Here is a 68,765-nt window from a genome sequence, read left to right as displayed (position 1 = left end):
GAGCGTAACTCCTCACTCCTTAAGTATGGACAACGCATAGTAACTTCCTTCAAAAGAACAGAGTAACTTTCAAGTGGAGAAGGCTTGCAAACGCTGCCTCAACCAGGTAATCAAGCCCACATCAACAGTGACAAGCCATGTGGATCCTATGTACTGCTGATAGGATGTAATGAGAATGACACTTTCCTTCTGTGGTCCTCCTCCTCAAAACCCCTAACACCAGTTTAATTATGAGAAAAACATCTGGCAAATCCCAAATCCCAGTTGAGGGACGATTTAAAAACACCTGACCGTGGGCGCCTGGGTGGCTCAGTCGGTTAAGCGACTGCCTTCGGCTCAGGTCATGATCCTGGAGTCCCGGGATCGAGTCCCGCGTCGGGATCCCCGCTCGGCAGGGAGTCTGCTTCTCCCTCCGACTCTACCCCCTCTCATGTGCGCTCTCTCTCTCTCTCTCTCTCTCTCTCACATTCTCGCTCTCTCAAATAAATAAATAAAAATCTTTAAAAAAAATAAAAAATAAAAACACCTGACTGTTTAGTCCTCCAAACTGTCAAGGTCATCAAAAACCAGGAAAGCCTGAGACACTTCGCCAAAAGGAGCCCAAGGAGAGATGAGGACTAAATGCAATGTGGGAATTTGGACAGGATAAAAGGACAGAAGGTAAAAACTAAAGAAGTCTGAATAAAGTATGACCTTTAGTTAATTAAAAAAAAAAATAGTAATAAGAATGGGCAGACAAATGTGCCCTATAGAATTTCCACAAGTCGGATTCCTTTCTTCCCCATTGTGAAGACTCTCAGAAACTGCTGGAGTCCTGGCTGGCTGCAACGCAGGTGAAACAGGTTTGCTCATGCAGTTGGGAAGGAAGAGGGGTTCATCGTGGTGCATGGGCCACAACAGAAATAAGCCCCATTCGGTTATCCGAGGCAACTTGCAGTGGGGGTCAATGTGGAAATTAAAAGGGAGCATACAACAAAAAGGCCGGTCATCTGACAAAGGCCAACTGGTCGCCACCCATTCAGTGACATTCCCTTGGTGAATTCTCCTCTGCCCTGAGTCTACTCTCAGCCCTTACCGGTTCAGCAACTACCTTCATCCGTATCTTGAAGTTAATCAAACTCAAGGACGCTGACTCATCCTAACTAAACCCCAGTGACTACGATATAGGAAAACAAAATGCCACAAAATGCCTGAGGCATCCATTCCCATGACAGAGACAAGCCCACTAGGAGCACCCAGGGATTGCATTATCCTCGGCCCTTGAGCCTTTCCCATGATGGGGCTTGTGTGCACACCACCTATTTGCAGCTCCAGAGACTCTTCTTATCTACCTTTCCACACTTAATCTCCTCCTCCTACCTCTGGTGGGAGAAACAGATTCTTGATAGATACAAATAAAATGCCTACAATAACTTTATGAGCTGGTTTTGCAGACTGAGGAGTCATTCCCTCCAAAGGAAACTGCTACATCTCTGCACTGACCTGGTGTGTACAACTTTTCCTAGTTAGCTCTCTAAAGAAATGGTCATTTCTCTTAGTCTTCATGAAAAAGAGGGGACCCTGCATTTACGCTGTGGCGGCAATAGAAAAGATTCTTGTCCCTACACTGTTTATGGAGACGCAGGGGAGTGCCAAGCACGGGTGAGGCCCTGGGGATGCAGTGGTGAGCAAACACGACAAGATTCCAGCCCTCCTGCCAGGTGGTCATCTGAGGAAAGCAGGGCGTCTTGTTGTTAGGACAGCTACATGCAACATTTCATCCTACAAACTTCTACTTTCTCCTTTTAGCCAGCTTCAGCTTCTTCTTCTAAAATCCCTTGGTTTAACACAGGCGCTCCCTGCCAAACTACAAACTGCCCAAACTGGTCAACCTCATCGGACAACACTTTTCCCTGGTTTCCACATCTGGCCTGTCACATTCGCTTGGCCACGCAGAAACCCAATAATAACGCCCGTCAGCGTCCGCCAAGTCAAATCAGAGCATATTGAAACCCTAGGCCCATCAAAGGCGAGCAGGTAATGCATTTACATGAGGTACATGAAGAAACAAGTTTCGAACAGATTGGTATAGCAGGAAAGGAAGGGACGATTCAGCCACTCTCACACACGCCTACTTAGGGAAAACACTGCTCAGTGTGTGGTTCTCAAAGTCCAGCATGCAAAAGAATCATCTGGAAGTCTGTTGCGAACATAAATTCTAGGGGTGCCTTGGGTGGCTCAGTTGGCTAAGCCTCTGCTTTCAACTCAGGTCATGATCTCAGGGTCCTGGGATTGAGCCCTGCATCGGGGGAGTCCACTTCTGCCCCCCACCCTCGAGCTCTCTCTCTCTCAAATAAATAAATAAAATCTTTTTAAAAAATGCAAATTGCAGGGTTTCACTCCCCCTACCCCCTCTCCCCCACCCGCAGAGTTGGATTCAGTAGGCTGGGGCTGAGGCTTATAAATCTGCATTTTTAACCCACACCCCAAATGATCCTGAGAAATACTGACTTAAGTCTGATTCTCTGTTTTAGTGGATTTCAACCCTGGCTCACATTCAATTTCTGTGAGAGGATTAAAAAAAAAAAAGTCCCCATGCCTATACACCAAGACCCCAAAACAATCAAATCAGAACGTCCAGTGTCTGAGAACACGCCATCAGTGTTTTCTCAAGCTTTCTGGGTGACTGGTGTTCAGCGTTTCCAGGTGATACTATTTGCCTGGGTTGTTAGACATCAGATTCCAAGCCCCTCCCTGAAGTTTCTGATTCAGTAGGTCTGTCTGGGGCAAGGCCCTCAAGTCTGCTTGTCTAACAAGTGCCCCGGGTGATTTCCATGATAGGGTTTGAGAAATGAGTCCATCTTACTTAGCTGAGTCAGAAACCTCCATCTCCAGCATGTCTGCTCCAATGGACCTCTTGACTGCAGTTTTTAAAGACCCCATTCCATGCATCTAGTGGCCTGAATTTTCCCAAAGAGAGAGAGATGAAAGCCCACTGCTTTATACCACAGTGGCTTCGTTAGCCCCACTTCTATCACTACTATAGCTGATACAACTTCTATAACTAATAGATAATATATAATAACTAATATATTATTAGTAATACGAAATTACCAATTTCTCCCACTTACTTAGCACTATGTACCAGGCATGTGGTCTTAACAGCACCTAATATATTAACTAATATAATCTTCATGACAACGATATGGATAGGAACTCTTCTTAGTGCTAATCTGTCAGTAAGGAAACCGAGGCACAGAGGTTAAGCAAGTGGCCTAAGCTCCCAAAGTCACCTAGAGGGTGAATTTGGACCCAAACAGCAGGGGACCAAGGTCCACTCTCTCACCCATAATGCTATAATAGAGCTCAGCAAACAAGAGTTTGAAGAGCCTCCTTGCACACTGCTTGCCACCAGAAAAAGAACAGAGAACGGATCCAATCAAGGAAGCTCATGTTTTTGTTTGTTTTTGTTTTTGTTTTTATTTGACAGAGAAACACAGAGAAGGAACACAAGCAGGAGGAGGGGGAGAGGGAGAAGCAGGCTTCCTGCTGAGCAGGGAGCCTGATGCGGGGCTCAATCCCAGGACCCTGGGATCATGACCCGAGCCAAAGGCAGATGCTTAACGACTGAGCCACCCAGGTGACCCAAGGAAGCTCATGTTTATTGAATCCCCACCTTGTGTTCCAAGCGCTAGGCTAAGGGCTTTATGTATATTATTGCATCTAGTTCAAGAGTCAGATAAAATCCCTATTGTCATGGACACACTATACTACCTCACTCAGTAATGGGAACAGTTAACAGTTGTAGAATATTATGCATAAAAAAAAAAAAAAGAAAAGAAAACCCACAAAGCAGCCAAAGAACCTTTCCAAGTGGATTTGGCAGACTGGATCCTGCAGAAAGAGCCAGCCGTGGGGGTGCGTGTTGGGCGAGAGGAGGCTGAGTGGAGGGTGACCAGGGCTGGCTGTGGAAGGGTTCATGAAGGAGGCGGAAGCGTGGGCAGCTTTGGCTCAGAGAAAGGACAGGGCTTCCTGAAGTCCTGGGAAGGAACAGGAGTTTCATTCAGACATTCTGCTTCTCAGGGCAGATCTGAACAAGTCAGGACAGATGGTGAGGTCCACCCACTTTGAGAACTGACATGACAGGACACTGCCTTTAAAGATAAGCTGATGTCTCCAACTCCTGCAGGCAACACAAGGGCAATCCCCTCTGTCCTGCCTGAGATTTCTCCCTGGTAGCACTACAGGAGAGAGAAAGGGCTGCAGATCCAGGGCCTTTAACTCTGAGAACTTTAAGCATTTGGCAAGTGGCACACACTACCTGTGTCTTTAGGGGAAAGAGTGGTGAGTGGCTGCTAAGCACCACCTTTTTCCTCTCCCTGTTCAGGGACATCACGTGACACCAGTCCCAAGCAGCACATCTGTCCAAGGAATGTGGGGAACAAAGGCAGAAGAAAAATTACTAAATTTCCTTACTACTTACAGCCCATTGACAAGTCCTTGAAACAGGCAGAGTGACCTTCCTCTAGAGACTCAACTGCCTCAAAGTTGACACTTGGCTGGGGGCAAAAGGCAATCTTAGCCCAACCCCCAGGATCCTGTAAGTCTACTATAACATATAAAAATTCCTTTGGAAACTTCCTTTATCTCTACCCCCCAAGATACATGTTGGCAATCATCCCCCAAGCATATGACCCACCGATATACATCTGAAGGGTCTCATGACTAAGGTTTGATTAGACAGTAATAAATGACCTTTTCTCAACAACAGCTAGCCCCCTCAAGGTCCTGGAAACCTTGCTTCCAACATTCCTTAGAGACTTACGCTTTCCCGAACCCCCTCTCAATTTGAAAGTATAGAATGGGCCACTCACTTCTCATGACCCCAGTGCAGCTTTTTCTGCCCATGGGTCCCGTCCCTGTGCTTTAATAAAACCACCTTTTTTGCACCAAAGACATCTCAAGAATTCCAGTGCAATTTGCCAGGTCACAAGGGACACTGGGGTCTTGAAAGTACTGGAACTCGATACTGAACAGCTGAACAGAAAGGGTCTAAAAGCAAGCAGAGACTCAGAGACACAGACAAGTCCCAGAGAGGCTGAAAATGGGAAGTCTAGGAGATTTCTAGAACATGAGCTCTTCAGTCTTTTCACATGGGCTGCCGACAGCTCTGAGTCCAAAGAACGGGACCTGAAAGGTAGGCAAAATTCTGCAGGTGAATGAAGCCCACTCTTAACCAAAGTAGGGATGGAAATGCTCAATGTTTCCATGAGAGATGTTTCCCCTTCAAGGCCAAGAACAAGTGAGTTAGGTGTGAGAGAGAAAGAGAAACCCAGGGGTGAGGAGAGTAGATAAGGCAACAAAGTGTAATAAAGCCTACAAGAAGGTCCAATGAGCAAAAGGAAGCAATGCAATGATTTTCATTGAAGGCGATAAATAATAAGAATAAATGAATATTTAAGATCGTTCTATACTTCATTCCTTCCTCACTGAGCTCCTACCATGATTTATCAGCAAGTTCGCAAAACAAGCATTACTAACAGGAAAAGAAAAAAAGGAAAAAAGCCTGATTGAAGCTGATTGAGGAGTTTATAATTCTTCAAACCTTCCATTATGTGTTGTATTTCCCCGGGCACGTAGGGCTAAGCATATATATCAAGCAAATTAATGGTTCAAGTTTTTTGTGTGTGTATGTGTGGGTTTTGGTTTTGGTTTTGGTTTTACCTCCTGAATCCAAGAAATAATAGCTGGCAATATTTATAATTTAAATTGTATCAAGGCAGATGACACTCACATTTCCCATCTTTAATATGTTGCATCTTTAATATGTTGTAAAACCTGTACCTACTGCTCTCCCTTTGTACACTATAAGGTCATAATCTCCTTTACGTGCTGTCCTGATAATAATGATTTCTCCATTGGCAAACAATGTGATACCTGCTTGCAGCCCACTGAACCTTCGAAGCTAGTCACGCCAAGTGTTCAGTATGTTCTCAGACACACCAGATGAAAAACAAGCTGACTGTTTCTAAGAATTATTTGTGCTTGCCCATGAGCGACAAACCTAGTGAATTTCTTCCCCCTCCCGCCTCCCACCAAAAGAAAGGTTTCGAAAACACCGATTAGCTTAAGGAAATGACGAATTGGACAAATCCCTGAGAGCAAATTGCATTGGGTATTTTATAGGTCTCTTTGTCTCTCACTTAACTATGACAATCATGGGGGGCATCGGAACTTTGTCTAGTTGCCCCCCCCACCTCATATTCTACATGGAACAGAACAAAGGCTCAAAGGCTCAGTCAACACTGGTGAAAAGAATGGAAGTTGCCTAAGGTAAAAACAAAACTTATATGCATTTGTGAACCATCCTTGCCTAAAACCACAAATCAGATAGGACTTTGATTAGGCCCTCAAGCACACACTGACATGTCTTTCTATGTTCACAGTCATGTGGTGTTTATACCTTATTTAGTTGAAAGGAAGACACAGAAAAGAGCCGTCTGACTTAATGACACTCATCTAGGAAACCTCGGGGCAGAACGTGCTGTTAGAATTCCCACGGAGAATCATCGCGGAGCCAAAATGTACATTTCTCCGAGAAAATGGTTTGGCCTGTCTGAGACTCATTTCTCTCATCTGTATTACAGGATTATCTTAAAAGCTTCCAATGGAAATGAAAGATACTGATAATGGCTAATACTTACTGTGTATTTACTATTTGCTAGAACTGTACTAAATGCTATGAACATAATATTTTCTATATTTATGTTATATAAATATGTCATCTCATGGAATCCTCCCAATGACCCTAGGATTATTAATTCCATTCTATAGATGAGGGCTTTTATTTTATTTTTAAAGATTTTATTTATTCATTTGCCAGAGAGAGAGAGAGAGAGAGAGAGCACAAACAGGGGGAGTGGCAGGCAGAGAGAGAATCAGGCTCCCCCCTGGGCAGGGAGCCCGATGTGGGACTCGATCCCAGGACTCTGAGAATCATGACCTGAGCCGAAGGCAGACCCTTAACCGACTGAGCCACCCAAGCTTCCCCAGATGAGGTCATTTAGACATTTAGCTAGTTGGTCCAGGCCACACAAGTAGCAAACGCCAAAAGCAGGACTGAAATGCAAGTAATCTGGCTCGAAATCCAGCCCCCCAGCCCACTATGCCATATGTGTGTCAGTAGGCTTAGATTGTCTCTAAGAACAGAAAAATAAAGTGGCAACATTCATTCTTGCCCCTCAGGAGAGGAGCTGGATGTCTGGGACACTAAAGGGATCCTTTGTAACTTATATACCCTGCTATGTCCCTTGAACTTTATACTTTATGGATATATTCCCTATTCCAAAAAATAATATACTAAAAAAAGGGTTTTTGAAAACTGAAATGGGTATAAGAGTTTACAAAAATCAGTAATACTCTACCCCTTATGTAAAGAGTTGGGGGAGTATCATTTCCATGATTTAGCACTAAAAGCATTCTGAAATCTTATAATCACATAAAGACCCATCCTGGTGCCTGCTTAATACATGCTGAAGTTTCTAATATAATCATTACATTGGTTCTTTTTGCCTCCTGCTTTCCATTTATAAAGGTTTCTTTGTGCCAGAAGGGTGTCCACCTCAGGGCCTTTGCACTTGCCATTTACCCTGCCAGGAGCCTACCTCTCCCATTTATTCAGAGGCTCCTCCCTCACCTGCCTCCTTCCGGTCCACACTTAAATATCATCTCAATCACACTCTTTAAAAAAACTGCAATCCCTTTATTTTTTTTCCCCACAGCACAAATCCCCATCTGATGATATACTTTGCTTTCACTTATTTATTTTACCCTCTGTCTCCCAACCCAGACCCTTAGAATGTCAGCTCCTTGAAGGCTGGGATTTTTCCCTCCCCAGTTCACTGCTGTTTCCCCTGCTCCAAGAAAAATGGGCCTTCATTTGAAATTGTTGAATAAATGAATTGGCCGTGGCCTTAGGAATCCTCCTAAGTTGAATGTTTTGAAATTTTTTTCTCTTTAAAGATTGACTGATTGATGCATTCATTCATTTGAGAGAGAGAGTACAGGTAGGGAGGGGCAGAGGGAGAGGGAGAAGCAGACGCCCTCACTGAGCAGGGAGCCCCACGCGGGACTTGATCCCAGGACCCCAGGATCATGACCTGAGTCAAAGGCAGACGCTTCACCAACTGAGCCACCCAGGCGCCAACATTTTGATATTCTTAATTTAAGTACGCATCATGGTTATTTTACAGGGCCAGCTTTAGCAAAGGGTGAAGAATGACCTACATAGAATTTTAAGAAAGAAAATCCAAAGTGTCATAAGTAAAAGTCTACAAATTCATTCTTTGGAAGTTTCTCTTCCAAAACCCTTTTAAACTGGAAAAGGGAGTGCATCACTGCAAGCTTGCTGATGTCCAGCTAGTTACTTCACCATCCTACACCCAAGCTTCTTAGCCTATAAAAAGTTGATAATTGTAACAGTGCTTAATTTACAAACCTGTTGTGAGACTTACACTGGTTTCAGTGAGGATTAGCTTAGGTATGAGTGAAGCCCTCGGTAAACTGTTAAAATGTAATGTATGTGCTAACTAAGTGTAAACTCTCAGACAGGGTGACATAAGTAAATGTCCCTCTCCACGTTACCACCAGGACACTAAAAAATGAAGTGAAATTTAAGGATAGAACAGAAAGTCAAATTTGATAGAAAGTATAAACTTAAAATGTCACTTAAACAATTAATGCCGAGTTTCCGAGCTTTGCATTTTTAAGCTTTCCAAAGTAAATCTGTAACAAAGCCTAAAGAAAATAGAGCAGCTTGGCTGCCAAAAGGCAAAGGTTAAGAATTTCCAGAGTGGGGAGAAAAGGGGGTGCGGGCGCCTGGGTGGCTCAGTCAGTTGAGCATCTGATTCTTGATCTCAGCTCAGCTCAGGTGCTGATCTCCTCCCGGCGTGGAGCCTACTTAAAAAAATAAATTTCCAGAGAGGGGAAAAAAAGAAATTCTTAAATAGCACATTCTATCAGAGCAAAGCACAACAACCCCAAAAAACCACCCAGAAAAACTCAGTGGAAACAAGCCATTTACTGACTTCAGTGAGGAGGCATCACTTGCTTGATAAGAAAACAAAAACGAATGAAAAATCAAAATTCTTTTGCTGTCTTTTTTACCCAGGTATAATAGCGTAAATGATGCCTTCCCTTGGAATATTATAAGTATATAATCTTGGGGCACCTGCCTGGCTCAGTCGGTAGAGCATGTGATTCATGATCTCGGGGTCATGAGTTTGAGCTCCATGTTGGTCTTACAGATTACTTAAGGAAATAAAAAAAATTATAAAAATTTTTAAAAAAAGTACAGACTCTTCCAGAAGCCAGTCAACCTTCCTTTAAAGGGTAGGCGTGATGGACAGATGTTCAAGCATCATTCAATCCTTTCTGTTTTACAGAGCATCTTACAAAGCAGAGCCTGGGAGGCAGAGGTCTGAGCACCTGCACAACTCCCTCACTTTATAGAGAAAAAACTGACACAACCAAGTTAAATGGTTTTCTCAGCTCCCATATTCGTTCCTTAAAAATGGACGCCAGAGTCTAAGTGTTTCATTTAATGTGAAAATTACTTTTTTTTAAGAGGGGTGTGGGGGAGGGCAGATGGAGAGAGAATCTCAAGCAGACTCCACACTGAGCAAGGAACCCAACACGGGGATCGATCTCATGACCCTGAGATCATGACCTGAGCTGAAATCAAGAGTTGGACACTCAACCAACTGAGCACCCCCCCAGGCGCCCCTGGAAATTACTTTCTTGAGGAATTTAGCCCAAAGAAATTAAAAACATGGAATTAAAGAGTTAAATAAATAACCTGGCTCACCTTCTTAGGGTTTTTCAATCAGAAACTTCTAAAGCTTCTTACTATTTCAATCGGGGTTTTTCATATGAGGGAAAGTAATGGCCTTTTTCTCCCTCACAACTTGAAAATCCTGAGGCTCATATTTTAACACATATTCAAGTGATGATTCTGCATCTCCCTTGGGGTAGTCACTAGACCCTGTATATGTAAATGTAAGAGGCTCATCCAAAACAATATTTTCTTAGGTTTATTGTGACCATACATAAAACCGCCCCATCTTTAAATGGCAACTTTGATGCTTGTTCCTGCAATGATGTTTGCAGGAACATCTCTCCCTCTTTTGGAGAGATGTTCCTGCACCAAACTGAATGCATTATCCCTTTAACCTTGAAATTATTCAGTGATCAGCAGCATACGTACTGGAAGAGACGCCAATAAATTCAAAGGGAGATTATTTAAGAATAATAAAACAACCTACAGGAAGCAAATAATAAAAAAAATATCCACAGTAATAATTCCCAAGTCCTTGTATACCATTTTCAATTAAGAGTTTTCCTACTGCCTCCGAGGAAACCCAGTGCTTTGGATCAGCTCTCCAGGCAGAAACTCTCCCATGGGATGAGGCTTCAGAGAAGCCTAAAATGGCCCAAATGATCACAATGACACCTGCCAATTAAAAGAGCCTACTGTGTGTTACGTAATTTACCATCCAGTATCCCACCTCATCCGAACATCAACCGTACCAATTGGGAATTATCATCCCCTTTTTGCGATGAGAAAACAAAGTCTCCAAAGACGTCAGCCATTTGCCCCAAATCACCTAGGGAATAGATTAAGGAGCCAGGATTTATAAGGAACCCTGACCTTTCTAATGCTGAAGCCAGAATTCCTTCTCCAGAAATATCCTGTGAATTCCCCCTCCCACCCCGACTCACCTGAAATTCACAACTTTGTTTGCTCTCCTTAAACATTTCCAGAAAATGCGTCTGTTTTATCTGAGACAGTGACACACTCTTTGGCTAATGCATTCGCTGAGACGAGCATATCTGATTAACAATTTACTGCCATCCAACAGAAATAGGCTCTGTGGGAAGATGCCACAGGACAGGGAGGTTTTGCCCATGCCAGGGAAAAAATGAAAGGATTGGGGGTCTAGCCAGCCTTCGGCAGTAGGAAGCACACCATCGTCCCATCATAGGTATCTTTTTCATATTGGAATTAACTACACGAATTACAGAGAGGCTTGGCCCAAACCCTTCTATTAAAAGAGCTCTTCTGTAAATACATTTGTGAAATTCACAAGGGCATATATCCTATGCATATGAAGAGACCCAAAGAACCTGCTGCTACTCCTTAAGAACAGCTAAGGGACATTCAGAAATTCCTGGCTGAGTGTTAACATTAAGTCTGAGGGAGCTCGTTCATTTAACCACTATATTCAAGCATGTGTTATGTGCCTGTGCCCTGATACGATTCCATCTACCATGTCCCCAGACTCCATCAGGGAAACCAGAAGTGTCTTCGTCTTTGGCCTGAATAGTTCATGGGCTGTTTTGGTTCTAGCTAGGGAAGATAATGGCCTGTGACTTCACGGTTAGAGGAAGCAGAGTCTTTAAACCCAGGGAGGATCCAGGAGGCTGGAACAAAGTTGTTTCAGGGCTAAAAGAAGCTTCAACTCTCTTGATCAGAGCAAAGAGTCGGGTGGGTGAGAAAAGCATCTGATGTTCTTGGCTCAGAACACAGAATACCCCTTGAGGGGGCACCTGGGTGGCTCAGTCAGTTGAGCATCTGCCTTCAGCTCAGGTCATGATCCCAGGGTCCTGGGATCGAGTCCCACGTCGGGCTCGCTCCCTGCTCAGTGGGAGTCTGCTCTCTCTCGCTCATTCTCTCTCTCAGATAAATAAATAAAATCTTTAAAAAAAAGAATATCCCTTGAGAGCTGCTTCCTGCTTTGCTTTGAAGAGAAAAAAGGTAAGTGAGGTATATAAGCATGCCAGGGGAAAAATACATAACTTGTATGTTTGAAGGAACAGATGTTAAATATCTGTTTTCCAAAGATCCTGATTACATACAGGCTTTTCAAAACATGTCATTATATAGAAGTGGGATATGCTTATTTAACTAAGTACAGAGCACAGAGGAAATTATTAGTGATGGTAGAGTTTATGTGGGAAATTATCCCAGGAGCAATGACATAACCTAGAGGATTCGACCTGGGGTAAATTATCCAATACCACCCTTCTCTATATGACAAAACTATTTTTAGTTATAATAGCAAAAGGCAACATAACAGTGATGGCCAAAAAAGAAGCATAGGCAGGGACGCTTTTATTTTACTTAACTCAGTGTATGTAATTGTGCACCCCAATAATAAAGAATAAAAAAGAAAAGGAAGATTACCATTCAAAACAGGAAGAAAAGTGGTGGACCAATGCCCTTGAATGACTTTAATGTATTTTTGGAATAAAGAGAGAAAATCTTATATCTATGTATCAGCCTATCTTTATATATGAATGATGAGTATTAATTTATCTATGCATAATAATATTACAGTAACCAAACAGGCTAGTTTCAGTAAAAATGAAGTGTCTGAAAAAGGTTAGGTTAACTTAGGTTTAGGTACTAACAATTTAGGTTAACTACTAAATCATCATATTGATATTAACATGGCATTTTCTGGTTTCTTCCTTAGTTTTAAAACAAACAGGGATTTTAGGGGCGCCTGTCTGCCTTCAGCTGAGGTCATGATCTCAGGGTCCTGGGATCAAGTCCCGCATCAGGCTCCCTGCTCAGCAGGAAATCTGCATCTCCCTCTCCTGCTGCCCCTCTCCCCTGCTTGTGCACACACACACTCTCTCTCTTAAATAAATAAAACAGGAATTTTAAAAGTAAAATAAGGGCACCTGGGTGGCTCAGTTGTTTAAGCGACTGCCTTCGGCTCAGGTCATGATCCTGGAGTCCTGGGATCGAGTCCCGCATCGGGCTCCCTGCTCGGCAGAGAGTCTGCTTCTCCCTCTGACTCTCCCCCTCTCATGCTCTCTATCACTCTCTCTCTCAATAAATAAATAAAAATCTTTTTAAAAAAGGATTTTAAAGTAAAATAAAATTTATTTCAAAATCAGTATTTCAAATTCAATAAAACGTCACATGTAAACTAAAATTTACACTTACAAATAAAAACTGGACCTCTTGGAGGGCCTGGGTGGCTCAGTCGATTAAGCATCCAACTCTTGATCTCAGCTCAGGTCCTGATCTCAAGGTAATGAGTTCAAGCCCCACATTGGGCTCCACGCTGGGTGTGGTGCCTACTTAAAACAAAACAAAACAAAACTGGACCCCTTGCCGTTTGCACTGTTCCATTGTCCCATTACTGTTCAAATTTCAAGTAATCTCTGTACCCGATGTGGGGCTCGAACCCACAACCGAGAGATCAAGGGTCGGTTGCTCCACTAACCAAACCAGCAGCCAGGCACCCCTCACATTGCTTCCAATTTTAAATGCAAATAAAAACTCCAAGTGGTCACAAGGACTGACAGAATTGAAGTAGGTTTCTTCATTGGTAGCCTCACTGTGCCATCCATCGTTGTTTATTTTGAATCTACCGTGTAAACACAGAAACCTGTCGTATTACGGGGTCAGAGCTGCACCTGAAGCAAATTCAAACAATTCTGAACTTTCAGGAACTTACTTTCAGAATGAGTGTGGGCAGATTGCTCACGCGGATGCCATGATGAACAGCTCTGTGGAGAGAGTCCCAACTGGTGAGGAGCTGAGGCGTCCCACCCAGTCAGTGGGGAGCCAAAGACTGAGCTGGGACCCGGTCAACCCTAGGCAAGCCTTCTACCAACCGCAGCTGTGGCCACTCTCCTCACCACAGCCCTCATGAAAGACACTGAGCCAGAACCCTGAACCTAAGCGGCTCCAGTACTGACCCTCAGAAACTCCTGCCACAAGAAATGTTCATTACTTAAAAAAAGGGGGGGGGACACCTGGGTGTCTCAGCCAGTTAAGCATCTGCATTCGGCTCATGTCATGATCCCAGGGTCCTGGGATCGAGTCCCACCTCCGGCTCCCTGGTCAGGAGGGAGTCTGCTTCTCCCTCTCCCTCTGCCCCTCCCCCTGCTTGTGCTTACTCTCTCTCTCTCTCTCAGATAAACAAATAAAATCTTCAAAAAAATAAAAATTTAAAAAAAAAGTGAATGCGGGTAGCTCAATGTTTAAGTAGTTCTCCAAATTAACTGCCACATAAAAACAATTTTTATCAAAGAAAGAGTAATACAAATGTGCTAATTCAGTTTACATAAATATTGTTAACATGGAATGGTAACCACAGTAATTGTTTAGAACTTGGGCCAACAAAAAGAGTTTTTTCAGGGAAGTGTATTTTATCACTGACATTTGTTTAGATTTGTCACTGCATGGTGATATTAAAAGCAGACCAGAAAAAAAAAAAAAAGCAGACCAACTTTTAGTCAGTTTTATTATTGTTTTATAATTATACATGAGTCACCTGGGTGGCTCAGTTGGTGAAGTGGCCAACTCTTGATTTGGCTCAGGTCATGATCTCATGGTCCTGGGATCGAGCCCCACATTGGGCTCCCTGCTCAGCAGGTAGTCTGCTTCTCCCTCTGCCCTTCCCCCCTGCTCATACTCTCTCTCTCTCTCAAATAAATAAAATCTTAAAAAAAAAAAAGAATTACAACAGGTACAAAAACCATATATTTAAACAATGCCCCCTGGGGTGCCCGGGTGGCTCAGTCGGTTAAGTGAAGGACTCTTGGTTTCGGCTCAGGTCATGATCCCAGGGTCATGAGATTGAGTCCACACCAGGCTCTGAACTCAGCGGGGAGTCTGCTGGGGATTCTCTCCCTCTGCCCCTCCCCATCCTTGAGTGCACTCATGCTCTTGCTCTCGCTCTCTCTCTAAAAGAAATAGATTTTAATAATAATAATAATAATGCCTCCCTCTCAAGAATACCAAAATACTTCAAAGGAAACTGCACTTCAACCACAGATGTGGCAACCATATAAAAATGGTTCAAACATAGGTATCTTTCATATTTTTGACTTGCCATTGTACGTGCAAGGACTTATTCCCATTTTCTTGAAAAAGATACTGCAGACACAAAAGTAAACCCATGTCTCAGCAGAGGCTACAAATAAAGACACACGGCTACTGGCAAGTTTGAAAACAAGTATTCGATCCATTTGGACAGGCTCACCAGCTCTCTCTCTCTGTCAAACAAATAAAAAATTTTTAAAAAGATTTTATTTATTTATGTGTGAAAGAGAGAGAGCAAGAGAGAGAGCACGAGCAGGGTCGCGGGAGGGAGAAGCAGGCTCCCCACCAAGCAGGGAGCCCAATGCAGGACTTGATCCCAGGACCCTGGGATCTCGACCTGAGCTGGAGGCAGATGCTTAACCGACTAAGCCATCCAGGAACCCCAATCGGAAATCATCCATCTGATTTCAACTAGACAGTGACAAAGACATCTGTAATGTCTATTTCTCTTTTTGCATACACATGAACATATTTATGAACAAGTCCACTTATGAATAAAGGACCCATGTAGTGAAGACTGAAATTGTGCTGTATGCCAAAATAGCTAGGTTAGTCCTCCAACATCCCCTGAGCAGTGTGAACCCCGTAGATAGATCAAGGTTACCTGGCTAGTGGATGGCTGAGCCAGATTGTGCATGGGGTTTAATTAATGCCAAGGGTTAAGGTCTTGATCACCACCCCACATTTCCTCTCTACAGATCACCTACATGTCTAAACCAATCCCTTGCTTATGTACTAACATAATACGGTTATACTCTCCGTGTGCTCTGCTGTAGGACTACAGCTGATTCCTTCTCCTTACGACTTAAACCAGAGCCCCTCCTTCCGTATGGCAAATGCCCGAGTCCTAAGGGGAAGTGGAAAGGAGTCTGGTTTGCAGGACAGACAGATGTGGTCCGCAGTAGCGCTTTCGTGGCTTGGGGATTCCCACTTCCAGAGCCCCCCCCCCGTTTTCTAAGCAGCAAAAGGAAGAGAAACTTCCAGCTGAAAGGACTCAAGAAGGAATTTGAGATAATTGAATACTTTCATGTGCTTTCCTCACTGAAGGTTCTTCTGATGAATACAGTATGAAAACAGAGAACTAAGTGGTCCCAATGGACTGAATCCAAAGAAAATGTCTTTCGAAAGTTCAGAGTGCATCTGAATATTACCAAGTTAAAGAAATTTTGGGGGGGGGCGCCTGGGTGGCTCAGTCATTGGGCGTCTGCCTTCGGCTCGGGTCGTGATCCCGGGGTCCTGGGATCGAGTCCCGCATCGGGCTCCCTGCTCCGCGGGAAGCCTGCTTCTCCCTCTGCCACTCCCCCTGCTTGTGTTCCCTCTCTCGCTGTGTCTGTCAAATAAATAAACAAAATCTTTAAAAAAAAAAATTTTTTTTTTTTGTATGAAGGGAAAATGGGGAGGAGTTGAGGGAGGGGAAGAGACCATAAGAAATCAAAGAGCCAAAGAAATGCTCACATGAGAGATGGAGGACCCCACGCTCCGCTGCTCTTCCTCTGAGTTGGTTAAGACGCAACCCTAAAGGTCCCGGCCCTGCTTCTCCTCCCCGTGGAAAAAAGGAAATCCTATGTGGTGATCCACTTCATTTCTCTCATCATCAGAAACAGCCCTTCAACAACGAAGTCTGGGATCTGTGAATGTGGCACAACCTCCTTGCTTTTTAAGGAAATGATATCAAATTGTGGTTGGAGAAAAAAAATGGCTAGGCATTCTTTTAAAAGTTCAGCACAGTCTAAATTATGGGTTTGGATGCACAAGAATTTAATCTGATTTTAAACTGAATTGGTTGAAGCTGCGGCAAGGATGAACTATATAATTAGAGCAACCCACCCAGTTAATAGAGCTACACTGGAGGAATACAGTTAAGGACAGAGACCGGAAGGCTTTTTTTCTGCTTTCCCCACTAAAGTCATTTTTCTCTTTGGTGACAGGAAAAGGAAACATAAATACTCTATCGCATCCTTAATGTGCCAAACTGACATTAGCTTTAAAATTGTGTTTCTGTCAAAATGTAAATGTTATCACTTATTACAAAACAAATTTATCCTTTTTATGGGGGAAGGGAACTTGTTCCTTAAAGCATTACTAAATGAATTTATTTACATTTAACACAGGTTTCACACACATCAATCAATCCATCACACTCACAATGCATGTAACAGGAAAGAATTCTTTTTTTTAAAGATTTTATTTATTTATTTGAGAGAGAGAGTGTGCGCACGAGAGCGGGGTGAGGGGCAGAGGGAGAAGCAGACTCCCCACTGATCAGGGAAACATCGTCCCAGGACCCCGAGATCATGACCTGAGCTGAAGGCAGACGCTAAACCAACTGAGCCACCCAGGCGCCCCCTAAAAGGCATGATTCTTAAGTGAATGTTAAGAATTCCTTCCTGTTAGAGGGCGCCTGGGTGCCTCAGTTGGTTAAGCATCTGCCTTCAGCTCAGGTCATGATCCCAGGGTCTTGGGATGGAGCCCTGCAGCAGGGAGCCCACTTCTCCCTCTTCCCCTGCCCCTCCCCCTGGCTTCTACTCTCTCTCTCTCTCTCAAATAAATAAATCTTTAAAAAAAAAAAAAAGGAATCGTTCCTTTTGAAATGTCTTGGCCTTTTCAAATAATTTTTAAGTAATTGATGATGTCTTCCTTATGAAACATTTTAAAAAGCCCTGCTTAATCGAATTACTATTCCCACTTAATTTTTAGGACTGAAAAGAATCTCAAAGTTTACTAAAAAGTGAGGTGGAGGATGCAGAAATCACATTTACACAAGACGAAAGAGTCTTTATTATGTCATACCAGCAGAAATTGGACATACCTGAGTGAGTTTTAGAAACAAGGAAAGTCATAATGCCCGTGAGTTTGAATTTAAACTTAGAATGTCTCTCCAGGGCTCAGACTAACCTCAAGATAACGCAAGTATCATTGTTTCAAAATACGAAGAGAACGTATATTTTTCAAAGTGATTTGTTTTAATGTGTTGATCAAAATCAAAACACAAAAAAACAATGCCAATAATTGCAGTAGACGGTGAACATGACTTAAGGGGACAACTAACCTGTTAAGTAAGAAACCAGTTTTCAGTTAGTGAAAGGCCAGATCTGGTGATGCATATTTAATCACTTCAGGAAGATTCCATCAGTATATTAAAGATTAAAGTACTACTCAAAGAACACAGGTCCTGTAAAGCTTTGACAATAAATATTAACTTATTCCTCATACAAATTACAGGTGAGACCAGGGTGTTCATGATATCAACAGCAACACTCCTGCTCAAAAATTAACAGGGTGCCTGGGTGGCTCAGTCAGTTAAGCACCTGCCTTCGGCTCAGGGTCCTGGGATCGAGCCCTAGGTCGGGCTCCCCACTCAGCTTGAAGTCTGTCTCCCTCTCTCTCTGCCTCTCCGCCCCGCCCCCTGCTCTCTCTCTCTCTCTCTCTCTAATAAATAAATAAAATCTTAAAAAAAAACTTAACAGGGAACATTGTTCCTACCGGGTTAAAAGAATGAAAAGAGCTTAAGAAGGGAATTTCCAAGGGCACCTGGGTGGCTCAGTTGGTTAAGCGACTGCCTTGGGCTCAAGTCATGATCCTGGAGTCCCGGGATCGAGTCTCACATCGGGCTCCCTGCTCAGCGGGGAGTCTGCTTCTCCCTCTGACCCTCTTCCCTCTCGTGTTCTCTCTCATTCTCTCTCTCTCTCAAATAAATAAATAAAATCTTTAAAAAAAAATAATTTAAAAAAAGAAGGGAATTTCCAAGTACATATAAAACGTGGTAAGGAACTAGAAGTTGGGACATGGAAAAACTGACTTCACTTACCAGGAAATGATATAAAAATAATCAGCTCATTCAATAAAAACATAATGCAGAATGAGGTCAGTGACACACACCTAGAAACATCCTGCCTGTCTCCCCACTTCACACATCCCTCAGTCAATGCTGGCTACCTTTTCACCTACCAATCTAGTGTTAAAAGGCTAAGAAAGAACAACACGGAGGTGAGAGGAGCCCCCTGCCCCCCTCAGAGAGTAGCCAAGTATATAACCTCTGATGGGAGCCTTTTCAAAGTCACGGCCATAGACATTTAGAAGTGGCGGTGAGCGTGTGAGTCCCCCTGAATAGAACGTCGCGGGCCCCCCAAAGCCTTCTGTTCTGCACTGCCTGTGCCCCAGAGTCAGCCTTGGAAACTTCTTCCCGTGCCCCCATCACCCGAGAATCCACAGAAGAGGGCGGGAGGCTGCAAAATCCAGCTCTCCCCATTCCCTTTCAAGACTCCAGGTGGCCCAGGGACCTTTGCCACGGTACGCGGCAGCTACTGAGTGGGCGAGGGCGGTGCCCCATCCGGTCCTGGTTAAGACTGGCAAGAGCAACCCAGCTCCTCCCAATCCCAGGTTCCTCTTCTCTCCCTCCTTCCCCCCAGGGGCCCAGGGCTCAGAAAGCTGCCCTCCACATGTCCACAAGCTCCAAAACTTCAGCCTCACTCTTCTCTCCACCAGTTCCGATCTGCTGAGTGCCCTGCGGGTGATGCTACTTTGCATTCGCTCTCCCCCACCTCGACTCCCAGCTCTCTCTCAAGGTCGAATCCAACCTGCTCATCTCTGGCTTCCAGGCAGTAAAGAGAAGGAATTTGGGGAGAGGTTGGGGTGCGGCTTGTTTGTGTCCCTGATGCCGGATCAATCACACACCACTTGCTGGTCTTAGGAAACAGCAAGGAAGCACCAGGGGAGGACTTGGAACTTCCCAAAGGGCAGGAAGAACTGCACCTTTGTTCTACTTTCTCCCACCACTGCCCAAGGGGGCCAAGCTCAGACCCCTCGGGCCACCTCCTCTCCAGTCTTCTTTTTTCAACAAAGAAATGCAGTTCACACACAGCCTGCGACACTGATGAATCTGGAGCACATTGTGCGAAGTCAAAGAGGCCAATTACAAAAGGACAAATATCATATGGTTCCACTTCTAGGAGGTACCTAGAACATGCAAATTCATGAGACAGAAAGTAGAACAGAAGTTTCTACTAGGGGCTGGGGGCACTGAGGAGGGGATGGGAGGTTTCTTTTGGGGATGATTTTTTTTTTAAGATTTTATTTATTTATTTGACAGAGAGACAGAGAGCGAGAGCAGGGAGCAGGAACACAAGCAGGGGGAGTGGGAGAGGGAGAAGCAGGCTCCCCGCCGAGCAGGGAGCCCGATGCGGGGCTCAATCCCAGGACCCTGGGATCACGACCTGAGCCAAATGCAGACGCTTAACGCCTGAGCCACCCAGGCGCCCGATTTTTTTTTTTAAGATTTCTTATTTACTCATTTTTTAAAAAAAGATTTTATGGGGCGCCTGGGTGGCTCGGTTGGTTAAGCGACTGCCTTCGGCTCAGGTCATGATCCTGGAGTCCCGGGATCGAGCCCCGTATGGGGCTCCCTGCTCGGCGGGGGGTCTGCTTCTCCCTCTGACCCTGCCGTGCTCTCTGTCTCTCATTCTCTCTCTCAAATAAATAAATAAAATCTTTTTTAAAAAAAAAGATTTTATGTTTTGAGAGAGAGAGAGAGAGCATGAGCGAGGTAAAGGGCAGAAGGAGAAGCAGACTCTCCTCTGAGCAGGGAGCCCGATATGGGGCTCCAGCCCACCCGAGCCGAAGGCAGACGCTTAACCGATTGAGCCACCCAGGCGCCCTGGGGATGACTTAAAAGTTCTAGAAACAGATAGTGACGTTGCACAACAGTGTAAATATACTTAATGCCATCATATGCCATGTAACTGTCATACAGCCTAATGATTAAGAACCCAAGTCCAAAGACAAGCTTCTATGCACTAAACATGTGGCCCTGGGCAGTCTCCTCAACTTCCAGAGCCTCCCTTTCCCTATCCATACAGTGGAGATAATCATCATGCCTCTCTCATGGCATCGTGGTGACAGTTCAACGTGCCACACCTCAGAGATTTAGGAAAAATACCTAGCACGTATGGAGCACTCAAAGCAAGTCATTGTTCTTCTGAACCGAATCAGTATATCACCCTCAATTTTCATTGCTCATTGCCAATGCGTGACAATATTTATTCCCGGCGTTAAACACGTTCATCCCACGAAAGCAGAGGAACAGGATGCAAGGAGATGACTTGACTTTGTATAATTTTCTCTACAGTGTTTCCATAGCTGGTACTATAGTGGTCAGAACTCCAGTCAGCCATCTTGGCAGGTCCTGTCCAACAGAACTTGTCCATTTCTCTAGAATTCTCAAGAAAGATACCTAAAAAAAAAAAAAAATGTAGGATCCAAAACTGCGAACGGGGGTGAGTGGAGAGGAGTGGCACAGAGGAAGTGTTCACAGAAGAAGTGTTTTATGGCAATGTTTGAAACTGTGGCCCAGCTATTCCTGTCCCCACTCCCTTAACACTTCCAGTTACGTGAACTCCAAAATTCCCTTTTACGAATACGGTTAGAGTGGGGTTTCGGGCACTCGCAACAGAGTCTTCACGGACAATCTCAAAAATGATCTTCTTCAAAATGATAGTGGAGGGGCATCTGGGTGGTGCAGTCGGTCAAGGCATCCAACTTCTAGTTTTAGCTTAGGTCGATCCTAGGGTCATGAGATCGAGCCCCGCATTGGGCTCCACGCTCAGTGCGGAGTCTGTTTGGGACTCTCTCTCCCTCCCCCTCTGCCCCTCCCCCCTGCACTCTCACTCACTCTCTCTAAAATAAATAAATCTTAAAAAAAAAAATTAACGTGGAAATATTCATATCCATTTGATTTCTCTCTTCCCCTGGTGGTTATTTCTGACCCATTTTTAATGAAGAGTAACAAAGTTAATTTTTGGATAAATGCCAAGGGAATGGTTGCCCTCCTTCAGTAAATGAAGATTCTCTAAGGAACAGCGGAAATGGGTTTAAAAAGCACATCTTGAACCAAAGCCAGCGTGTTCATTAGACTACGAAGTGTTAGAAGAACCAAGAGCTTTGTCTCTTACAGGCGTTTCAATCTGTACCCTCCCCTCGGCCACCCCGCACAAAGGATGCGGCTCAGGCTCCCTCCATCCACATGGAGGAAAAACTGCTGTCCACCTGGGGAGCCTGTCTTCCCTTGGAAGACATCAGGTACTACCTCTTCAGTGATGTCTTCTCCCGCCCATAGTCCAAACTCCTGGGGTTCCCAGACATCCTCTTAGCATTTTCTTTTTTCTTTTTTTTTTTTTAAAGATTTTTATTTATTTATTTATTTGTCAGAGAGAGAGAGAGAGAGAGCACACAACAGGGGAAGCGGCAGGCAGAGGGAGAAGCAGGCTCCCTGCTGAGCGAGGAGCCCAATGCAGGGCTTGATCCCTGGGATCATGACCTGAGCCAAAGGCAGATGCTCAACCGACTGAGCCACCCAGGTGCCCCAGCATTTCGGATTTTCATCATGGTTTATTTCTATGTCTGTTTTACCCACTAGTCCTTAAAGTGCCTGAGGGAAGAAACTTCCACATTCATTTCCCGCCTCACAGCATCTGGCACAGACCAGGTGCTGAAGAGAGGGCTGATGAACGGATGGATTGAGTCTTCCTGACGCCGACCTCCTTAGGCTTCCCCTGGAGACCACCTTACAGCCTCCACCTTCCTGCCCAAGTTCCATGGAGTGAGAGCATCCCGGCCCTGCCTTATAGCCCGCTCTCTGGCTCAGCCTCTGTGTGCTTTCCTCCACTACTCTGCTTTGGCTCCCAAGGCTCAGTGAAGGCATGAGTCATGAAGGAAATTGTCCAGCGATGCAAGTTCCCATTGGGATCGCCTTAATTTTGACTTCACGATTACAGATGGGAACTATGAAATGCAGAGAAACTTTTAAGATCTAAAATGAATTATCATCCAGGAGTTACTAATTGTAAATGACTGTACCCTTGAAGCATGAGCCCAAGAGACACATCAACACATGCGCGCGCACACACACACACACACACACACAGGAAAAGATTACTGACAATTGTACAAATTTAGAAACATACTAAGGATCATTTTTTTTTATGTCTGTAAGACAGGACTGGTACAACTCCACCCACCAAATTATTTTCCTTCCAACAGAGATGAATGTTGCTAACATCTCATTTTTCCATGTAATGAGTACACCATTCAACAACATGTTTATTTTAGAAGTACGACTCAGTCAAGAGTGTCAGGGTTCTACAGAAGTTAAAAAACAAAACAAAACTGTGTAACAATATTGAATCAAACTCCAGATCACTAAACAGTCTGACCCCAATTACATGAGGGGCAGGTGACACTCATATCTGCCTGACGTTTATCTCCCGTGTGTTCACAGCATCAGAAATGGACAAATTAGACTTAATTTAAAATCTCAAGTAATTTTAACCTCTCACTTTTTATTTAGGCTGAAGTCCAGCAGAAAATTCCATGAAATAGAAACATCTGACCACCATTTTTGTCTCAAGGGAAGTTTGAGGTTGGGCAGCAGCTTTGAGTATTTTCTAGCTGTTTCTAATGGAAAGCAAGCCATTATAAAGAACGTGATTAGGGGCCCCAAATGAGAGAGCCACCTACCTCCTGCTTTCTCCTGAATCAATTCTTCACATTGTCACTCAATTTCAGGATTTGAAGGTAATTTCTAGCCATGACACCTATATGCAAACACAAATTTAAGACTAATCAAAGTACTTGTAAAATTCAGGATTAGAGAATTCCAGACTTGAAAAAGACTGAGGAGTTTAGTTCAAGCCCCTCACTTTACTAAGAAACAGACCCAGAATGATTAGAGGATTTGCCCAAAGTCACAGACATAGGGACAGACCCACAGGTTCAAGACCCGAGGTCAGGCCAAATGTTTTCTATTCTCACTGCTTCCCCGAAGACCAGAGAATCTGCCTTAAAAATCCACCCTCACTTATCAACACTTATGATAAGAACAGTGGGTGCCATGTAATCTCAGATAATAGCACTCGGTTCATCTGTAAAGGACAACACTGTATTTGTTTTAATTAGCTATATAGCACATCCTTCCCTGCTCTGCCCCAAGAAAAAACAAAATCTCAATTAGGGAGGACAAATAGCCACCCTAACTTTCACCTTAAGACATCCTGAAGATTTTTTTTTTGAAGAACATCCTGGGGGAAACAAAACAAAACATTTTGATGTAAAACAAAAACAGGATAATCACAATCTCCAGCATCCAGGGGAGGGAGAAAACACACCATAACATTTGTAGTAAGTTTGTTCATGTTTTTGGAATGTCAAAACTGCCTGCTATTGGACTTACCTAAATTTGACCATCATTCACTATTGAAATATATAACCTCAATGTGGAGCCGCAGTATGTGCTTCCTTGTGGAAATTAAAGCAGGATTCTTAATTAGTCTAAAGTGCCCTCTAGTGTTCTCATGTGAAAACTTCTTGTAGGATGAGGTGCCATCCTACCTAATGGCTAGAGCCCCTTTGCCTGGGACAGTCCTGGTTTAGGGCCTATTGTCCCACCAATACATGCTGGATATTTTTACTTTAATGGAGAATAACTACTCTATGGGTCTAATATCTGCTGGATATTTTCACTACAATAGAGAAATACTACTAATAGTCACATTAAAAGAAGCTGGAATTGGCTGAGTAGCCCTCAACTTTGCATCTCCAAGCTTCCCCAGGGTCTTGCCCGGTCCAGGACTGTGTGAGGTGCATGAGCATTGCTATGAATGAACGTCTGTGTCCTCCCCAAAAGTCCTATGTTGAAGCCTTGGTCCCGAGCGTGATGATACGTATTTGGAGGTGGAGCTTTGGGGAGGGAATTAGGTTGAGATGAGGTCATGAGAGTGGAGCCCCCATGATGGGACTCGTGTCAGAGTGTGCTCATTCGCTTTCCGGCCCACTCCTTTCCTCCCTCTCTCCCTCTCCTCGCTTGCACGCACTGAAAAAAGGCCACGTGAGGATATAACAAGAGGGCGGCCATCTGCAAACCCGGAAGGGGGAGCTCACCCGACACGCGATCTGCCAGCACCTTGATCTTGCGCTTCCCAGCCTTCAGAACTGTGACAAGTTTTGTGTGTGTGTGTGTGTTTTTTAAGACAATGTGCTTTATTTTTTTTATTTTTTTCAAGATTTTATTTATTTATTCATGAGAGATGGGGGGAGAGAGAGAGAGAGAGAGAGACGGAGAGAAGCAGAGGGAAAAGCAGGCTCCCAAGGAGCAGAGAGCCCCATGTGGGACCCGATCCCAAGACCCTGGGATCATGACCTGAGCCGAAGGCAGACGCTTAACCATCTGAGCCACCCAGCCGCCCCCAAGTAAGTTTTTATTGTTTCAGCCACCAGGCCTACGCACGATATTGTGTTAGGGCAGCCTGAGCTACCTGAGGCGAACAGTGAATACAGAGGTCACTCTAACACGTGGTTAAATCTGAAGGATGACCAGCAACGACCCAGCTCCATTTTCCCCAATCTTTCCCAAACACGATGGAACTAAGGCTTCCTTTTCAGAACTGAGGGCATTTGCTTACGAAAGAAAATGCACTCCAAGTGGAGCCTCTGGGGACACTTAACAACCCGTCCAGCCTCTTGGCCATGGCAAGAGAACTGAGAACTGCCCTGTGTGTGCTCTTTGGATCTGTCAGCTGGGAGTGTCAAGCCCACAGAGCTCTGCAAGATGCATGATGCAAGAGGCCCAGTCGGCGGGGACAGGGTGACAGGGTGACCGGGAAATCGCAGGTCAGGGATGTGTGAGATACTTGCAGGGCACAGACTCCAATCTGGACACTCTTGCCATAATGATTTGGTCCTTTCTTAGATGATGCATATCTACAACTAAATATGTGTTGTTCCGTGATGCTTTTTTTTTTAATTTTGCAATAAGCTCTTTCAGCAATAAGCTCAAAAGGGAAGCTTCTACTTAGTAAAATATTATGTGCTGAATTTCTACTTCTCAAGTCAGTTAATGCTGAATGTGAAATTGCACCAAATGTCATCGCTTGTCCTCCCAACACACACTGCCGTGGGGACAGAGTGCAATCAATAACTGGGTGAAAACCCAAAAGCATGAATCCGCCAAAGAAGCATTATAACGGACATCAAAAGTCACTAGCTATCTAGGGGCGCCTGGGTGGCTCAATCAAGTTAAGCGATTGACTCTTGATTTTGGCTCAGGTCATGATCTCAGGGTTGTGAGATCGAGCCCCAGTCAAGCCCCAGGTCAGCCTCTGTGCTGGGTGTGGTGCCTCCTTAAGACTCTCTCTCTCCCTCTGCCCCTCCCTTGTCCCTCTCTGCTCACCCACCGCGCGCTCGCTCAAAAAAGTTACTAGCTGTCTTAAGAACCTTGTTCTTGTAGTTTATGATTTATCACATACAGCTATGGAAGATGCTTACATAACATTTAGATCCAGTGATTGTTCTTCTAAATTGACTTTGCCAATTTTTTTATTTCAAGTTTTTGTGTTCATGTACAAAAATGAAGCAAAAGCGATAATGTGTTGATAGTGAAGACAGAAGAATTTTATAAACAGTTCAACGTTGCTAACTTTATTCCAGTGTTATCAGCGCGGCTTTGCCTAGAGAGATCAATTAATCCCAAGAATGGTTTGAATTCTTTGTCATGGAATCAAAGTAAAGTTTTTGGAAATTTCGGCTGTTTGAGATGAAATATCTGACATTATTGTCACTCTTTCTGTAAATAAAATTCAACATTAAAAATGAAAGTGTTTTGGGGGTGCCTGGTCAGTCAGTTGGGCTTCAGACTCCTGATTTCAGCTCAGGTCATGATCTCAGGGGTAGTAGGATGGAGCTCCAGGTCAGGCTCTGCACCCAGCGGGGAGTCTGCTTAGGATTCTCACTTTCCCTCTGCCCCTCCCCCTCCACACTCTCTTTGTTTCTGAAATAAATAAATCTTTAAAAAATTTTTTAAAAATTTAAGTATTTCTGAAGTAATAACATAAATAATTTTAGTGGAGCCTGGCATCCATGGTAAAAATCAGTATTTTACTAAATTAAGGTATCTCATTTTTAAATTAAGATACGGAGCAGAATTGGGGCGCCTGGGTGGCTCAGTTAGTTAAGCAGCCAACTCTTGATTTCGGCTCAGGTCATAATCTCAGGGTCATGGGATCCAGCCCTGCGTTGGGCTCCCCACTCAGTGTGGAGTCTGCCTGTTCCTTGTCCCCACCCCCTGACCGCATGTGCTTGTGTGTTCCCTCTCTCTCTCAAATACATAAATAAATAAAGAAAATCTTTCTAAAAAAAAAGATATAGAGAATTATAATTGGAATTGGTTATGGTATAAACGTAAGTCATAATTTCACCCAAAGACACTGCAAATAGAAGCTATATTTTTCAAATTTTACAAATTTTGAATATGCTGAGTAATTAAACTGCATAATTTTTGTGATGAAGCAGATGTCTAATTAAAAACAAACCAAAAAACCCACTACCATATGATCCAGCAATTCCACGTCTGGGAATATATCCAAAGGAAATGAAAACACTACCTGGGAAAGGTATGTGCACCCCCATGTTCATAGCAGCATTACTGACCATAGCCAAGACGTGGAAGCAGCCCAAGTGTCCACCAGGGATGGATGAATAAAGAAGCTGTGGTATAATGTACAATGGAATAGTATTCAGCCATTAAAAAAAAAAACAAGGAAATCCTGCCATTTGTGAAAACGTATAGGCATATGTTAAATGAAATAAGGCAGAGAAAGACAAATACTGTATGATATCACATATGTATGGATAGAAAGAGGAAGGAAGGAAGAAAAAAGAAAAGAGAAAAGAAAGAGAAAGCAAGCAAGCTCATAGAAAAAGAGACCAGATCTGTGGTTATCAGAGGCAGATGGTAGGAAGAAGAGAAACTAGAGGAAAGCGGTAAAAGGTACAAACTTCCAGTTAGAAGGTAAACAGGCAGGAGGGATGTAATGTACAACATGATATGTCAGCTAATACTGCTGAATGGCATACAGAAAAGTTGTTGAAGGAATAAATTCTAGGAGTTCTCATCAAAGGAGAATTTTTTTTCCTTTCTTTTCCTTCCTTTTATTTTTATTGTACCTATATGAAAAGAAGGATGTTATTAGCTGAATCTACTGTGATCATTTCACAATATATGTGAATCAAACCATCATGCAGAACACCTTAAATTTATACAGTGATGCATGTCGATCATTTCTCAGTAAAAGTGGGGAAAAACCAGGCCACCTCAGCATGGCAGTGCTAGGCTTCTCTTTTTGCTGTCGTCATCAAGTGGAATCCTCAGTAAATCAATCTGCATCCACCTCCAGATGGTCTTGAGCTTTTTTGTAAATGAACCCTCTAGATGTGGGGTGCATTTTGTTCAATATCAGAAATTTTAATCAAAGAATGCAAGGAGCACTCAAAAATCTTCAGCTTCTTAAGCTTTGGGAGAATTACAATTATTGAACACAATCAGCAAAAAGGAAGACATTGAAACATGTCAACCCCAGCAAAGATGTGAATAAATTAAATGATGAGCATTCAAATCATGCCCAAGATTTAATTTTTACAATTCCATCATGGCTCTTTAGAATAAATCCGCTTATGGAGAGAAACTTTTATAATGCCCACTGGAATGGGACAAAATCAAGAGGGTCTGTAATTTTGTAGCATCTCAGTTTGGGGAAATATCAAAAGAATCTTGATGAATTTTGTCTTCTAGAAATATTTGTCAAGACAAGGTACTCCAGGGAAGTGGGTGTGGGGATGGGTGACATAGACGAGGGGAATTAAGAGTACACTTATGGTGAGCACGGAGTCATTTACAGAATTGTTGAATCACTGTATCGTACACCTGAAACTAATATAACACTGTATGGTAACTGCGTAGGAATTAAAATTAAAAACTTAATTTAAAAAAGGTACTTTAAGTGGAGGCAAAAAAAATCAGTATCAAAAAATCATATTTTATCTTATTTTAAGACAAATATATTACAATTGAGAATACGCTCCATATAGCAGAATGCACTTAGTTTTTACCCGATAACTCAGTTCCTGTAGAGAGATTAGGGTTTGTTTGGTTTTTTTAAAGATTTTTTTTAAATTTTTTTATAAAGATTTTATTTATTTATTTGAGAGAGAGAGAATGAGAGATAGAGAGCACGAGAGGGAAGAGGGTCAGAGGGAGAAGCAGACTCCCTGCTGAGCAAGGAGCCTGATGTGGGACTCGGTCCCGGGACCCCAGGATCATGACCTGAGCCGAAGGCAGTCGCTTAACCAACTGAGGCACCCAGGCTCCCCAAGATTTTATTTTTAAGTAATGTCTACACCCAACGTAGGGCTCAAACCCACAACCCCGAGATTGAGAGTCACACACTCCTCTGAGCCAGCCAGGAACCCCAAGAGATTATGTTTCTTAAATAAAAAATATTGTGGTTTACAGACAAGAGTCAACTGAAGGTGTCAGCAATTTCAACTTTATGTTTTTTTATTTCTTTTAGAGAGAGAGAGCATGCATGAGTGGGGGCAGAGAGGATGGGGAGGAACAGAGGGAGAGGGAGAGAGAGAATCTTAAGCAGGCTCCATACCCGGTGTGGAGCCCAAGGCGAGGCTTGATCTCACGACCCTGAGATCATGACCTGAGCTGAAATCAAGAGTCAGACACCCAACAATTTCAACTCTATTAACATAAAGTTACTTCAAGAAATGTTGCAGATATGAAGAATAATTAAAAAATAATATGTCCATACCAGAAAAAGATCATTCCTCAGAAAAAATGCCAGGAACCTGCTCATTAGAGACAGATAGGACTAAAAACTCATGAAGTATGTGCAAATGTAATAAAAATAATCATTCCACTTATTTTTCACATTCAAACAATACAAAGGTTTTATTTTTTTTTATTTTGCTTTAATACACATGGATATTTACTTTTAGTTTTTGGAAAGAAATGCATTTCTTAAGTTTGTAAACAGACCTACTCTAGAGGCCTAGCCATATGAAACGATTTTTGCCCTGTACCCCCCCAATGACCATGTTCCGCAGCCTTTCTCCCTGAATTACGGGACACACTACTGGTCCACACAGAATGTGCTTCCAGCCACTGAGTGAATTGGGTTCCACTGTGACCTCTGAACCCATTACCCACATGGCCAAGGCTCTGTTATCTTTGGCACAGCTGGCCCAGACTACAGCTGAAAACCCAGACAGTTAACTGTCCCAAAGAACCTATAAGAGTCACTTAGCCCGTGTCTTTCAAGGTGCTGGTGACTTCTGCATGTGTGCTCTTGTGTTCTGCAAAATCTTGTATTTTGCTTTCAGTGGTAATCTTGACACGAGAGGCCAAACTATAAGGTGGAGCTCTTCCATTAACGTGAATTAAATCGTATTTGACCTCAGACCTTCCTGTCACTAAAATCACAAATTCTTTATAAGTCCCTGGCTATCCTATGGTACAGAAAATGCTAAGAAAATCAAGAATAAAAGTTTATAACTTTAGTCATTAAATTTCACATGTGGTGCATATTCTATTCTGTCCTTAAGTGTCACTGATGAGACTGGAAACTCTGAACCAAGGATTGTATACCTTTTTTTCCTGATGCTTTCATTGTGTCTTAATCATGTTTGAGATGTATAAAAGCTTTCCCTTTACCAAGGAAAATAACAATAAAGACATTATTTAGGAGACAATTAACAATGTGCTACCAGACAATGAAAATATATACAGTAGGGGGGCAGAGCAAGATGGCGGAGGAGTAGGAGACCTGGATTTCCTCTGGTCTCAGGAATTCAGCTGGTTAGGGATCAAACCATTCTGAACACCTACGAACTCAACAGATCGAAGAAAAGAGTAGCAACAACTCTCTGAACAGAAAAGCGACCACTTTCTGGAAGGTAGGACGTGCGGAGAAGTGAATCCGAGGCGATATTCGGGAGGATAGACGGCGGGGGAGGGGCCTCCGTTGGCCGTTTCTGGCAAGTGCTAGAGCCACGGAGCACAAAATCGGAACTGTTAGAAGTCGGCTCCGCTGAGGGACGTCGCTGCAGTGGCTAAGCGGGGGGTGGAACCCTCGCGGGACAGTGTGGTCTCAGGACCCTCGGGGTCACAGAAAAGACCAGGGGTGCCTGAGTGCGGCAGAGCTCCCAGGGATCGGAGCGGGGAAGCCGGCTGCAGAGACGGAGCCGAGGTGCGGGCTCTCAGCTCGGGGTGGCCATAAGCTGTGATCCGCGGCCCAGTCGGGCCACTGCTCCTCCAGCAGGGACCCAACAAGCAGCAGATCCGGGGAGACTCCTCTTCCTTCCCGGGGAGGAGCGGTGCGGGAACGCACTGCAGGGATCTGCTGGGTTTGGAGACTCCACACGGGGTCGGGTGTCAGAGATAGAAACGCTCAATCACAGGCCGGGTGAGCACGGGGTGCGACCGGAGACCGGGGACACGGGAGTGACTGACTGCTTTTCTCTGGGGGCGCACTGAGGAGCGGGGCCCCGAGTTCTCAGCTCCTACTGGGCGGAGATTGGGAGGCCGCCACTTTCACCCTGGTCCTCCAAAGCTGTACCAAGAGCTTGCAGGGAACAAAAGCTCCTGAGAGCAAACCCGAGCAGCTTGCTTAGCCCAGACCGACAAGGGCGGGGCAATTCCGCCTCCGGCAAAGACATTTGGGAACCACGGCAACAGGCCCCTCCCCCAGAAGATCAGCACGAACAGCCAGCAAGCCAAGACCAAGTTTACCGATCAAGGAGAACCGGAGAACTCCAGGGCTAGGGGAATACTGCACATAGAATTCATGGCTTTTTTACCATGATTCATTAGTCTTTCAAAGTTAATTTAACTGGTTTTTTTTTAATTTTTCTTTTTCCCTTTTTCAACCAACATCTTATCAATCCCTTTTTTTTTAAGATTTTATTTATTTGAGAGAGAGAGAATGAGAGAGATAGAGAGCACGAGAGGGAAGATGGTCAGAGGGACAAGCAGACTCTCTGCTGAGCAGGGAGCCCGATGCGGGACTCGATCCCGGGACTACAGGACCATGACCTGAGCTGAAGGCAGTCGCTTAACCAACTGAGCCACCCAGGCGCCCTTTTTTAAAAAAAAAAATTTTATTTTTCATTTTTAGAGTCATATTCTATCCCTTCATAGTAGTTACCCTTATTTTTGGTATATACATATATATATATATGTTGTCCTCGCTTTAAAATTTTGAGATACAGTTTCTTCTAACAGATCAAAATATACCCTAAATCTCTAGTGTATGGCTTTGTTCTACTCTCCTGCCTGATCACATTCTCTCCCCCCTTTTTTTCTTTATTTCTTTCTTTTTAATCCTCTTCTTTCTTTTTTCAAACACCTTCTTAGCAATTCCTCTTTAAAAATTTTTTATAATTTTCACCTTTACAGTCATATTCCATCCCTTCATTGTATCAACCCTTATTTTGTACATATATAAGTCTTTCTTTCTTTAAAATTGTAGGAGGCACTTTCTTCTAACAGACCAAAATACACCCAAAATCTAGTGTGTAGCACTGATCTATGCACCACCCTGATCATATTTGATCATATTCTTTTTGTTTTGTTTTGTTCTGTTTTTGCTTGTTTTTATCTTTTTCTTTTTCTTTTTTTTCTCTTTCTTTTTTCTTTCTTTCCCTTTCTTTTCCCCTGGTTTCATGTCTTTTCTGATTTGTTTAGAGTATATTTTCTGGGGACGTTGTAAACCTGTTAGCATTTTGTTCTCTCATTCATCTATTCTCCTCTGGACAAAATGACAAGACGAAAAAAATGACCTCAACAAAAAGAACAAGAGGTAGTACCGTCTGCCAGGGACCTACTCAATACGGACATTAGTACGATGTCGGACCTAGAGTTCAGAATCATAATTTTAAAGATACTAGCTGGGCTTGAAAAAAGCATGGAAGTTATTAGAGAAACCCTTTCTGGAGAAATAAAAGAACTAAAACCTAACCAAGTCGAAATCAAAAAGGCTATTGATGAGGTGCAATCAAAAATGGGGGCACTAACTGCTAGGATAAATGAGGCAGAAGAGAGAATTAGCAATAGAGAAGACCAAATGATGGAAAATAAAGAAGCTGAGAAAAAGAGAGATAAACAACTACTGGATCACGAGGGCAGAATTCGAGAGATAAGCGATACGATAATTCAAAACAACATTAGAATAATCGGGATCCCAGAAGAAGAAAGAGAGGGGCAGAAGGTATACTGGAGCAAATTATAGCAGAGAACTTCCCTAATGTGGGGAAGGAAACAGGCATCAAAATCCAGGAGGCACAGAGAAGCCCTCTCAAAATCAATAAAAATAGGTCAACACCCCGACATCTAATAGTAAAACTTACGAGTCTCAGAGACAAAGAGAAAATCCTGAAAGCAGCTCGGGAGAAGAGATATGTAACCTATAATGGGAGAAACATTAGACTGGCAACAGACCTATCCACAGAGATCTGGCAGGACAGAAAGACCTGGCATGATATAGTCAGAGCACTAAATGAGAAAAATATGCAGCCAAGAATACTATATCCAGCTAGGCTGTAATTGTAAATAGAAGGAGAGATAAAAAGCTTCCAGGACAAACAAAAACTAAAGGAATTGGCAAACACGAAACCAGCCCTACATGAAATACTGAAAGGGGTCCTCTAAGCAAAGAGAGAGCCTAAAAGCAGCATAGATCAGAAAGGAACAAAGACAATATACAGTAACAGTCACCTTACAGGCAATACAATGGCACTAAATTCATATCTTTCAATAGTTACCCTGAATGTAAATAGGCTAAATGCCCCAATCAAAAGACACAGGCTATCAGATTGGATTAAAAAACAAGACCCATTGATATGCTGTCTGCAAGAGACTCATTTTAGAACCAAAGACACCCCCACACTGAAAGTGAGGGGGTGGAAAACGATTTACCATGCTAATGGACACCAAAAGGAAGCTGGGGTGGCAATCCTTATATCAGACAAATTAGATTTTAAAACAAAGACTGTAATAAGAGATGAGGACGGACACTATATCCTACTTAAAGGGTCTATCCAACAAGAAGATCTAACAATTGTAAATATCTATGCCCCTAACATGGGAGCAGCCAATTATATAAGGTAATTAATAACAAAAGCAAAGAAACACATTGACAACAATACAATAATAGTGGGGGACTTTAACACCCCCCTGACTGAAATGGACAGATCATCTAAGCAAAAGACCAACAAGGAAATAAAGACTTCAAATGGCACACTGGACCAAATGGACTTCACAGACATATTCAGAACATTCCATCCCAAAGCAACGGAATACAGCCCATGGAACAATTCTCCAGAATAGATCACATCCTAGGTCACAAATCAGGTCTCAACCAGTACCAAAAGATTGGGATTATTCCCTGCATATTTTCAGACCACAGTGCTTTGAAACTAGAACTCAATCAAAAGAGGAAAGTCAGAAAGAACCCAAATACATGGAGGCTAAAGAGCATCCTACTAAAGAATGAATGGGTCAACCAGGAATTTAAAGAAGAATTAAAAAAATTCATGGAAACCAATGAAAATGAAACACAACTGTTCAAAATCTTTGGGATGCAGCAAAGGCAGTCCTAAGAGGAAAGTATATAGCAATACAAGCCTTTCTCAAGAAACAAGAAAGGTCTCAAATACACAACCTAACCCTACACCTAAAGGAGCTAGAGAAAAAACAGCAAATAAAGCCTAAACCCAGCAGGAGAAGAGAAATAATAAAGATCAGAGCAGTAATCAATGAAATAGAAACCAAAAGAACAGTAGAACAGATCAACGAAACTAGGAGCTCGTTCTTTGAAAGAATTAACAAGATTGATAAACCCCTGGCCAGACTTATCCAAAAGAAAAGAGAAATGACCCAAATCAACAAAATCGTGAATGAAAGAGGAGAGATCACAACCAACACCAAAGAAATACAATTATAAGAACATATTATGAGCAACTCTATGCCAGCAAATTAGATAACCTGGAAGAAATGGGTGCATTCCTAGAGATGTATCAACTACCAAAATTGAACCAGGAAGAAATAGAAAACCTGAACAGACCTATAACCACGAAGGAAATTGAAGCAGTCACCAAAAATCTCCCAACAAACCAAAGCCAGATGGCTTCCCAGGGGAATTCTACCAAACATTTAAAGAAGAATTAATACCTATTCTCCTGAAACTGTTCCAAAAAATAGAAATGGAAGGAAAACTTCCAAACTCATTTTATGAGGCCACCATTACCTTGATCCCAAAACCAAAGACCCCATCAAAAAGGAGAATTACAGACCAATATCCTTGATGAACATGGATGCAAAAATTCTCACCAAAATACTAGCCAATAGGATCCAACAGTACATTAAAAGGATTATTCACCATGACCAAGTGGGATTTATCCCTGGGCTGCAAGGTTGGTTCAACATCCGCAAATCAATCAACGTGATACAATATATTAACAAAAGAAAGAACAAGATTCATATGATCCTCTCAATAGATGCAGAAAAAGCATTTGACAAAGTACAGCATCCTTTCTTGATCAAAACTCTTCAGAGTGTAGGGGAGGGTACATACCTCAATATCATAAAAGCCATCTATGAAAAACCTACAGCAAATGTCATTCTCAATGGGGAAAAACTGAGAGTTTCCCCCCTAAGGTCAGGAACACAGCAGGGATGTCCACTATCACCACTGCTATTCAACACAGTACTAGAAGTCCTAGCCACAGCAATCAGACAACAAAAAGAAATCAAAGGCATCCAAATCGGCAAAGAAGAAGTCAAACTCTCACTCTTTGCAGATGATATGATACTTTATGTGGAAAACCCAAAAGACTCCACCCCAAAACTGCTAGAACTCCTACAGGAATTCAGTAAAGTGGCAGGATATAAACTCAATGCACAGAAATCAGTGGCATTCCTATACACCACCACCAAGACAGAAGAGAGAGAAATTAAGGAGTCGATCCCATTTACAACTGCACCCAAAACCGTTAACATACCTAGGAATAAATCTAACCGAAGAGGCAAAGAATCTGTACTCAGAAAACTATAAAATACTCATGAAAGAAACTGAGGAAGACACAAAGAAATGGAAAAACGTTCCATGCTCATGGATTGGAAGAACAAATATTGTGAAGATGTCAATGCTTCCTAGAGCAATCTACACATTCAATGCAATCCCCATCAAAATACCATCCACTTTTTTCAAAGAAATGGAACAAATAATCCTAAAATTTGTATGGAACCAGAAAAGACCCCGAAAAGCCAGAGGAATGTTGAAAAAGAAAAGCAAAGCTGGCGGCATCACAATTCCAGACTTCAAGCTCTATTACAAAGCTGTCATCATCAAGACAGTATGGTACTGGCACAGAAACAGATACACAGATCAATGGAATAGAATAGAGAGCCCAGAAATGGACCCTCAACTCTGTGGTCAACTAATCTTCGACAGAGCAGGAAAGCATGTCCAATGGAAAAAAGACAGTCTCTTCAACAAATGGTGCTGGGAAAATTGGACAGCCACATGCAAAAGAATGAAACTGGACCATTTCCTTACACCACACACAAAAATACTCAAAATGGTTGAAAGACCTAAATGTGAGACAGGAGTCCATCAAAATCCTAAAGGAGAACACAGGCAGCAACCTCTTCGACCTCAGCCGTAGCAACTTCTTCCTAGAAACATCACCAAAGGCAAGGGAAGCAAGGGCAAAAATGAACTATTGGGACTTCATCAAGATAAAAAGCTTTTGCACAGCAAAAGAAACAGTCCACAAAACCAAAAGACAACCGACAGAATGGGAGAAAATATTTGCAAATGACATATCAGATAAAGGGCTAGTATCCAAAATCTATAAAGAACTTATCGAACTCAACACCCAAAGAACAAATAATCCAATCAAGAAATGGGCAGAACACACGAACAGACACTTTTCCAAAGAAGACATCCAAATGGCCAACAGACACATGAAAAAGTGCTCAACATCGTTCGGCATCAGGGAAATCCAAATCAAAACCTCAATGAGATACCACCTCACACCAGTCAGAATGGCTAAAATTAACAAGTCAGGAAATGACAGATGTTGGAAAGGATGCAGAGAAAGGGAATCCTATAATGTTGGTGGGAATGCAAGCTGGTGCAGCCACTCTGGAAAACAGTATGAAGGTTCCTCAAAAAGTTGAAAAGAGAGCTACCATATGATCCTGCAATTGCACTACTGGGTATTTATCCGAAAGATACAAATGTAGGGATCCAAAGGGGTATGTGCACCCCGATGTTTATAGCAGCAATGTCCACAATAGCCAAACTGTGGAAAGAGCCAAGATGTCCATCAACAGATGAATGGATAAAGAAGAGGTGGTATACATACACAATGGAATATTATGCAGCCATCAAAAGGAATGAGATCTTGCCATTTGTAACAACGTAGATGGAACTGAAACGTGTTATGCTGAGTGAAATAATTTAATCAGAGAAAGACATGTATCATATGACCTCACTGATATGAGGAATTCTTAATCTCAGGAAACAAACTGAGGGTTGCTGGAGTGGTGGGGGGTGGGAGGGATGGGGTGGCTGGGTGACAGACATTGGGGAGGGTTATGTGCTATGGTGAGCGCTGTGAATTGTGCAAGACAGTTGAATCACAGATCTGTACCTATGAAACAAATAATGCAATATATGTTAAGAAAAAAAAAAGAAGATAGCAGGAGGGGAAGAATGAAGGGGAGTAAATCGGGGGGGGAGACGAACCATGAGAGACGATGGACTCTGAAAAACAAACTGAGGGTTCTAGAGGGGAGGGGGTTGGGGGGATGGGTTAGCCTGGTGATGGGTATTAAAGAGGGCACATACTGAATGGAGCACTTCGTGTTGTATGCAAACAATGAATCATGGAACACTACATCAAAAACTAATGATGTAATGTATGGTGAATAACACAACAATAAAAAAATTTAAAGAAAATATATAAAGTACCAATTAAGTGGATGAAGCCAAGAATTTTTTTTTTTATCTACCAATGATGCCTAAACGCAAGAGGTTTGATTTAGATCAGGGGTCCCCCCCAAAGTGGGGATGAGGTGTGACTTAAGACAAAAGTTTGATTGCAAATAGTCCATTAGGGAGGTACAGAGATGACAGAGGAACAGAAAAGGGAAGATAAAGATGGATCGGGAAGCCACAACTAGAATTTAACTCCACCAGGAAACTCAGAGACAAACACAGATCTCCTAATCCTCCCACCCGAGGGGTGAGGGAGCTCCACCCTGACTCTTATTAGCTACCGGTTCAGGGCTCCTGGGCCTTGGTGTTAATTCCTCAGCTTTTCCAGACACCTGCTGCTGAAAGTCCCCAAGCCAGTGCAATAAATGATAAGGTCTTATAGGAAGTGGGCAGGGCTCTGACAGTATCTGTCCCACCCTTCCAAACATAAAATACATTCTGACACCCAGTTATCAGGCAAATGCAAATACACCAACAGCCTGCCCCCGCCCCACGCCAAAACAAATAGTCAAAATCTAACAGTGGCTGGGGTTTTTTTTTCAGTATTCATAGCTAAGGAAAATACCATAGTTCTAATTTTAAAGATTTTATTTATTTATTTAATTGACAGAGAGAGAGAGACAGCAAGAGAGGGAACACAAGCAGGGGGAGTGGGAGAGGGAGAAGCAGGCTTCCTGGTGAGCAGGGAGCCCGATGCGGGGCTCGATCCCAGGACCCTGGGATCATGACCTGAGCCGAAGGCAGACGCTTAACGACTGAACCACCCAGGTGCCCCCCGTAGTTCTAATTTTAAACATCCTTTCCCAAACAAACAAAAAAATCCTAGAATATCAAACAATTTAATATTATTATATGAAAGGGACAGAAATATTTAATTTTAACTTTTTTTAATTTTTTATTTATTACTAGAGAGCATGCATGTGCATGCGGGGAGGGGGCCCCGAGGGAGAGAGAGAGAGAGTCTCAAGCAGACTCCCCGCTGAGCACAGAGCCCCACCCACAACCCTACTTAACCAAATGAGCCACCCAGGTGCCCCTAATTTTAATTTCTATTATGCTTTGGGTTGCAAAAGATTTTAAAAAAATCCAGGAAATTGGCCCTACCAGAATATAACAAGGATTTCTCAGCCTAGTCAGACCCAAAAGAGTTTCAAAGAATCGTTTATTGGATTGAGCTGGAGGTGAGTATAAACGACTAGAAACACAATTCAGCTGTGTATTTCCACTCGTCAAAGAAGGGAAGGACCTGTCCATGGTCCCCTAATCATTGAACCAAATGGTTTTCTTATTTAAAGAGAAAAATCGGGGCACCTGTGTGGCTCAGTCGTTAAGCGTCTGCCTTCGGCTCAGGTCATGGTCCCAGGGTCCCAGGATCGAGCCCCTCGTCAGGCTCTTCGCTCGGTAGGGAGCCTGCTTCTCCCTCTGCCGCTTCCCCTCCTTGTGCTCGCTCACTCTCTCTCTGATAAATAAATAAATAAAACTTAAGAAAAAGAAAAATCAAGGTTTTCATTTGGTTTTTGGTAATTTACAGACTATGCAACAGTGCTGTTCTCTCTCACACACGCACACACACACGCACACACGCACACTCAGAGGAGTGAAGGTACTATGTTTCTCTGGAAAACACTGATATTAACAGAGTCTCTAAAACATCCAAGGTCAGGCAGATGAGCATTCTGAGACCCACTGAAAGGAATGCAGTTTTTCTCCAGATACCAGATGGCAAGTCTACAATGTGTTGAAGAATTTCTCACCTAATTTTCACCGCTGCATATCACTCACCAATTTGACATCTATCCCCTTACAGCAAGCAAAATGCCAAGCATTCCCATGGTCACATCCTGGGTGGATCTCAAAGAGTATTGGAAATAGCCCACGCAGCTGTTAGCTTCTCCAAATACACAGTGCAAGGCATTTAAATGCCTGGTCTGCAGTGCTGGCAGTGAGAGACAAGAATAACAGTTCCTTTTTTTTCAACCAAAGATAAATGCCATATCATGCCTGCAAAAAAGCCGGGGTCAGCCGAACTCCTAGGCAGAGAAGAGCACAAATGTCAATGAAGGAAACGGTTTCTGGGAAGGATGCACAGCTTTGACTAATTGAAGGCCTTTCGAGGGGAAAACAAGGTGGTTTTGTTACATTTTGGAAAGAACAGTATTGCACTCCACTTTTTAAAATTAAGAACTAGCTTTTCAGCGGGGAGCCTGCTTCTCCCTCACCTCCCCGATCATGCTCTCTCTCGCTCTCTGTCACTATCTCTCAAATAAATAAAATTCTTTTTTTTTAAAGATATTTTTTATTCATTTATTTGACAGAGAGAGCACAAGTAGGCAGAGGGAAAGAGAGAAGCAGGCTTCCTGCTGAGCAGGGAGCCTGATGCAGGGCTCAATCCCAGGACCCTGGAACCGTGACCTGAGCCGAAGGCAGACGCCCAACCGACTGAGCCACCCAGGTGCCCCGATAAATAAAATTCTTAAAAAAATTAAATTAAATTAAGAACTAGCTTTTACATATATACAATAAAATGTCAGCTCTGGTTTTCTCTGGGTGATGGAAGTTCAGTGATTTTCATGTTCTTTACATACTTTAGTTAATCACTTCATTTTTTGACATGGATGTATTGTACTTTTATAATTAGAAAAAAATTATGTAAGCTAGGGGCACCTGGGTGGCTCAGTTGGTTGATTAAGTGTCTGCCTTCAGCTCAGGTCATGATCTCAGGGTCCTGGGATCGAGTCCCACATCAGGCTCCACGCTCAGCGGGGAGCCTGCTTCTCCCTCTGCCTCTCCCCCTGCTTGTGCACTCTCTCTCTCTATCAGATAAATAAAATCTTTTTAAAAAAATTACTTAAGCTATATTGACTTTGAAAAAAGGAGGGAAAGACAAAAATACGTAGAGAAAAGACATAGGAAGAGAAGAAAAAAAAAAGAGGAGAAGGAATGTGAACTCCATTCATTAGACAAAGAATTCTTTAGTCAGACATCATCCGAGGGTACAACTCTAGATTGTGGTTGTCTTCGTTAAGGAAACAGAGAAGAGGCTTAGATTAGGGGTGGAGAGAACCACATGGGGAGCAGTCAAAGAAGGCTGGTCTGAAGAAACACTTAAAACTAAGAATCAAAGCTGACCCTGGGAAGAACAGTGGGGAGACAGCACGTGCTAAGACCCTGGTGCAGACCTTGGTAACTTCAAGATGACCAGTAGAGCTGACATTTAGAAAGAAAGAAGCAGAGTGGAATAGAGGGGCGGATTAGGGAGATAAGCAAGTGCCAATTCCTTGCTGCCGGCACCTGAAAGCACAAGATAAGGAATTTGCGTCTTAATCTCAATACAGTGGAAGCCAGGAAAGGATTTTAAGCAGCAGAGAGAAGGCTTCTGGTTTTTATTTTAAATTGGTCATTGTCACTGCCCAGTGGATTGGAGGGGAGACAAGGGGTGGGTGGCTGTTGTATTATGAACAGCAGGACTGCCTTTCACCCCTGTATTTGTCCCCTACCAAATTCCCTGCAGCCTTAGATCCTACCCACCTGGCACCACTGCCCCCAAAAGTGGAATGGCCCTAGGCACTCAGCTCCCAGACGTCCCCACAAAATCCCAGCCCAAGCCCACACACAAACCCGTCCCAATGAATGTCCCCGTGTTCAAGGCTCTGTAGTGGCCATCGGCACTCCTCTAGAAGGATGAAGCCCGATTCCCCCATAATCACCATCTTTTTTTATTCCTCTGCTTACATTCTAGTCCACATTCATGCCACCCTCCGTGTTCCTGACCCCGGGGGGCACAGGGTTTTCTTTGCAAATAATTTTATTTCCTGGGATTGTGAAACGCTGGAGGTTGAAAAGGGCTTTAGAGATATTCTAATTCAACCCACAGGTTTTTAGGACAAGGAAGCAGGCCTGGTATGGTTAAAAGACTTTTCTAAGGTCTCAAAGGTTAGGATTTCTGACTTCTTATTTAGAGTTCCTTGCATGAGTTCAAAGCAATCTTTTTAAAACGAACACTTGGCAAGGGCTTCATGTTTGACAAAACAGATCTGTACACACCATCTTATAGAATCATTAGTAATAGAAATAAATTTAGTAATAGAAATTAGTAATAGTAATAGAAATAGAATTAGTAATTAGTAATAGAAATAAATGGTGATCAAAGTCTAGATAAATCCAAGTAATAAATATAAAAGGTAATCCAGGGGTGCCTGGCAGCCTCAGTTCGAAGAGCAAGCGACTCCTGATCTTGGGGTCGTGAGTTTGAGCCCCATGTTGGGCATAGAGATGACTAAAAGAAAAATAAACTTTAAAAAATAAAAATGAAGTAAATGATAATCCAAATCTAGATAGAACAACATAGTAAATACTAATTGGAGGCTGAGAAGGATGAAGGGCTGAGAGAGAAACTCAGCCAGGCTCAGATGCAGGTCTTCTGGCTCTGGGCAGCATAAGCTACAAAAAAATAGAGCCCCATTGTTTGATGCAGTTAGTCCAGCGGCAAAGTTAGAGGTTTCCTATTTCTGCTCCTCACTATTGGTTCATTATACTTTCGTGTATATTCGTTTTATGTTTCTTCTGAAGATCGGACATTTTTTTTACTGTGGTTAAAGAGGGACTTTGTCCAATACTGGAAGTTTACTGCAATGAGGGTGAGGGCTTCTGAGCAGGAGATAAAGTTTAAAAGAACAAAGACAATGAATAAAAGAGATGCAAACTTTGCCAATTTATGGCTTAGCCAAGAGTTGGATCTAGATGCAGAGACCCAGTGCCATAATGGCAAATACCATTGTCAAAAGATGCCTTCTAAAGTAAGTCTTCTTGTTTTAAGTGAAGCCTAACACAGCACAGTTCCACTGTAGTAAAAGAATGTGAACGGTTCCATAAAGTTCATTATTAAAAGATCTGAACGATATACAAGTTGGATTATTTGCACTATTTTTTTTCAGCATTATTCGAGGGTTAGAATTTCAAATCCAAGGTCAAAAAATTCTAAGGGACAAAAAAATATGACCTCAATGGCTCTGCAGGATGTGGAAGAGATTACTGGCTCAGAGTAAATATATTTTGGAATGCACTGCATCCTGATGCTACAGTTAGTTCTATTCTGGTTCTGAAAGTGGAAAGGGGTCAGGGGCCCCACATAACTGGCACTTAGCAGGAGCCGCTGACGCAGGCTGGGCACCCACCCCTCACCCGGGAGAAATGGCTCACTCTTGACCTCAGAACCCAACAGAGACAGGTTACAGAACATTTATGCAAGAATTATTGCTTCCTTGCTCTTTAATTTGCTTTCATTTTGATGAGCTCAAACATTTTTTTGCCCAAATATCAAACCTATCGGAGCGCCTGGGTGGCTCAGTCGGTTAAGCATCTGCCTTTGGCTCAGGTCATGATCCCAGGGTCCTAGGATAGAGCCCGGCATTGGGCTCCCTGCTCAGCTGGTAGCCTGCTTCTCCCTCTCCATCTGCTGTCCCCTGCTCATGTTCTCTCTAATAAATAAATACAAATCTTAAAAAAAAAAAAATCAAACCTATTATTATCAACATCCCTATGTAGGTACAGTTACTTAAGTGTGTTGTAAAACCTTTCAAGTGTGAATGAAAAATCAATCTGCACTTACCTCAAATGCTAAGTAACGGAAGAATATAGCTCACTCCCTTTGTACATAGTTGGTGAGCTAAGAGAAACCGCAGAGGTTTATCCACTGAAAGTCCAGAGTAATGTAATTAGTAGGATTTTCCTTTTTCCCCATTGTACTGGGAAGTAGTTGATATACATCGCTATGTAAGTTGAAGGCAGACAGCACAATGGTCTGATCTACATATATTGTGAAGTGATTAACACAGTTGGTTAACACCCATCAGCTCTTTTCTTAATATCTTCCATCCGACTTGGAGAAAATAACTACGGTAACACCTCAAGCAAACAAAAGTACTAGCTTCTAGAAGGCTAGGAAAGAATGTCTAAAATAGCAAGAGTCCCACTGAAAATAATCATGCAAAATGCACATATCTCTCATACCATCAAATCTGAACATATTTCAAGACATCCCCTGCTCACTGCATTCCATCCCGTTTACTCTCCTCCCCAGCTAAGCCACCCAAGTTGTGACATGTGGATTCTGGCTCAGCTCAGTGGAGTGCTGGGAGCCCAGTGGCACAGAGGCAGGGAAATACCTCACCCCACATACCTTACATACCTATGGAGAGACCCCAAGACTGTGGTTCACAAACATACAGAAAGCTTACAGTGCATGAACTTGGCCTTGGGGGCTTATGCATTCCTTAGAGTCCACTGAAATCTGAAGACGCTGGATCACCTTTCTAACACTGCACTTCATTGTAAGTCACCAATGTTTAAGATGAAGTAAGAGGACTAGTCAAAGATGACAAGATTATCCCTGCTAAGATCAGCATTTAAAAGTACTGAAGGGTGCTTTTGTACATGGGACTTCAAGTTCAGTAAGAATTCTTGTGACTGTATTTGTGTTATTTTTATTTCTTTGGGTAAATGCACTGAGCTAAGATATCGAATGCCCTGAGCTATATATTTAAGATGCAGATGAAAGTAAAAAATGGAAGTGTTTTAGGAATACAAAAATAGGTAACACTAGTCAAAATGCCACACCTCTGCTTTCTTAAAAATTGAGTTTTACATAAAGATAATTTTATTTGCCATTGAATTTAAGTAAGTGCCAGGAGCTCCATGCAAGTCAGTTGGCTTCTATTTTCAGGCAGTCTCTGATTCTTAGAAGTGTATTTTACAACCAACAAGAATGACAGTCATTATGTGTAACTCTACCCATCATTATATCTCCCTGAGATCAAAAAATATCATGCTACAATACTGACTATATCCCCTTGCAACACAAAAAATAAATAAATAAACAAAAATGAACAAACCAGAACATTGTCTACATGAAAGAAAACTGAGCTGGCTTGCAGAGATCCCTTAGACCCTTTACCAATCCATCAGTACAGCAATGAAATTAACATAACTTAGCTGGGCACCTCCCAGAGGCCAGGGGCTGTGGCCTGATGGTTCTGTGGCCCACTTGCTTTTTTTTTTTTTTTAAGATTTTATTTATTATATTTGACAGAGAGAGAGAGCAAGCACAAGCAGGGGGAAGCAGCAGACAGAGGGAGAAGCAGGCTCCCCACGGAGCAAGGAAACCAAGGCGAGGCTCGATCCCAGGACCCCGAGATCACGACCTGAGCCGAAGGCAGATGCTTAACCCACTGAGCCACCCAGATGCCTGAGTATGGCCCACCCACTTTTGGCTTCTGGGAAAACAAAAGTCAAAAGCCAGAGCAAGAAACCAGTGACAAGTTTCCACCATGAAGGAGGACGGCAATTGATCCTGAAGGCTTTGTCACATGAGCCTTCCATCCAAACTGACTACAAAGCAACCTGATGATCTGAGAGCTGAGGCTTTAAGTACACCCACTGTTGCCCTGTTATCAAAATGAGAGGCTAATTAATGTTCACCTGCCAGCCCTTTCCCAAAGTCCAAGAACTCAGGCAGAGCAAGGCAAATTTGATCAAACTGGCAAAACTCGTGAAAAAGCGTTAAAGATCTTGGCATCCACATCTCTATATAAGAAGTTGGAGAAACTAAAAAGGCAAATTAAACATAACAGACATACAGTTGCACTACATCCCCAGGAAACTTTTTCTGAGTGCCAAAGAAGAAAAAAGTTCTTAAATACAAGGAAAATAATTTAAATATCAGAAAAACCTGGAAAATCTATTTTTAAAAAATCATGGATAGCACTTACAAAAGAAGGGGGACTCTGACAGCACAATGTATCATCTTCTGAGACAGTTTAAGATTTGGATGATTTAAGCATCACTTATTCCTCGAGTTGTTGTTATTCCGAGATATACTTAGATTTGGTCTTATATTTTAAAATTTTGTTGAAGAGCCCTAACCCAAAATAGTTAGCAGCATGTTACTCTGATTTCCTGGAATTATAGACCAACAGAGCTAGAAAGATATTCGGGATGATTTATTTCAACACCTATTTTTAGATAAGTGTCCTGATACCCAGACAGGATAAAGGTCATGCAGTGGCAATATGAAAACTAGGACCGAGTCCCTGATTCTTAGCTGCATTTACCGAATCTTCGTTGTGATTTAAAATGACAATAATTCAAAAAATGTTGAAAATTGGCTGCAGCAGACATCCCGTGCAAGGATTGCTACCATAAGTGATTAAAAAAACCAAAGTGGAGAATCAAGATAATGGTACAGAAACAACTATCCATCAAAAAAAAAGAGGTACCCTCAATAAGCAAAAAAATTCATATTATGTTTTTTGCCCTAAATTGTTAAATGTGTTGCCTAAACTTTTCATTTTCCTTTAACGCTATAAGCTTAAATTAGAAACATTTTCTCCCTTAAAAGAAAACACCCTTTAGCAGGTTTGTACCCTGAGGTTACAAACAAGTCCCAAATCTCAGTGGCTTAAAACAAAAAAAGGTTTTTGGTTTGTTTGTTTTTTTTTTAAGGTTTTTGAATAAGTCATGGAAATAAAAGGTAAGGGCATAGGGAACACAGTCAATGGTCTTGTAATCCTGTTGTATGGTGACAGATGGAAGTACACCTGTGGCGAACGCACCGCAATGTATATAGACTTGTGGAATCAGTATGGCTTATTCTTCAAACCAGCGTAATACTATGTGAATTGTACTCAAAAATTTAAAAGGTTTTCCCACTCAGGCCAAATGTCCATTCCAATTCAGCAGGGGGTGCTGCACATCGTTATCATTCAGGGACACAGCCCAATGGAGCATCTACCCTAGACGCATCTCCAGGGGCGCCTGGGTGACTCAGTCAGTTGAGCATCTGCCTTCCACTCAGGTCATGATCTCGGAGTCCTGAGATTGAGCCCCACGTCAGTCAGTCGGGCTCCCTGCTCAGCGGGGAGTCTGCTTCTCCCTCTGCTCCCCCCCACTTGTGTGCACACGCACTCTCTCTCAAATAAATAAAATCTTAAAAAAAAAAAAAATAGACACATCCCCAGAGGCCCTTAGACCATGGATTAAATACTCAGAAGCAACCCATAATTCTTGCAAATCCCTGGTCAAACCCATCACATGGTGTGGCTCAGGAAATGCGATATTGAAGGCAGAACACCAGAAGTATTTGGAGAAGAGCATTACTACCACACCCTGTATTTCTGAAATGTGAAAAACTGGAGACTGACCGTCTCTGACTGAATACACATATTTATGAAGTACCTATTTTTTTTAATCATAAGCAGAAAGAAGCTAAAAAGAATGTCAGTAAGTGTCGAGAACTCCAGCAAGAGCCTTTGTTCAACCACCAGATAACAAATGACCCTGGCAAGCCACATCAGTTTTCTCTCTTGTAAAATAACCAGATGAGAAAAGGTGATTTCTAAGGTCTCATCTAGCCTTACGTGACCTACACTCCCAACTGACTGAGTTAATGAGTCTGTACAGGAAGACTTCTCACTGGTTGCATTAACAATGCTAAAATCAAGATACATTCTCTTGAAGATGCATCATTCAAATATAGAAGTCTCAGTTGCCAAAAACCAGACAAAAATGGTAATTATTTGGTTGCTTTTCTTTTTTTCTTTTTTTTTTTTTGGCTTTGTTGTATTTTCCAGTCACAAAAGTAGAAAATCTCACTTTGTTCAAGGAACTATGGCATATAGCTTGCCCAAAGAATCCTACACCAACATCTAGGAATAGTTTCCCTAACCAAAGCAAAAGATTTCTGTTCATTCTGGACCTGACAATACTTTACTATGCTTAAATGCATTATCTTTCTGTTATTTGTTTCCCTCTGCTTTTATCTGTGTCTTTTCTTACAGGGTTGAGAGAATCCTAAATTCTACAAGGCAATCATGTAGCATTATACTTTTTCCTTAGAGGGATCAGCCCGTGACATTTTATCTGAACCAAAGTCATTCTGTTCAACCAGCTGAGGAGATAAGGACACTCATATTTACCCCCAATCATTAAGAATATTAACAGAAAAAAATTTTTGTTTTACGTAGTATGGAAAGAGCAGTAGAAACTCCTCTTTGAGAAAGGAAAATGTGAAATCACAAATATGACTTCCTTTAAAAAGTGAATCTGTTTTAATAAAAGGTAGATTATAAAGCAAGTCAAGTGAGCCCAAAAATACTTCATCTGAATTCTATGTTATTAAATATCTTGATCTGTGCTGTTAAGAAAGCTGGATTTAGGGGCGCCTGGGTGGCTTAGCTGGTTAAGCGTCTGCCTTTAGCTCAGGTCATGATCCCAGCGTCCTGGGATCGAGCCCCAAGTTGGGCTCCCTGCTCAGCAGGGCGTCTGCTTCTCCCTCTGCCTCTGTCCCTCTGCCCCCTCCATGCTCTCTCCCCCACCTAAAATAAATAAAATCTTTAAAAAAAAAAAAAAGAAAGAAAGAAAGAAAGAAAAATGGATTTGGGGTCTAATGAATGAAAATAGAGCCCCAGTTAGCTACTGATCAACTCAGGTGGATGGTCTCAACTAAAGTTAAAACTAACTATGCTCTTTTCTCCTCTACAGATGACAGATTCCTCCGTGGGGTTTCTTCCAACCATCCAATGTAAGGAAAAGACATTCTTGCTTTCCTGTTGTCTCCAGGAACCTGCTTTATCTCCCTGAAAAAGTAAACTTTTATATTCACATAAACCTCAAGATTTGTGAAATCATGTTTCAAAGTCATTAAACATGACCAGGGTGGAAGATGATGCCAAGTCATAAACTGCACATGCTGGTAATCACACTTTGCATATATATATATATGAATGTAAAATAAACTTAGTGGGTTTAAAGAAATTATTTTCCTGCCTGGAGCCAAGTTTTGGTCCCACAGACACTGTGCAAACCTCAGTGTGGACCCTGCAGCTCTGTGTGTCTCCCCCTGCTGCAGCTGTTTGCAACTAACTTGAATTATTATCATTAAAGAGCCTCTCATGATTTCTGAACCCAAAGCACAGTGCACTGCATTGTTCATTCATCTGCATTACAGAAAAGCAGAGGTTTGTTTTGAAAATAAAAGTCTCCCTAAAGCCCCAAGTCATTAAATCAGAAGCTAAATTGCAAGTTGGTGGCAATGAAAGAGGAGCTCAGAAAGAACTAGAGAAATAGAATCACCGAGGCTTCAATTGTCTAACTACCTACGTTCACCAAGACAATCTTAAATGAGAAGCATTTCTCTGCCTTCCAAGGAAACTCTTACATTGCCCCCAATTCAAGGGTTAGGCTGAAGAGAGGATTCTTAACCAGAAAAGTACATCAGATGACCCCCAGGGAAACCTTCCAAACACACAGACCCATCCACACCATCCACACCTCAGACCCGCCAACTCAGAAGGCAGCATGTGTATCTTGAAAATGTTCCCCAAAAGGATTCTGATATACACCGTTAGTCTGCAAATTCTAATCTCTGAAGGCCCTTCCAGCTCTAAACTCTACATTAATAAGCAGAGCCAATGAGAAAAGAGCTCTACAGAGTCGAATCAATAAGGCTCTGCCAGCAATCATGATTTATTGATTACCTGGTGGCGTCGCCATGAGAGAGAACCCACACCTGGTCTCCATCTTGGAGAGAAGTTGTCGCCAAGGCTTTTATACTGGATCTGCACCTCCCTGAGAGTCTGAGTAGACAAGGGGAAGATGCTTTGGCCCAAGTTCAGATTCTTGCTTCTTCACTAGTACCTGGATACCTAAACCTGCACTGGTTACTAAACTTAAACCTCAGGGCACCTGGCTGGCTCAGTCAGAGGAGCACGTGATTCTTTATCTCGGGTCATGAGTTCGAGCCCCATGTCAGGTGTACAGATTACTTAAATAAATTAACCTTTAAAAAATAATAATAAAATTTGGGGGCAACTGGGTGGGTCAGTCGGTTAAGCATCTGCTTTAGGCTCAGGTCATGATCTCAGGGTCCTGGGATCAAGTCCCACATCGGGCTCCCTGCTCAGCGGGGAACCTGCTTCTCCCCTCCCCTCCATTCTTTCTCTGTCTCTCAAATAAACAAAATCTTAAAAATAATAAAAATTTTAAAAATAAACTTAAATCTTTTTGAGCCTCAGTTTTGTGGTGTGTGAAATGGGATCAAGACTGCCTTCCTCACTTGTGCACAGTGCCCCTGTGCACACACAGGGCTTGACATACAACAGGTGTCGGCTACACATAACTTCTAAAACATAGCATGCCTCCTTCTACTTCTGTCTCATTTCTCTAAAAATAAGCCTTTTCCTGTAGTCTCCAAAGCCTTTTCTCCATTATAAAGCTAATAAAACATTTTGACTTAAAGAGAGAAAAACTGTAAAGTCTTAATTATTCCCACCAATAACGGAAAGGTGTATTACAGAGAGAGGAACCACTACACTCAATAATGCACAAGCATCAGCTTATTTATTACTTTTTCCCGAACCCCACACCTCACCTTGGTCATCTCTTCCAGGTCAAACCCTCCAGTTTTCTAAAGAGAAGGCCTTGGGCAAGTCATCTCATCTTAGGGACTTTCGTTGTGTCAAGTAGGAAGGTTAATATTGTCAATATCTGCTTCAGGGAATTGCTGCGAGAGAGCCCAATGAGATCATGTGCATCAAAGTGATTTAATGTACATTTAACATTATGCAAATATAAAGGGGGGGGCTAGTACATAGCAGCTCTTAACAGCTTTTGGCCAGGCTTCTCAGATTTGACAAATGTGACTTGCTTTCCCTCATCTTCTTCTTCCATCCCCATGTTATAAGGGAGATAGTAAAAACAAAACCAACCAACATAATGTGAAGACAGTATATTTACCCAATGATAAGTTAATTTGTAACTGAATATCATATACAAGTTCTAACCTCAAGAATGGATATCCTGTTTGATTTTTATTGTGTGTGTATTTCATTTTAATAAATTACGTACTGAGGCTTTTTTATTTCCCATAGCTCCCCGATGCTGCTCTCAGAAGTTTTGTGGAATCACAATTAAATACACATATTTTAAGACTTTATATTTTCAATGTTTTCCAGTAATTTGAAAACAATAAAAATAAATAGCAAAGGTGCAATTTTCTAAAATGAACAAATTTTAATATAGGGGGCTCTCTAAGCATACCAGAAGAGCTAGAAATAAGAGAGAGAATATTGCAGCCCAGAAATCCCCAATATATTTTAAGGTTTGCCCACTTAGTCTGGATTGATTTGGGGGAGCCTCCTTAGGTTCTTCTATCCTGACAGGCGGTGCCATACATCTCTTTTTTAATTGAAAGAAATAATAAATCTTCATAACAATTTTGTAAAATCCTTTAAAACTGAGGGTCATTGAAACCTGGGTAGACAGTTACTCTGCTGTCCACAGAGGGTACCATCCTGAATTTGTACTAATGGCTCTAGGAGGCGTCTTCAGGGACGTAACATTTCTTTTGTGTCTGAGCTGCCTTTTACCATATCCTAGCACTACAGAACCCCCACCCCCACCCCCGCTCCCTTACTGTCTGTTGCCTAAAGCCAAGCTCTCCAGTCTAGCAACAGGCCTAGACTCCAAAATTCCCTTCTCTCAGTCAGTGGTTTTACATATCCCCATCCTGGCATGCATCAAGTAACAAAGCCATACATATTAATTTAGAGGACTGCTAGTCGTTTCTATTTTTTACTTATATTTCAAAAAGCTTTGCTTCTATGTATTTTGAGTAATTTTGATAAATGCATATTTACAATCTCTGGCCTCTACTATATTGAGACCAAACTCATAAAGGAAAATGTTCAACTGAATTATTTCATAGGTTTGTTACTTTATATTCACTAAGCAATTGAGTTAAATAATAGCAACTAAACAGTTCAAGCCAAAATAAAACTATAATGATTAGATAATTCGTTTGTGGTTATTCAGCAAGCCAGGAATAATACCTAGGAATAAAGTATAAAATCTGGAACTAGATTTAATAATAGGTATATAATACTGATTTTTTATTTGCACGATTTCAGTAGGACATTAAAGAGAAGGATAAAGTGAATGGTGAGACATAAGCCAGATTCATACATGAAAGGCCTTGTAAATACATAAATTCTCTCTAAATTAATCTACAGATCAATGTAATTCCAATCAAAAGTAAAATGGAATTTGGGGGAGTGGGGAATCACAAAATGAGTGTTAAGGACCAGTCAATAAGGCATGCCAAGGTGACTTGGGAAGCCCAGTCCATCTCCACCCTGGCCACCCCATCCCACAGCCTTCTCTGCTAACCCGTATAAGCTTTAGATAAAATATAACAAATTATTTTTAAATGTATAGCTGGGCAGAAAGCAAGACAGGGAAATCTCCCAGAAACAAAAAAGAAACTCAAACCCCACAAGGGTGATTAAGAATTGAAGACAAAGGAGGAATACGAGAACAGATACCTTGGAGCATCAGGCTGCATGGAACTGGAATGAAGCCCCTCGCATAAAGTCAGGAGGGTGGAAGACTAGAAAAACTCTCTCCTCTCAGGAGAAAAGCAGTACAAAAGCAGGCCACTGGCTCTGGTCTATACATGCGGAAAGGAGTCAGCAGCAAGAAATCAGAGACTTTAGCCTGCTCAAAGCACAGAAAGGAATTCAAATGAACTCTAATGACACAGGATTGGAAACCAGATCCCAAACTGAGGAAGCATGCAGACCTCAACAAAAGAAACATAACAAGCCAGGGTGCATGTAACTCACATGGTGAACTCACAAAGATGATAAGGCACATGAACAAGCAAACCACGATGAGAGAGAGAAATTAGCAGATGAATCAAAAAGGAGAATTTACTCCACCAAAGTTACAGGTAACAAGGCACTCTAAGAATTGTAATGTTTTGGGCGCCTGGGTGGCTCAGTTGGTTGGGCGACTGCCTTTGGCTCAGGTCATGATCCTGGAGTCCCGGGATCGAGTCCCGCATCGGGCTTCCTGCTCAGCAGGGAGTCTGCTTCTCCCTCTGACCCTCCTCCCTCTCATGCTCTCTGTCTCTCATTCTCTCTCTTGCAAATAAATAAAATCTTAAAAAAAAACAATTGTAATGTTTTTAAAATGTTTGACAAGATAAAGGCTGGAATAGAACAGGTAAGTCAAGAATAAGATTATCAGGAAGTAAAAGACCAAGATTCAAAAAGAGTCACGTAGACATCTAGAATTTAAAATATGGTTAATGGAAAAACAAAAGTAGGCCATTTTCATATGTTGTATTGTTTAAAATTTTTCTTCTCGTCTTCCCTTGGGGAAGGGGTCTGGTTCTCCATCTCAGTCATGGGCTTGGCCACTGACTTGATTTGGTCAATGGCGTGAAGGGACTCCACACCAGCTGTGAGCAGAAGTTTTCGGAAGCAGGGCAAGCCCCCCAGCCCTCTTGCACACAAGAACCTCACACCTCAGATGGCTGCTCTCCTACGCCAGCCTGGATCTCACCACAGGCTTGGCTGAACTTGACCTGCCACCTGGAGCAAAGACAGTACATCTGACCTGCAGGCCCTGATGTGCAGTGTGAGCAAGAAAGAGACACCTGTTGCAAACCACTGAGGTTTGCAGGTTGTTTGTGCCCTTGTATTATTAAAGCAAGAGCCAATCCATGCAGCCAGCTGAAGAGAGAATCGGTGAAATTCAAGATAAAGCTGAAGAAAGCCCAGGACACAAACAGAGAAGTTTAATGCACAATAGAGGACATTGAGAGACATGAGGCTAGAATAAAAATATCCAGCATATGCTTGTCATCATGCCAAGAGTACAGACTCGAGAAAATGGGGGGATATGTCAGTTTGCCATAGCCATGAAACAGCTCACCACAAACTCAGTGGCTTCTCCAGAGTCCTAGTCACGTGGCCTCTCACAACGTGGCAACATGATTCTTCAAAGCCAGCAGGTGAATCTCTCTCATCTTTTTTTTTTTAAGCTTTTATTCATTTATTTGACAGAGAGAGAGAGCACAAGCAGGGGAAGAGGCAGAGGAAGAAGCAGGCTCCCCGCCGAGCAAGGAGCCTGATGCGGGACTCGATCCCAGGACCCTGGGATCATGACCTGAGCCACACAGGCATCCCCCCCCTTTTTTTAAATTCCAGTATCGTTAACAGTGTTATATTCGTTTCAGGTGTACAATATAGCAACTCAACACTTCCAGGCTCTCTCCAGTCTTGATAATGAGGGTAATGGAACAAAACCATGGGAGTAACATTTTATCCTCCCAGGCTCCAGCCACGCTCAAGGGAAGGGGTTTACGGGGGGCAGGGGGGGTGCAAAGATCTTGGGAGACATCTTGAGAAGTAATATGTCCCAGGTCATATACGGCCTCGAGCTCTCTGCTCCTCCCCTTGGGCGAAAGGAACTGCTTGGAGCATTTAGCAGAGCACTCGAACCATGTGGCATCACCCTCAGGATCCTTAAGGGCACAGCTGGGTTTCCTCTAGACCCAGAGCAGAATGACTCATATCCCTATGCCAAGTCACCACTTTTCTTCCATCTATTCGGGTCAATCTAATATCCTACTTCTGGATCCAAAATTCCACTTCTATGGAATAAACTGCCCTTGTTCTCGGTCAGTGTAAATACTTCATGGGTGACTCATACGTATTTCTCAAGTTGTCTTTTCCACTTTTAGGAACACATTAATAGAAACATCATTTAGATTGTTCCCTTGTCACTCCTTTACCATTAAAGACTTTGACTGAATAACTTCGCAAATTCTGGGAAGATAATATGGAAGCTAATAGTTTAAAGCCCTTTTAAAATTCCCAAAAGCAGAAAAGAGAAATCCATTAGCATTTTTGTTTATTCTAGAGTGTATTGGCTTATGGGCATCATCTTTATTGTTTTACAGGAACACATGTTTTGTTTTGTTTTTTAATTGATCAATGGCAGAATACAAATGGTGAACAATTAATCTTAGCCATTTATGGCTTCTGTGATTCTTTGGAAACAGAAGGGAGAAAATGTCTTATGGACCTATTTCAGAAAGGCAGTATCTCAGATCATTTCCCCAGCTGTGGAACAGACTGCAAACCTTATTCTTAAATTACCTGATGCATATTTTAATTGACTGATTAAAATTCTCCTAGCGTCCTTTTAAGAAATGAAAATAGTTATCATGACATTTCTGTTTAATTCCTGGAAGAACCCACGCTCTCCTTCCATTCTCTTGTCAATTTTGGACCACTGAAAAACTGCAGATGGTTTCATCTGTACGACCAGGGCAGCAAACAAACAGGACTCATGGGATCGCATCAGAAAATGACTTTATCTGTTTTCTCCATCGCCCCTTTTACTATGTGTGACTTGTTCTTCCCTTGTCCTTGGGTGAAATTCAGGACAATTGTCATGACTTTTTCAGCTCCTCTTAAATCATGAGGACACTGGAGTCACTCTAAATCCCCCAAATCGACTGCCATCCTATAACTAATGTGTCCCATTAATACAGCACTCAAACTTCCAACTTCGCGGAAAGTTACCCTTCTTCCTTCGGCTATGACCTACTGAACTCCTTTACTGAACAACTGCCCCTTGTACTGGGAAAGGTGGACAGGGAAAGAGTCCTCTCTCTTTGGCCAGATTGCTAACATAGGTTATGCCACTTCCTGATATCAAAGGAGGGATGAGATGGGGAGTGGGCAGGGGGAAGAGGCAGCAGGAAAATTCTCCCTTGACTAACAATCTAATGCTGGTGATCTAGGAGCTTGGTGGTATTTAAAGCTTACTTTTTCCTCTTGAGCAAGGGTTGGGGATGGTGATGAGGGGAATGGGGGTCAAGAGATAGAGAACCTCAACTCTACCCCCATCACCTGCAGATCCCCTGGTGCACGTGGTTACTTATAGCTCTTTCTGCAGTTTACCTGCTGGGGTCCAGGTGGCCCTCTTGCACATGACCTGAAATGACCCCAGAGTAAGTAGCTAACTCTCCAGTACAGGCTACCTTTGGTCCTTGGGGAACAACCCTGCAGTCCATGCTCTCCCAAATTATGGCACAATGCTCTGTTGATCTACCAGTAGACGAGCTAGCCAGCCTCCTTCCTTTAGATTTCTCAGGCACCAATCTCTCATCTACTACACCCTCAATCATTAAACATTCCAAATGGCCTGCACAAAACCCTGTTCTCTAGACTTGAGTGAAACAGATACAACCTCACACCCCTCTCTCAAAGTGGCCAGGAGTGGGGACTCAAACCCACTAACGTCTCTCTAAAAATGATCTTCTAATCATTATTTTCTTAGCCTCTCCAGCCTGTTGCATCAGCTGGAAGTGGCCAATGAGCTAACCACAAACAACGGTAAGCTGATTTTCCTGTGCTTCCTCTTCCAGCTCGGCACTGTGGTCTTACACCTGACTTTGGAATATGGCCTTCACCGTCTTGAGTCACAGCTAAAACCGAAAACTCAAAAGGTTTCACCTTGACATGCGGACTCATATTTCTATCATTTGGTTCATTTTTACTTTCTTCCAGTAGAAAATACACGTAATCTGTTAGCTCACAAATTCCTGCACGCAGGGTTTGAACTCCCAAGAGTTAAATAATTGCAGAAAGCAAGGTGTAGGCACCAGCCCACAAAGCTTAAGAAGACAATGGCTGAAGTGAGGAGGGGACTAGCTGGAGTGTGTACGAAGCAAGAGTAAAAGACAGAGTTCCCAGCTTGAACAGCCCACTTGTACACTGGACGGAGTCCATGACAGCACCAGGTAGTGTTGCCACCCTGGGAGTTAGCCTAGGGTCCTCCCTCTCTCCCACCCGCCACCTCCAATCAGTCACCAAGGCCTATTAATGCTATTTATAATCCTCCCTCCTATCTAGCCGCTCCACCCAACCCCCCGCAACTATTTCCATGTGGGTCCTCATTACCTCTTACCTACGTTTGTTTTAAGATGGAGTGGGACGTGCTTATATGATCATGGAAAAGAGTCAATAGAGAAGAAGAGACTGAAAACAGTTGAGAGAGAAGACCGTGAGTAACGCCAGATTTCTAAAGGAGAAGAAGAGATGGAATCTTGAACCCAGGGGGGAAAAGTAAGTCTTGGATGGGAAAAGAAAAACTGTACCAGGGACACCTGGGCGGCTCAGTCGTTAAGCGTCTGCCTTCGGCTCAGGTCATGATCCCAGGGTCCTGGGATCGAGCCCCGCATCGGGCTCCCTGCTCAGCAGGAAGCCTGCTTCTCCCTCTCCCACTCCCCCTGCTTGTGGTTCCCTCTCTCGCTGTGTCTCTGTCAGATAAATAAATAAAATCTGAAAAAAAAAAAAAACTGTACCATCTGAGATACTGACTTTCTCATAAAGCTACATTTATTCAATTTTTTCATGTCAATATTTTCTTTCTTTTAGGAAATAAGTTGGTATCAGATGGTAGTAGTTTTAATGCCCTTACTTGAAAAAAAATTTACTTGGCAAACTTTCATATTTTTTTCTTCTGAAATTTTGCTATTCCTTCAGATCGTAATCTGCAATCTTGAGTATCCATCTAGCTACTGAATCCTCTCTCTCCTTTCCTATCTCTTCCCTTTCCTTTAAGGGAGAAGCATGTTTTCATTGGCTGTTTACACTTCCTATCTTCCTCCCTACACTTGTTAATCATTCCACTGCTGTCCTCCTACTGCACCTCTCTACTCAAAGGGTCTGTGGCTGAGGTCACTCTAACCACTCTAACCAACTGCCAAACCCAATGCTCATACCGCAAATGAGAGAAATTTCCACCTGAAATTTCTAAATTCCTTTTTTTTTTTAAAGATTTTTCTTTATTTATTTTAGAGAAAGAGAGAGAACAAGCACAAGCAGGAGGGGCAGAGAGAGAGAGAGAATCTCAAGAAGACTCAAACAGACTCAAGCCAAGCGTGGAGCCTGACTTGGGGCTCGATCCCAGGACCCTGAGATCAGGAGCTGAGCCGAAACCAAGAGTCGGATGCTTAACGGACACTGCCACCCAGGCGCCCCCCTGCTCATCTCCTCTGTTGGCTTTTCCTCTGTGCCCTCAGGGCTGTTGAAGGTTTCTTCCTGCTCCAGGCTCTCCTGGGGCCATCGCATCCATGTCTTCTACCACAAACTATGTTCTGACAATTCCTATATAATTATCCCCTGTAACCTGTACCATTCTATGAGGTAAACATTACTTCTTCCAGGTGAAGAAATGAAGTTAGAAACATTAAAGTCATTTGCAAAGCTTCTGTTGCTAGTGTTAAGGAATGTATTCAACCCACAATCTTCAGAACCCAAAGGCCATGGCCTTTGAACTCAAAAACAATTATTTTAAGGATAAAACAAGGTAATGTATAAAAGTGGTTGAAAACTGAGACAAAGGTTTCTATCTTTTTTTTAAGTAATCTCTACACTCAACATGAGGCTTGAACTCATGACCCCAAGATCAAGAGTTGCTGCTCTACTTACTGAGCCAGCCAGGCGTTTCCAAAGGTTTCTATATTAATGAAGTTCAGGCATTGTGTAATAAAAAAAAAAAAAATTGTGAAGAGCCAAAGTTCTTTCCCTTCATACCATCAGTGTCTTGCTCCCTCCCTTCTCTCTGAAGTGGTAAAGTAAATCACAGCACATGTCAACCTTCTTCTTTTTTCGCCAACCATGGAATCAGCCAGGGCTCCACACCATAGGTACAGGGCTCCATCTTAACTCCTGATTCTCAACCAGTAGAGATTACTTCTCCAAGGCAGAGAAAGCAGACAGAAAATACTAGGTATATGAAAAGACTGTATTTCAAAAGAGACTCTTCTAAGGAATTACCCTAAATGGTATGTAAATAAAGTTGCTGTACAGTTGAAACTTGGATGGATCTTCTATGTGGTGGACTCCTTAAGAAGCAAAAGGGCATCATAGCTATGAAGCCAAGGTAGGTAATCACAAAGCAGGAAGGATCTGAGATTTGGACAGACAACCGAAAATATCATTGCCAAGTCAAAAGTTGCAATATGGGAAATAACAGTAACATAAGGGAAATAACTGAAAATCTCAACAGAGTAGATGATAGGCTTGAGAAATTCTGCCAATGTTCAGAGAAAAGGCAAAAAGATTACATTTATTAAACGAACATGAGATATGGGAGATGAACGCATAAATGTATGCATAATTCCAAAAAGAAAGATATCAGTAAAGAAATCATCAGAAGAATTGAATACTGAGATGAAAAATAGATATTAAGTCTTCAAATCAATACTACTCAGAGAGTACCAGGAAAAAATAAAATAGACTATCATCATGATATAGTCTGGTTAAAAAAAAAAATTTTTTTTAGTATTAGAGAAATGAAAACGCTTTAAGCAGACAGAAAAACAGACAGACAGACAGAAAAACTGATTACCTACAAAAGAATAGCAATCAAAAAGACCTCAGACTTCTCTTCTGCCACTCTCATTGCTAGAATTCAATCAAGCCATATCTAGAGAGCTTTGAGATAAGGACTGTGACCCTCACATTTTATATAAAGCAAGAAAAACAGAAAGTAATCTCATTTGTGCAAGGCTTTCTGAAAGCAATTTCTTAAAAACATCCTCAGCTACACATGGCCTACAAAATTTACTTGAATATATACTTGGATTTGTTATGGTATGAATTTAAGGATCAAGGAACTGTAATATCATTAACCAGGTATAAGCAGTAGAATGACTTAAACAGAGTTAAGACTAAACAAATTTGGTCAATATGGGTATAAACCTTAAAGAAAATGTTAAAAGTAATTCTTTAAACAAAAAAAAAATAATAAATTATTTCAGCATTTGATTTTAATAACCCTAGATTATCTCACTAGATTTTATCAACAAAAAACCAGGACATGGAGGAGACAGAGAAAGAGAAATAGTAAATGTGTCCAATTTCTCACCTTACAGAAAGAAAGCTGTTAAATATCATTTTTTCCTGGCATTGATTAGGGAAAACGAGCTCATGTCTATATTAAAAAACAAGAAAAAACCTTAAAGGCAGCAATAGTTGGAATTTTTTAAAGATATGATCTATCAGAAGAAGAATGAGCAAATACAATGTAGTGCAGATAGCTAAAGAAAAAATGTTGAATTGGGCGCCTGGGTGGCTCAGTCGTTAAGTGTCTGCCCTTGGCTCAGGTCATGATCCCGGGGTCCTGGGATCGAGTCCCGCATCGGGCTCCCTGCTCAGCGGGAGGCCTGCTTCTCCCTCTCCTACTCCCCCTGCTGGTGTTCCCTCTCTCGCTGTGTCTCTCTCTGTCAAATAAATAAAAATCTTAAAAAAAAAATGTTGAATAGCATGGGCAATTCTTACACTGTTAATTAAAAAAAAAAATGCATAGAAAAAATCTTAATTCTGTAACAACATTCATATATGCATATATACTCACATGCATAGTTAAAAGCCAGAAAAGTTATGCCAAAATGTTAGATGTGGTTATCTCTGGGTAGTGAGATCAGAGATGATTCCGATAGTCATCTCTATACTCCTCGTTGTTTTCCAAAACCAAAATGTAAAATTAGTTCCATTGTCTGATCTGCTCCTTGGCCTTTTTCAATAAGCCTACATGCAAACTTAAATATATTTATATACAATATTCCAAACACTCTTACGTCTTTCTGCTCACACGGTTTCCCAGAAAACAGTGATATAATACCAAAGTATGCTAATGGAGAGTAGGATTTCAAAAAGAAAGAAGAGTCTGCACTAATTAAGTATGATGGGAAAGAAGCATTAAGTTACAAGAACTTCTTTGAAAACTTCAAGCAAAACTTCACGAGGCCCTTCTATATGTGAAGAGGCGGCAGGGTGAGGAGGGGGCTACACACTCTGCCTGAGTTGCTCATTGCAACCTTCCCAAACTACAGATCCTGAAGCTGGGCTGTGTCAAGAGCAGAGAGGCAAGGCGCAGCTGCTGTAGGTACTGGGTCCAGCAGCAGGGCCTTCCAACGGTTTGCAGAGGTTTTCTACGAACCCCCTAATTCAGAGAACAGCCTCAGCTTTCGGGGATATGACTGCAGAGGAAGCCTGGTAGCCAAGGGGAAAGAATTCTACAGGCACAAAGACTCTCCTGGGATAGAAGCTTGAGGATGAAACTACAAGGGGTGCCTGGCTAGCTCAGCCAGTAGAGCCTGCAACTCTTAATCTCAGGGTCCTGAGTTCAAGCCCCACGTTGGGCATAGAGCCCACTGTAAAAATAAATAAACAAATAAACAAAAACTTTTTGGTAAAGCTAAATGTTAATCCAGTAGAATAAATAACAAAAGCCAAAAGAAGCCTATTAAAATATATAGATTCATGAAACTAAAGGTAAAATTTTACTGCTCAACAGTTATATTTATATCAGATTCAGTAAGAAATGTTCTTTGTAGGGCAATGACTCTCAACCCTATCAGACTGATGCTCATCTTTACAATATTTTGTAAGTTTCCCTTCGCTATCTTGCTATGATAATCACAGAAATATAGCCTAATTACATACACAGTTTCAAAGCCAAACAAATATACCATCGTAACGATAATATGAAGAAGGATAATATAAAAAAAGAAAGTAAATTTAATAAAGGAATACATAATTTAAAATATAACTGCTCTGGCAGGCTGACACAGGAAGGCAAAATTTCTAAAAAGCCTTGAAGGAAATGGTGCTATACAACAGAGAATTGCTTGCGGACAGCAATGAACACGTGGCAAATTGGTCATATTATAGATGTCTTGCAAATCACCAAAATTTCATGAAATTACAAAGAAAATGTATTTTTAAAGACATCCTGATTATTGATTGTTGACGATTAATTCCACTTTGGAACACATAATTTAAATTGTCTTTAATCATTAGACCAATGTAAGAATGTCGAGCTCCCCACACTGAATACACCTAAACTGAAACATTAAACAGATGTGAAGACTTTATAAAATATTTTCCGAATTAGGGTATTTGTCAGATATCCCCAAATGAGCATCCTACCATCTACAGATTCAGTCAATAGCTTACACTCATTAGGGAAGTGGTGTGGGGTATCGAGAGTGATGTATGTGTCATTGGTCAAGATGCTTAACTTCTCTGAATCACAGATTATATAAAGGGGACAATAATGGCTACTTCTGAAGGCTGTGAAGGTTTTTTTAATGTATGTAAAGCATCTCAATAAATAATTGGCAGTGAGACGTACCATTGACAAGAATACTTCCATAGAGTCTATACGGTTTCTTAAGACTGGTGCCTACATATCAGGACAAATTCTTTTATAAGTGACAAAAGAAAAAGATCTCAACACTAGGATCTTGGGAAGATAGATCTTTAAGACAAAAGATCTTGAAAGTCACAGACATCAAGAAGTTGGACTTCCAAAATTCAAGCCTTAATTAAGTAGGCTTTTGAAGGCTAGAAACTCCAATGATTGCTTCCATTATTTCAGATTGCAATCTCTAAGGAACGTTCTGAGGGCTAACCATTCCTGAATGATAGAGTGATTTAGTCAGTCCCTAGTATGTGCCCCACCACCCTACTCTTCTCTCTATATACTCATCCTTCTTAGGGCACTTCTTGTCTTTATCAGTAGGGTGGAAATTAATATAACCTGATTAAATAAGGCAGTCTGTGATGGAGGCTACACTGAGGCTACCCTCTTTGCAGCTAAAGGTATTTTTTAGAATACTGTGCTAAAAATGTAACTGCATTCTGCAACCAATGCAAACATGTTCTAATTGATGGGAGGGGGAAAAAAAATTCGATCCAGAGCACCAGCAATTTCTCTGTGAGCTGGTGTGGCAGGGAGAGTGTGGGGATCAGTGAAGCATCAAGTTACAGACCAAATTAAAGGTCTGAAAAAGAGTGGCAGGGTCTAATCATCCACAGTCTGAGCTGCCAGACTTGGATCTACCACCCTTACTCGCTCACAAAGGACTGCTCCACGTATGCTAAGCACACAGCTGAGGGCTCCAAATATCTTTTATTAAAAAGGCCTTCAGTTCCAAATAGATCTTTATGGAATTATTTCCTTGAAGTTTTTAGTTCTGTCATATTAAAATTTCCATGAAAAAGTAATCAAAACCTAATGCTTACAGTATCCTGCCACAGAGAAAAATATTGTGGGGGTTTTGTTGCTATTAAAAACATGTGTTACATATATATATATATATATATATACACACACACACACACACACACACACACACACATAATTATGTAAGTCCCAGACCCAGTGTACACACATCTATACAAAAACCTTAAGAAAATAATGATAATAGCTTTGCCTAAGCCAACAAAATTCATAACATAATATTATCTATAACACCCCTCATTAAGCCAATGCTTTGAAAAGGTCAGCAAACAATGAATATTTCTGCATATTTTGTGGCAGAGGCTGCAAACACTAGATCTATAGGGATGAATTAAGGTCACTTTTAAAATTCAAACAGTACTTTCTCGACTTGGTTGGCTGAATCGTGTGCATCTGCACTCTTTTTCCTAGGGGAAAGTTAATTTTAGAAAGGAGAAAAAGTTTGCCAGGAAAACAATCATATTGGCTCAATACCTAGACGGTGACTCTTTTCTTAAAAGTTCAAAATGCTTTACAGTCTCCTACTTGTCCTTAATATCCTTGAAAGCAGGTACCAAATACCATTCCTATTTCATAATGAGCATCTCATTTCATAAAAAGTGGTATGATTTAATATGATACCTACTGAACAGTATTTTTTTTTAATGAGTCCTTTACCTCAATTTTCCAAAGACAGATAAAATAAAAATATTTCTTTACCCTGGTAGTTACTCTGAGAGTTTGGTAGGCACTTAGAACAGTTCAGATACACATATATATGAAAAGCAGCAGAAGTACATCTAGGACAAAGAGCAAGACGGAGAAACATTTAGTATCTGTGTAAATTCAAGTACAACATAATGTGCAGACGCTCTTGGGGCGCCTGGGTGGCTCAGCCGTTAAGCGTCTGCCTTCAGCTCAGGTCATGATCCCAGAGTCCTGGGATCGAGCCCCTCTCCCTCTCCCCCTGCTTGTGTTCCCTCTCTTGCTGTGTCTCTCTCGGTCAAATAAATAAAATTAAAAAAAAAAAAAATTTACAGACGCCCTTAACCATTTCAGGGTAGAAGAGCTTGGTTCAAATAATTAGGAATGTGAACAGAATCTAAATTAATTTATATGATAATTCTTCCTTCTGGTTCCTAGAGATATAGCGCATTTGGATTTTCGGCTTCAAAGTAACCAACATGTAGAGTTGCCAGCCATCATTGATGCAAACACAGTGAGGGAAGATTTTCTGATTTCCAGGGGAATAGGCCTCAGTCCTTTCTAATCGCCAGCATACTTTTGAAGGAACTCTTACATTGGAAAAAAAAAATTGATGTTTAAAAGCTAACTCTTTAACGAGGGCTCTTAGAAGTATGCTATTTCTCTCCACCTTCTATTTGAGTTTCAAATCAACGTTAACCCTCCCTTCCCAAAATTGCCAACTCATAACCAACCACCCCACCAAATTCATCAACTGGAAAGAAATCAGCCTTAAGAGTTGGAGTCCCGTCTCCCTCCTCTGCGGACCTTTAAGATACTTCGAAGAGATTATGGGGGGAGGGCACATCGCAGACACAGAAGCCTGCGGGTGCACACCGCCCTCCCCCCGCCCCGGTTTCTGAATCGGTGTCTGAGCGCTGGAGTGGCAGCTACTGCTTTAGGTGTGATAAAGTTCTAGTAACACCGCAGTCGCCCAGAAAACCTAGTAAACTCATCACAGTATTTAATTTTCAGGGGGGAAAAAAAAAAAAACCAAAGAGCCTCAACCTATTGTTCGGTGCAGAAGGGAAAGATAAGACGGCACACCTACTTTGACCAACGGTTATTATCACCCCCCTCAAAGTTAGGGGAGAAACAGAGTGGGGGGTATGTTTTGGAAGGAGCGCAGCTGTGATATTCCAAGCTCGAAATTACTGCGGAGTCTAGGGGAGAACGGTGCGCGGGTGCTTGCGCCACACACCTGGAGAGGGGGTAAGACCTCCCGCCTGCCCTCCCACCCTCTCCCCTCGAGCCCGATCGCGGGGTTTCGGGGGCTGCCGGGAGCGGGGGGAAGAGGGACAACAGAGGGGGGAGGGGGGCGAGGAGACGGGGGTCCGGCGGGCCGCGGGGTAACAGCACAGCTGGCAGAGGGTCGGGGTCCCCGCCGCCCGCACCCCCCCGCCCCGGCCCGGGGCTCGCCCGGCGCGCAGGAGACCCGTGGGGCCGGGCGGCGGCGCGAGCGACGGAGGCCGAACCGGCACCTGGTGCGGCTGGCCGGGCAGGGCTCGGACCAGGGCGCACCCCGCGCCCCTGCTTACCTTGCGCGCGAGGTCCGAGTCCCGAGCAGGGACACAGGGAGCGGCCGCCGTCAGCTCCTCCGGGCAGCGCTTCAAGTATCAGCGGCGTGCGGGTCTCCTAGCTACCCGCCGCCCCGCGCGCCCCGCGCGCCCCGGGCCCCCTCCTCCGGCCCTCGCCCCCGGCGCCCGCCCGCTCTTCCCCCCTCCGGTCGCCCTCCGCCGCGCTCCCCTTCTCCCCCTGCTGTTTATTCCGGAGAGCGGTGGCCCCTCTCCCGAGCCTTCCCTCCCCAAGCGCGTGCGCGCACACACCTCCCCCAGAAAACGCGCTCTTAAGGGGCAGCGATGGTGGTCCTGGAAATTCTGGGACGGGCGATTTCAGAAAAACCCTTTTAAAATCTTGGATCTACCCAATGAGGTTCAAGGGAGGCTCCATTTCCAATCGTCCCTGCCTCCATCCCCCCCACAACATCACTGAACGCTTGATATTCGTGGAGCTTGTGCTCTGAGGATCTCCGGCCAGTCGTTTTAATTTTTCCAAAAGAACGCCTTCCATTTTACTGTTTTAAAAATGTAGACGTCTCCACTATTTAAACTTGGGTTGCCGGGACTTTAGATTGGCCTTGAGAAGGTTATGTTCAGCTGTACAAGACAGGGCAGGTCACTTGCCAGCACTGTTGATACCTGCCACCTGTTAGGGCCCAAGTTTAGGCGAGGGCAGTTAATGACACCTGGCTGTGGTTACTGAGCACGTCTGCAGCCTCCGTTTCTCAGGACGAGAGACACTCCTGAAACCAAAATTCTGGGAAGGAGCCGGTGGATGTATTCAGAGTTCGAAGGCCGACAAACTAGCACTGGGCAGAGCATACCGAATAACACAAAAGATAAGAACCACGAGAAGGCATCTGTGAAAACATCACTGTGTCATCGATATGCGGGGGCTCGGAGGGACATAATCGCTACTGGGAATGTGGACGGTGATTTGTTAAATGGCACTCCATGTGTTCATTCATTCATTTACCTATCAATATGATGTATATTTATGGAGTAGGTTAGAGGCGGTGTATTCATAGTCAGTCATGCCAGTGATAACTTCAATGAGGCTAGGAGTTACCTTAAGAAACAACTAGTTTGTAACAGAGCCTGGAAAATGCAAATAGCTGTTAAAGAGACTCTGACCCTTGTATTTATTCTGCCAATATTTATCAAATGCTTGCTAATTCGAGATACTGCTGGGCGCTAGGGGTAGAAGAGTTAACAGGAAAGGCAACATCCCTAACCTCGGAAGTGAACAGAGGGATACACACGTGAACAGGCTGTTAAAAGCAGATGCTCTGGGACACCTGGGTGGCTCAGTCATTAAGCGTCTGCCTTTGGCTCAAGTCATGATCCCGGGGTCCTGGGATCGAGCCCGGCATCGGGCTCCCTGCTCCGCGGGGAGCCCTCTTCTCCCTCTCCCACTCCCCCTGCTCATGCTCTCTCTCTCTCTCTCCCTCTCAGTCTCTCTCTCTCTCAAATAAAATCTTAAAAAATAAATAAATAAAAGCAGATGCTCTGATGGCGGGTGGCGCACAAGCAGGGCAGTATACAGGAAGCCCAGAGGAAGTGGCTTTTAAGCTGAGACCTGAAGAGTGACTGTAACTTGGCCAGGGACAGGAGAGTAGGAGGAGAGTTTCCTAGTAAGGGGAGAGCGTGGACAGAAAGCCAAAGGTAAGAACGTACATGGCAATTCAATGAATTTCAAGAAGCTCCTTATGGCTGTTGGATTCCTTTTTGGAGGAGGGAGTGCCCGCGGTTGGCAGGAAGAATGGAGACACAGCTAGAGGTAAGCAGAGGCGAGATCGTGTAGAGTCCGCTAGGCCATATTTTTCAAATTGCATTTGATTCCACAGACAACAGGGAGGCACTGAAATGTTACAAGCAAGGTCACAATGAGATCAGCTTTTTGCTTGAGAAAGACTATGGGCTGCAAGCAGAGAACAGTTGAGGGTGGGGGGTAGGGATTTGAGGGACTTGGAGAAGAGCTCTAGAAGGACCACATGCTCAGTGACTACCACGATACAGATCCTCATGCCTTTGAGGCATCTAAGTTCAGTCCTATGACAAGTCCCTAGAGAGACAAACGTTTCCTGAAGGGACTCGTGGGAGTCCGCGCTGGTAAGCAATGAGAAACAACGGAGGTAAACGGACATTAGAGATAGAAAATGTTGTTTATGAAACTTTTTATTATACAGTAACTCACACAGTTCAAGGATAGAAAGCATGTTGGATTTGTAACTGACTGGTAGAATAAAGGAGAATTTGACACACAGGAAACCACTTTGATATATATTTCAAAGGCCCTACTGTGCGACAGCAGACAAGCATGCTCCCGCCCCAGCTCCTCTCTCCTTCTGAGAGTTATTTGAGTCCTATTATCTTTTGCTCCTACCATCTAATCATTTTATGACACTCCTCAGTTTGAACCCATGTGTTTGAAATCCAGGTTCACACTACTTCTATAGGCCACGCTCTCTGGATTTGCTAAGGTCTAGACATCTATGGCTGGGAGCTCAATTACTTTGCTGCAACCATGGTGGGCTGTAATCAGGTCTAAAGGAAAGCGTGAGTGCCAGGGCTGGGGTGTTGGGAGGCACTGGGGCTCCTGCTGGGTCCCCCCACCTGACTCTGAGAGCAAATGGGCATAGGTGAAAGCAGCTGGGGGGGGAGGACTGGGGAGCAGGCTGACCCTAGGTCAGCAGAGCCAGAGCAGGACCGGCAAACATTTTTTTTCTTAATTTTATTTTTAAGTCATCTCTACATCCAAGTGAGGCCAGAACTCACAACTCCGAGATCAAGAGTAGCATGCTCTCCCCACTGAGCCAGCCGGGCGCCTCAGGACAAACGTTTTACCCCTAGGAGCACTCTCTTCAGTAGTCTTTGTTGTTGTTTTAAGATGATCTACTGCCTTCTCTCTCTCTCCAGTTCTATTCTCGTTAATTTTCCCTCCTATTTTTTCATTTGTTTCTCCTCTCTCTCTCCTCTCTCCTTTCTTCCTTCCTTCCTTGATTCATTCCACAAATATTTTTGTATTGAGTAGCGTTTTCTATCTCAATAGGAAGTGCTGGATATACAAAGATGACCAAGGGAGGTCCTTATCCTTGAATTTGTAGTCGGTAGGTGTATGAATTAGGACACTATGGTTGCCAGTAACAGAAATGCAGTAGCAGGCCTGTCACCTGAAAACTGAAGGCGTGGATACAGACAGGCTTCCTCAACAATCGAGAACAGGGAATGAAGTGTCTTTGTTCCTCCCTTATCCTAATTCACTTTCATCTACATTCTCTCTCTCTCAATTCCAAATGGAGATTGAGGGGATTAACCGGCCTTCCCTGGGTCAGTTGGTCAGTCGGGGGGACGAGGTGTCAGGGTCATGATGTAAACACATGCCTGCAAGAGTTCTTCATGGAACTACATAGATGGTGGCCAGCACAGAATTGGAGATGAAAAGGGAGGGCTGTTTGAGGAGTCAGGAGTAAGGCAGCTCTTCAGAAAGAGAGCTCTAGGCAGGCAACTTAATGAATGCTTACTCTAAGGGTAGACACCTAAATAATTACAATATAATTTCATAAGTGCTGTAATAAAGATATGAACAAAGGTACTAAAAGGACAAAGTGCAGGGGGAGGAGGAGTCTCAACTTCAGAGACACGAGGAATGTTTCAGAGAAGGCAATGATTTGAGTCATGACAGCTTAATTTATGTTTGCCAGACAACGCACTAGCTAGTCTGTAGAATTTGCAAGATTTTTCAGTGAGGTGAAG

At 42.8% G+C, this 68,765-nt stretch overlaps 1 long non-coding RNA gene across 1 annotated transcript; it reads right to left on the bottom strand.

Annotated features, from left to right (window-relative positions):
* Positions 1–12,993: 12,993 nt before the first annotated feature.
* LOC141370101 (uncharacterized) lies at positions 12,994–65,126 on the bottom strand. The gene is made up of 5 exons (XR_012373843.1): positions 64,989–65,126; positions 23,392–23,472; positions 16,340–16,423; positions 13,512–13,563; positions 12,994–13,131 (listed from the first exon to the last, which is right to left on the bottom strand). It is a non-coding gene; the product is annotated as an uncharacterized lncRNA (long non-coding RNA).
* Positions 65,127–68,765: the final 3,639 nt, after the last annotated feature.

The sequence above is a fragment of the Callorhinus ursinus genome, unplaced genomic scaffold (genome assembly GCF_003265705.2).
Source record: "Callorhinus ursinus isolate GAN/ISIS: 27379988/994484 unplaced genomic scaffold, GSC_fseal_2.0 scaffold26, whole genome shotgun sequence".
Lineage (NCBI taxonomy): Eukaryota > Metazoa > Chordata > Mammalia > Carnivora > Otariidae > Callorhinus > Callorhinus ursinus.
Note: the sequence above shows the minus strand (reverse complement) of the source record. Positions and strands in the feature narration are given on the sequence as shown.